The sequence below is a fragment of the Diceros bicornis genome, chromosome 22 (genome assembly GCF_020826845.1).
Source record: "Diceros bicornis minor isolate mBicDic1 chromosome 22, mDicBic1.mat.cur, whole genome shotgun sequence".
Lineage (NCBI taxonomy): Eukaryota > Metazoa > Chordata > Mammalia > Perissodactyla > Rhinocerotidae > Diceros > Diceros bicornis.
In genome coordinates this window covers 47715454-47787542 of record NC_080761.1, presented here as the reverse complement: position 1 = coordinate 47787542, position 72089 = coordinate 47715454, and the positions used below count along the sequence as shown (strand labels likewise).

Below are 72089 nucleotides of genomic sequence, written 5' to 3'. Positions count from 1 at the left end.
CCAAAATGGCTTGAGAGAGAACAGAATAGAGACTGGCCTGGGGTTTTTATGGTGATTAGGCAGTGGGGATGAGGTGAGTGTTTGAATTTCCTGATGGTGCCAAGGGGAAAAGGAAAGAGGGAGGCTTGAAAGATGCCAGCAGTCAACATCAAAAATGGAGTCAGTCTCTTTGTTACAGTTGTCAAAACAACTGGGAGTTGAGTTACTCTGCTGTGAGCTCAGAGCCATTAGGTATGGTTTTGCTGGCTGTTGGCTGCCTATCTTCTTAGGACACCATCCCCACAGATGACAGCACTATTGGAACCCCAAGTGTTGCAGTGTGGAGGCCCTGAGTGTACTTCCCCTCTTTCTTCTTCCTATGTGCAGACTATAGTAAATATCAGAATCTTATTTTAAAAATCTGGGTCTGTTGTCCTTTTTTCTGAAAAACTTAGATGTTTATGAATTCAAACCTTTTATATAGGAATGATCTTTATTCTCAATCCAAACTAATAGTATTTTATTATAATTGTGTTAATTTCCAGATCACTGACACTGTCAGATGTTTACTTGCAAAACAGCTTTCAGTTCACAAAATAGAATTAAATGTGCATGTATAATAATAATACTTGGCATTTATCAAATGTGTATGATATGCTAGGCCGTGTTTTGACCACTTAATGAGTATTATCATATTTAATCCTCCCAGCATCTCTATAGAGTTCACACTGTTATCACTCCCATTTTACAGATGAGACAAGTGAGATACTTAGAGGTTATGTAGATCTTTTAAGGTACCAGATAGTGGTGGGATCTGAACCCAGGCCATCCGACTTCAGAATATATACTCTTAGCCAGTGGGGATAATAGGGATGGGGGCTGTTCCTTTACATATCCGTGCAACCTGCTATTTGGACAAGTGTTATGCGTAAAAAAGAATCCTCAATTTAGAGTTGGAGGTCTGTTTTTTCACTTACTGTGTGATTGTGGACATTTTTAATCTTTCTGAAGTTGAGTGTCTTCACTTATAAAGATGGACTCATCATGCTTGCTGCTTAGTGATTTTTTGAGAATGTCTGTCTTGTTCACTACTCCAGCCGTCAGAGGCTTGGAACAGGGCTAGGTGCTCATTAATGCAACAATGAATGAAGGTGTACTTGGTGCCTGGGTCTACACGTGCTAATTATTAGTTTCATATCTGTCCATTTTCAAGTTTGTCCTCTAAAATCCTGAAATCCTTACATATCATCTTTTCCCCCTAAACTATTTCAAGAAAATCTTTTTGTTACTTGAGCGTCAGAATCTAGTGATCTTTCCTGTAGAGAAAATAGTCTTGATTGCCCAGTGTCTGGTCCTTTATCAACTTTAGTCAGTGACTTCTTTTGAAATATTTTCTCTCTGCAGTAGCTCAACAAACTCATTGGACTCAATCTGTTTTCTGCTTTAAAAGATTTGAAAAGACCTATCATTGAATCAGTGTGATCTTGCTTAATCTTCTCATTTCTAAGATAGGAATGTTGAATCAAGGCTAATCTTCTTCATAATTCATACTCTTAACACTTCCAATCCTTTGGGGTGTCTGTTCATGTTCTTCTGCAGCTTTAGCAATATCCTTCCAGTTTGTATGCTCAGGCTTAGCATGAAGTGATTGGGTCTTAGGAGTATTAGGGAATGTTAGCTATAGGTGTGGTTTTTTGAACATTTATCTTGAGTCTGAAATTTAGAGATATAGAATTTGAATACTGAAGACTCATAGAGCTTTTTAACACTCACATCTAGGCTTGATAAGTATCAAGCGGGCTGGAGAAAGATGAATTTGCTTTAAGGGAAAATAGCTTTATTATTGAACAAGTTTTCAGCTTTCTATGTTTCTTTCAATCCAAGGAAATAATGATTACAAGGCTTGTTCTCCCTAACAACTTTGTGAAATGAACTCTGTGGAATTTTATGAACTTCCAAGGATGTTGGAAGAAATGTAGGATTTAGATTATATTGGGTACTTTTACAACTATCTTCCACTGTGATGACGTTATCCAAAAGTTTGTATCAAGTTGTTCTAGATATTGTGTAAGGCAGATTTCCAGATGTAATCTCTGTTCTTGGATACCTTCTGATCTAAGAGAGGTAATGCTGATAGAGAATAAGGAAAAGGCATCCAGGTAGAGAGGCAGAAAGATGGTTATTGGGTGGATTATAGACCTCGAAGAGGTGAGAAGTTCTGTTGAAATTTGTATGTATGTATTAGGACAGTCATTGTGCCAAACACAGATGTCATTTGTTTCTCATAATAAATCTAGGAAGTAGGTTCTATCATCACCATTTTATGAGTAAGGAAATATGTTTAGAGAGGTTGAATACCTTGCCTAAATACATGCAGGCCACTTTTGCCAGAGCATGAATGTAAGTTTATCTGACTTCAGAGCCTATGCTCTTAGCCCCTCTGCTTTATTACTCTTTAAAGGAAAGTGTTTCTTAAAGTAGGGTCCAGGGTCCCTGGGGGCTATTAGGATTCTCTAATAGCTTAGAATAGGATCCTAAAATTCAAGTCCTCTCTTTGACTTTTTATAGCTTCAAAATAGTAATATTTCATAGACATGATTTTTGTGTACTACTAAGAGTCATAATCTACAAAATTGTTATAATTTTGTATTTTAAAAATGAAACAAATATATTTCTATAGATTGCCGGAGATTCTGTGAAGAAGAATGGCTGCTCAGATGTACACATTTTATAAGTGGTGGGGAGAGAATGTGAACCAAGGTGCTTGGCTTCTAAGCTTTCTCCCTTAATCATCTTGCTACACAGCCTGAGTGCCCTCTGATAGTCCACTGCGTCCTTTCAGAGTCGCCTACTGGACCTCATTTGGTGAGTCTGTTCCTTAGAACCAAGAGATGCTTGTCTAGAACTGACATGCTGCCTTAACTGCCTGAAGCAGACTGGGGTATGTTTGAGGCTTTTCTAAACCAGATTCTAGAAGGTGGACAGGTAAGGGAAGGTTTTTGAATAGAGTACCTCACCTATTCAGACATCTGTTGGTAGTCTCAAATTTCTAAAAGAAAATTAAAAAAAAGCAATTTTCATTTGCCTCCTTGACAATTTTATCATTCAGAAAATAGAGGAAACAATTTTAGGAATAGAAGGTCTGGAATTAATTCTAACCATGAGAGGGAACTTATTAGTCATGGGAAAGTGATAAGCGTCTTAGGACCAAGTGACCAAGGCATCTTAATCAATTTCATGATGGTGAAGGAAATATATATACTGAGTATAGCTATAGGATTTATTCATATCATTAGGAAATGAGATTGCAAAATCACAAAACAAATCAAAGCAAGAACAATGGAGAAAAATGTGTGTGGTGTGTGTGTATGTATTTATGTATGTATGGGTAGTAATCCCAAAAGTTGATTTTATTCAAAACAAGTAGCTATTTAAAAAATAATGTTATCATACTCACAAATAAGCCCAAAGAAGAAGGAAAGAGTAGATCATCTAAATAAATAAGCATTGTGTACTTTCTTTACGAAAGAATGCTGAAGTCAGAGTTGATAAGAATGTTATAAGGTTGTTTTCTAGCTCAGAAGATGATAGGCTAAATAGATTCTTATCAGTTAACCTGGGAAGCTAACTTCTCTATAAAATTAAAAACTCTGTATTCATCTTTTTTAACCAAAAAGAACAAATTGAAAAATGAACTTCGGTAATAAAACATATTCTTAAGTTGGAGTTTGCATTTAGATAAGTATATACATATAACTTCTGAATACACATGAGAATAAATGATTGAATGTATTAATTCCATAAGTATAGAGTTCTATAAATAGAGAGCACACAATGTGTGTCTGACACATGCTAGACTGAATAGATTCAATGATGATTAAACTGTGATTTCTGTAGATGTTACTTTGGGATTACCCTTAGAATATAAAAATAGAGGTATTTCAGAATAAAATTGTAAAAAATTAAAAAGAGTAATTGGCTGGAGTATGAAGGCAAGAACCAGCCTCATCCATTTTCTTATTCAGTAACCCTGTGTTGAGTGCCTACTGTATGCCAGACACTGTTTTAGGCACTAGGGATACTGTGGTAAATAAAACAGATGAGGTCCCTAATGTATCACGGGACTTAACATAGTGCGAGAAGACAGACAATCAACCCATAAATCAGAATATATCAGATAGTTGGAAGAGCTGTTAAGAACATGAAATGAGTGATGTCACAGAGGGTGTCTTGGGCAGCTACTCCATTGCTCGTGCTCATACACGGCCTTCAGAGGAAGTGTCAGCAGAGCTAAGCCAGCCAAGTGAAGATTTGGAAGCAGAGAGTTTCAGGCTGAGAGCATGGTCAGTTAAATGGCCTTATTTGAAAATTAGCTGCATGTTTCAGGACCACTGGAGTTGAGGTGTAGTGAGCAAAAGGGAGAGGGGAAGTGGGTGACATTAGAGACATGTACAGGAATATTCTGCTTAATAGAAATTATATCATCAAGCCCAGGAAAGGGCGTTTGAATTTAATTCTAAGTCCTTGTGCAAAACCATTGGAGTAATTGAATCTGGAAAACGCCACGTTCTAATTTATGTTCTAAGAAGATCAGTCTGGCTGCTATGTGGAAAATGAACTTGAGGGGTTGGTGTAGAGTGGAAGCAGTGATTATAGGCGTTAAGTCAGAGAGCAATAAAAAATCTGTGTCTAAACAGGATGGACACAGGCTTCACTACCTTCATTCTAAATAGTCAGGGAGGACTCTGTAGAAGAGCTAGGAATTCGGATATTTATCTCTTAATAAAATTTTATGCACCACCGCTATATTGACAATACTAGGCAACACATTTTAGATACGTGAAAAGAAAAATGACATGCATTTGCCCTCAAGGAATTTATAGGACAGCAGGAGACAGATATGGTTTGAATAAGTCATTCTATTACAGATAGAGAAATCTGAAGAGGAAGAGAATTCCCTCTCAGATGGACAAGCCGGGAAACGGCTTGGCTGTTGCTTAAGTGACGGAAGGAAGAGAGTTTTTAGGAGAGAGAGTAGCGAGACAGTACCTGCCCTCAGAGGGGATCATGGATTCCAGAGGGCCTCGGTGACTCAACATCCAGTGGGTAGAGGAAATGGGGGAGGCAGGTCAGAGTCACAGCCTCCTGATGAGGATCTTTGCCCCAGAGGTTGGGATCTGACATGATAGATAGATAGTAGATGAGCAACATGATCAGGCATTGCCATTTTAGAAAATGCATTCTGCCCCAAGGGCTGAATAGAGAAGCACTTGTCTGCAGTGAGGGTCTGTTGAGGGGATGTTTACCATTGTCCACTTAGCTGATGCCTGGCCTTTCAGGCTGTGGCCAGGAGGGTGAAGCGCAAGGGCTAAAATATGGCAGGCACCAGTAACTGATTGTGCTAATGTCATATGTTCTTCCATTCTTGAAAATTTTATTAAAGTTTATTTATTAAAATTTATTCAGCACTTTTATGATCTGTAATATGCACTTTTTAGAGGAAAAAAACATGGATGAATTATTATTAGAAACAGTCTATTGTTAGAAACAGGTATTTGAAGGTGACTGTTTAGGGTGGCATAGAAATGCATAATCCTTTAATACATTTTCAAAGCACGAAGAGGTCACTGTATTCCTCAAAATAACCCATGAAGAAGACAGAAAATCATCTGCATTCTGGAGCTGAGATTGAGCCCCAGAAAGTTTTTCTTCCAACAAATTAGTGGTTCAAAGAATGGATTTTGAGTTCTTGTCCTATTTCCAAAATAAGTTACAGATGCTTATAAAAGCTATTACAAATTGTGGACGATATATCACATGGTTTCCTGAAATGTGATAAATTACATTCATGATTATCACTATTATATGCTGTTTTGGCAATAACAAAGCTTTTAAGAGTATTTGATAAATACAGTATTTCTGTCTCTTTGCTACTTTCTACTAAGCTATAATTTATAAATTTTTGCATTTCTCAATGATTTTGCTTTATTCTGTAGTTAAAATCAGTTCTGTTATGTTTCTGTTATCTCTTTATAAAAGGCAGGATTGCATGAAACCCTATGGAGAGAGCTCACACAGGATCGTGTTTTACGTGTTAAATCCTCTATGGTAGCGTTACTCTCAGCACTGTTCTCACTAAGAAAATAGAAAGCATTTAGCATCTAAATCTTTATGTACTTTTTAAGGCAGAAACTCTTGTCTGATATTCTACACTTCTAAAATGACAAATTGCTTTCAGTTAAGCCCACAGGATAAGAGAAATTTCTAGCCATTTCTCACCCTTCACCTCCAACTGTCTTCTAATTTCTAAGCCTAGTAATCTAAACTTCAGTTTGCCTAATATCTTCAAGGCTTCCTGTATTTGTGTTTGCATCAAAAATTCAAAGACATACTATTTCAGAAAAGTTATCCTGTCAATATTTTCATCATGTTTTTTCTTTTTTTATAGCAGATCGTGGTTCTAGATGACAGTAGTAAAAGCCTCTGCTGTTTCCCCTGTGCATATGTATTTGAAATGTAGCCTGTATCGTCACCGTTCAGTATGTTTCAGAGAATGAGGAAGGTATTTCAAGATAATAAAGCTGCAAGTGGGGTTCCGGGAAATGGGATCAGCATGAACAATGGCACAAAGTAATAAAAGGACAAGGGGTGTTGCATGAAATCCTACGTAACATCCAGAATCTTTATTACTGTGGGTTCCTCAGGATGGGGTCCATGACATATTCATCTTTGGTGCTCCAAAATCTTAAACAACTCGCTAAATTATAGGTGTGTAAAAAATCACTTCAATTTATGAAAAAAGGAATTAATGTGTTTTACATATTAAAAGATAATAAAAATGCGAATTTTATCTGATATTGTTTGTTGAAGTTCAGAGTTACTACCGCCAGAAATATGACCTGTGTAGAAGGGCCGCATAATACATTTTCTTGTCGAAAAGTATTCATTCATTGAACAAACATTTAAGACACATTTTCTATGTATTAGGGTCTATGAGACACGTGATCCTTGTTCTCATTGAGGGTCCATTTTAATTGGGCAGATAGACAACTAATAAATGATCATATTTACGAAGAAAATAAAGAAGTTTTAGAGAGTATAGTCCAGCCAGGTGCTCTAAATTGGTGGCCTTAACATTTAAGTTGAGTCTTACAGGATGATAAGGAGCTAATTATGTGAAGAGACAGAGGAAAAGCATTCCAGGCTGGGAGTGGGTTGTTTTGGTAGTTTAGATTTTATAGTTAATAGAAAATTTAAAAAAGCTTATTGATATTTTGCCTTCTCCTTCCTTATTTAATTTGCAACTTCTAATATTTTTAAATTCAAAATGCAAGACTAAATCCACTAAATCCTTTTGAAAATGTTCTTTAAGAGCAAACAAACAAACAATACACAGATGCTCTCTAGGATTAAAGAGAACTGTGAATGAAAGATTATACTTCTAACTACCAGTCTAATACCTACCTGGGGAACAAACAGGTAAACTTCAAACTAAGCTGGATTTGGTCTAACTTGGAGGACTACGTTTGTTTCTGGGTTCTTTATGATACAGAGCAGAAATCTGTGTTTATTAGATTGTATAATAGATTGGCAATAAGGCGTAGTTCTGCCTCCTAAATAAGTAGTAGTGTGAGAGGCTTGGCCCAAACTCATTTCCTATATGATCAGAGTCAGCTTACATTTCCCAGTACAGTCCTTATGAAAGTTTTTCTCCTCTCTTTGCAGTGTGGCTCCTCCTGAGACATCTGAATTCCCTCCTCTCTTCCTTTCTGTCCTCACTGCTATGCAGCCATCTTCTCCTGCCTTCACTCCCTTGGTTTTCACAGTCTTGGTATCTCCAGAGAGCAGTTCTCCTGTGGGCTTTAACAGCCCAAAATGGTATTATGGAAGGAATATCCTTCCATCCCACAGAAACCAGGGGAAGATTCGCTCACCCTAGGCATCTATGTGGGAGGATATAGCCATGCTGCTGCTCTGTTTTGCCTTCGTAACAAAGTTGCTTAAAACAATCACAACCATATAGGACACAAATCTCCAGAGGCTCAACTTGACTTTATAAATGTGGAAATGCAAAAGCAAAAATATAAAGTGCTTGAGGGATCTCTTTAGAAACATGCAGTCTCAGTGCTGAAATTTATAGCAGGAATAATGGGGACACACAAAATCTCTGAAGTTTTATCCCTTTTGTTTATTGCTGTTTTTTCATAAACTATTTTCTTGCTTACTTAATTTTGTCATTTTAAAAAGACACTACATGGGGCAGTGATTTTTTTCCTTTATCAATGATGGGGGAAAGTTATTTCAGGCACTGAAACCAGAAGAAGTCTGCCAGGTCCTCTGAAGTGGGGACTATGAAATAACAAGACATCCCCTTCCTGCCCACACGCTCTTCCGCATCTTTCCACCTAATCAGTCACGGTGTTAAGCATTGGGAAGGGCTAAACGCTACTGCTAGTTTACAGAGGCATCCCTCTATGCCCAATTTCTCTGCCCACCCCCTGTGGAGATGATCACAGTGGGAGTTGTGAGTGGTACAGACAGCTGCTGTGACTGGGTGATTGAAGTAATAGCCAGTGGGTTCAATACAGAAGAATGGGTTTCTGGTATTTAAAGTACTACGGACCAGTGCCCAAATGGTAGCATTAGACTACTTTAGGGTGTAGGGCACCCGAGTCACTCTCTGAGACTCTGACATTTTCATTATTACAGAATAAGAATCCAGTGCAGCATGTCCAATCCTGGAGAACTCACAATAATGCTTTTGCAGGAGTTCCATTCCTTTGCAATGAGTCAGTTTCTATAGACTGCTTTATTTCTTATATATACATGATATTTTCTTGTTTATTTGCATGTGTGGTAGTTTTTGTTTGGAAAGTGGATATTTTAGATGATATATTGTAGCAATTATGGATTCTGATCTCTTACCCAGGGGTGGTAGTTGTTGCTGCTGTTATTTTTTGTTTGATTATTTATTTAATGACTTGATTGGGCAAATTCTATAGAGGACATCTCCTGTGGAGTGTGTGGCCACTGATGTCTCTGCTCGTTCTTTTTATTCTGGCCTAGCTTCCTAGGTGTTGCTTCCTTCTTGGGTTGGCGTAGCTTTAAGGTCAGCCAACAATTTGTTAGAAGTTGTACTTAGACATTTTGAGTCAATGGGCTTCTAGCTGTTGCTGAGGGGATCTATGCTAGGGTTGGGGCATGCATTCAAAGTTCAGACCGTTTACAGACCTCCCCCAGCTTTCACTTCCTGCTTCTGTAGGGCCTCAGATTCAGCAAGGGATGAATATACCACTGGAGCCCTTTCTAATCTCTCTTGAACTTGCATGCATCTTTCCCAACCCTCTTCCCTCAGAATATCTGGGAGCTTATCAAAGCCCACTATGGCTATCTCATTCCCTAGGTCTCCCTGTCAATTTTTTGGGTGATTTGTTACTTGCTCAAACCACTATTAAAGTCTCAGACAGTCGTAATTTTGGCCTTTCCTTGATTTTTTGCCACTGAGACTGAGATTGCTATTATTTTCAACAAATCACCTGAGCATGGGGCTTTTCTGTAGAGCTCCAAATCAGATCATCCCAATACACAGCTGGGGAAGCACTTCTGGAATAGTGGAGTAAGGACCTCTGAAAAATCTTCTCCTTTGTAAATCAATGAGAACACTGACAAAAATTGTCAAACTCAACTGTTTCAGAACCCTGAGAATTAACAAAAGGCTTGAAACACTCTGAGGAGCATTTATTCAAGAAAAATGTTTGGGATGCCACTTTTGGATTATGTGATTTTGAAAATATGTGAGATCTTTAGGAAAAATAGTTAATTTTGCTATTACATTGTCTATCTCATTCTAAGCCAACTGAACAAGTTATATGACAGTCAATTCACTTTAGAAGTCAGTAGAAGTTCAATTATTCTATGTTTTACTAGATTGTTAGCTCTATCTAAATCTGTGGTTCTTAAAATTTTTTGGTCATAGACAACTTTGAAAATTGATAGGAACTATGTATTCTTTAGAAAAATGTACAGTTTACAATATTTTGTATATAATTTTCTGAACTTCACAGAAAGTCCATCAGTGGCCCCCTAGGGCTTAAGAAACCCTGTTTTAGAGGGTAAAGTTCGGAATGCTTTCTATCCTTTTGAAGGCCTGGCACCAAACAGAATAGATGCTCAATAAGTATTTAAGTATTTTCTTTAATCATCTTCAATGTAGGTATCTGAATATTTGTAGTTGAATATTTACTCAACTGGGATGGGATAAAATGATCTTAATTCTAGTTAATTTTGTGATATTTATTTGCTGTGTGAGCTTGAAAAAATCCCTTAACCTTGTTTCCTCAGTTAAACCCCATTTCTGTTTACTTCTCATAATCATTGTTATGATCAGATGGAATGATTATCTGAAGGATTTTGAAATCTATATATTTATATATACATGAGGCATTGTAGCCATCATTTCCTGCTTACTTAGATTTCCTATAAATTGTGAGAGACATACTGAAGGCTTTCTTTGCTTTAAACCTGAAAGAATCATATCTGTCCTTGGCCACCCAAGTTAAAATTGTGGGATTCTTTATTATCTATTTGCCTCTGGATTCTGCCAATCAAGGCGTCAGTTTTAAGTAGCAAGATAAGAGGAAAAGAGTTGGTACAACTAATTTGCATGGTTTGGAAACTTTTCTACCACAGCTGGCCAGCAAGGATTTGAGTGCCTCTGATAATGTTTCAAGGAGGCAGCAGAGGAAGAGGAACATGAATGAGGAAGCTGGACGCGAGACAGAGGAGGAGGAAAATAAGCAGGATGTGGAGGAAGCAAGGGGTGAATAAATGTTTTCAGAAAGCATGAGGAGAGGGATAGCCCACCCAGACCAGGACTAGATATCTTTTAAAGATATATATTATACTCTTTGTCTATGGAAGGACAAACTAAACTAAGAGGCAGTGTGATGAGCAAGAAGAATACAGATTTTTGAGCCAGACAGATAACAGTTTGAATACAGGTCCAGCAACTCACTAGGACATGAACTTGGGTAGGTTATTTGACCCTCTGTACTGCAGTTTCCCCATATATAAACCTCCCATCTTGCTAGATTTCCCTGAGAAAGGATAATGCACTGGCACGGTTATAATATGGACCCGTAATTGGTGCTCCATAAATGTAAGCTAATATTTTTGTACCAAAGGTTGGATAACGATGAAATTAGAAGACAAAGAGATGTTTAATTATCGGATAGGAGCAAGCAAAGTCTTGGATGGGTATGTGTTATATATGCAATTGAGAATGCATTCATCAATAATGAATAAGAATAATTCCTGGTAAGAGTGGATATAATAGGTAATCAGAAGTTGGTATAACGAACCATCATAATTATGTTTTCTTCCAATTTGAAAGTATATGGTGATTATATTATTGTAAAAACTTTGAAGTTTGAGAGAAACTTGGGGATCACTTACTTCATGGGACTTATTTAGTCATAGCCAGTTGTCCAAGAATAAATTGGAGCAATGGCATACCACTATGTATTTGCTATCCCAATTGATCTTAGTGTGGTCTTTAAGCAAGAGATGGCACTGGGCTAAAACTGGTGTCTTGGTGAGAATTTTCATATAGGTAGAAAGACCTATATTATGGATGAATTGGGCGGTTGCACTTAGGTGATAACATAGCTGCCCTTTAAATGTTGCAGAAAAGGATTTAATTGGATTACAAAGTCTCCATGAATGGGAGAATGTTCAGGAAAATGACTATTAGAGAAATTAGAGTCATATGTCATAAGGATTATAATCTGATTTTTAATTAGATGTTAGAAAAGATATACACTTTTTCACCCGTAGGCCTTACTCACCTTACGTATGCTCAGGAAAGCAACCTTCTTGAGTGCCACATGCTCGGGGATATTCCTGCAACTTTGCTTCCCTTCTGGAAGCAGACTAGCTCGGCTCCCTGTCAAATCATCCTCTCATTCTCCTGCTGGTTTCTAAGATTGGTGCTCTTGCCCATGTTTTCGTTTTGTGTTCCTTAAATGAGAATCTTATCCTTTCCCCACTTGGGCCCCTTTCTGCTAGAGAGACCTCAAAGCAGTGCTCTCCTAGAGGTTTAAAAACTTTATATCCAGCTCTTGATTTCTTCCTGTTTTCTTCCTCTGGCTTTTAGTACAAGTTTCCAGCAGAAAAGCTCTTGGACCACGCTTGGAGCACAATGTGATCACCCAAATCACCCCTCTTCTTTGATGTGGACTTGTTCTGAGAGCGAGCTTGGACTTCTCCCTCCCACCCTTTAAGGTGATTTCCCTTCCAGGAAACGTTTCGTTCTCTTGCAAAAAACAAAAACAAACAAAAAATCTTTGCTGAAGGTTCTCCTCCAGAAAACCTGATAGACCTAGACATTTAAATTCTAAGATATCAAATATTGTGCCATTTCCATTACGTGATGATTAACAGTTTTGAGTTAAAATAGGTCTTTGCGTAATGACACACTCTAACAGTAATTTTACATCAAATGAAAGTTTTATAAAGCCCTTTACCAAAATAAATTATTCTTTATTTTAACAAATATTTTCAATATTGAAATTGATTCCAAGTAATATGTAATGGAACCTGGGCGAGAGGGAAAAGGGAGGATGTTTCTGAAGGCGCAGAGAGTAAATTAAATCTCCAAATTTCAAACACAGTGGAAGAACGGCATGTTTATAAAAGTTCTTACATGGAATAAGCCAAGTGTTTAACTGTGAGGTTAAGTTTAAATTTAAATTGTTTACCTTCAAACAGCAATTTCTGCATTGTGTTTTAGAAAGCCCTGGTTTGCTGCTAGCCACTTCATTAATAAATGCAATGCAATCTTTCCTTCAATGAGAAAGTAAGGCTATGGATGTCTGTGGCATACAGAGCAATGAACAACAAGTCTCCAAATTTTAATGAGAGCAATGCCATTTTTTCTAGAATCATTAAATCCTTATCTTACGGATACATGCCTGCTAAGTAGCCCTTTGTATTTACTCCAAATTCATCAGTTTGAGAAGCTGCTGCATTCCATTCTTATAGATGGAAAAACATGGACTCTTTACTGAGAGGAAAAACACATCTTTTTTGTTTCAGACCAAGCCACATCATTGTCGAGCAGATTTTACATTTAGTGCTTTCAACTTTTGTAAGGTGGATGATCAACTCGAAGTTTACTCAGACGTCACTGAGATGATTATGAACCCATAAAAAGCAGTGAGCTTGTTTGTTTTTTAAACACTGAACTTTCAAGTTAAAGCTGTGCTGTTGTGGGTGGCATATTTTTCACAGCATTCTCAATTTGTCTCCCAAATGGATTGGGCCAGAGGGTCCTCCTTTACCAGACTGCCTTATCACTTTAGAGATCCGCTAGTTAGTAAAATTAATGAAATGAGCATTAGGTTTTGTTTGCCTTTCCTTGAGATATTTGTCTAGGAAAGTGAGTGGTGATTTCTTACACTGATTTCTTGTATCGTGTACATTTAGAGCTGAAACAAAGATCTGTTCTTCCCTCAACCTCTTCAGTTGTCACCTAGTCCTATCATTTCATTTACAAATGAAGAAAATGAGGCTCAGAGACTTGCTCAGGATCACACCACAAATTCATGTCAGAGCCAGGCCTAGAACCAGATTTTCTGGCTCCCAGTCAAGGGCCATTTCATCAAGAATTCTGAAATAACTGGTTTAATGTAGCCCATGGCAGATTTAATAATAGTTAATACACTTCATGTAAAATTACACAAGAATACTCACTAGTAATGTGAACTGAAGTAAATAATATAATGGCCCAATTGTTAAAAATGGATAAGGACTTAGAATAAATTTACCAATATTTCCAATTAGGAATATTTAGACCACTACAATGTGTTAACAAAAGCAGCAGTTCCTGAAAGTATTCATGTGTTGAAAATGGATATTTATGCAAAATAATACCTCTAGACAGCTGTAGTGATTGATTTTGAACAATCCAAGTCTAGGTTTACATATCAAAGTTCTAATACCTAATGGGCACTTGGCATGGCTACGAACCAATGCTGCCAGGTGAGAGTAAAACGCTTCTCTTTTCTTGAGTTCTGCTCCCAGTGATGCATCCTAATCATTTTTTTTTTTAATCCTAAAGTCCACCGCTTGACTCAAAACTCATTCTTCTGTAGATATTTTGCTTATTTGACGAGGTAACATAAGCCCCTTCCATCTACGACCCTGCCTGCCCCACGTGTCTTTTGTAGAGTCAACACAGAAGACCATTTTTTAAAATAAAGCATCCTCTAGAGTACTTGCTCCGTCACATACTTTGCAGACTTAAGGTATCATTTGGGCAGCATCTCAAGTCATGCTGCTGTCTCAGCTTTTCTTCATGACATGACATAGCCGTAAGATTTCTCCCCCTACTCAGCCACCTGTGAACTTCTCCCTCAATATTTCCCAGGAAGCAATGAAACAGCCCGAAGGATGGCCACAGTTTTGATTCTCTTGCTGTCTAACTTAGGATGATATGCCCCTACTGATGTGGCAAGATTTGAAAAATGGTGAGTTGAAGAATGGGCTGTAATAGTCAAAACCAAACTATTTCTCAAGTAATGTTTATGCTGAATTTTCATTTTCTTTTTATTTATTATATTTGCTTTCTATGCATAGATTTTTATACTCAATATTTCTGCTTTTTAACAGTCAATAGCTTATTTTTATATTTTAATTGAGATTGAGAGGGTCAAGTCCTCCTCAGGAAGTAGTAGTTATTCATTCCAGCGTATGCAATTCTTATTCCCCGTGAGGATGAGGCTAAAATTATTAACCATTTTTAGGTTTCAGATTTGCTAAGTCTGCAACTGATATTACGTCTGTAAACTGAGGTAAATAATATTACCTACTTATACAGATGATGTAAAAAGAAAGTGAGATGATGCATATAAAATGCTTATTACAAAGCCTGGCACGTAGTAAGCATTCAATGAATATTAACTATAATAATATTAATAGTAGTAATAATAATAATATCTTGCAGTTGGAAGAGGATTGAGGTAATTAAGTTTAATTGTCACTAAGCAAATCTGTGACTAGGAAGTAAAATTCAATTTGTAGAGAATATTTTTAATACTGCTAAGCTATTTTTTCTCTATAATTTTAAATGCTGTTTCAAATTTATATGTGATAAAACCATGCTTCTCTTGACAAAGGATTTAAGGAGGATTATGATAAAAACAAAATAATATTTTATATATAATAGAAATCAGGACCAAAACATAGAAAAGGACAATACACCCAGCATGGGGTACTCTGTAGTTGCTCTCATTGAGCTTCAGATTAGTTTTGGAACTTGATGCAGTTAACACAGAAGGACCATTTAGTTCTGGCCTCACATCCACAAAAGTTTAGACTTTCAACATTATCTACTAGTAGGGTATTTCTGGGGCTTTATATGTACCTTACCAGGTTAACATCTCCATTATAGAAGATGGTTTACTCTTCTATAGCTTTAGTTCTGTGGCTTTTTGCAGAATCCGACTGCCTTAAAGGTTCTGATTAATTAATTTTTATAAATCCCACAATTATCTTGGAATAGCATAATTAAGTTTTACTGCATTTGTAGGTGTGTGCCAAAGACAAATCATTAATTTTTAAAATAAAAGCATTTTAGATATACCACCATTTTTGTAGCTGTTCTTTCTTTTTTCCTTTTTTTCCTTTAATACACATGGGGCCTCCAAAAGTGGAAATGGACCAGGCTTGACCTTTGGGTTTCCTAGTAAGGGATCCAAGTGGTAGTGTGCTTCACAGGAGGAGAGGGAGAGAGGAGGCAGGGGAATTGTGAGGCAGCCGTAAAGGCCCATTCACAATTGCTGCAGAAACAAAGGTTGTTAATTCTACTCTAGATAACGATGGAGTTAGAAAGGCTCCTATGGAATGTAGCAGTAAATACGATGTCCATTACCTAAAATTATTGAAGACCCTTTCCCTGGAGTTTAAAGTTGTTAAACCAAACATTTAACCTTCTGTCTCAGTGTGCCCAGCTGCGATATACTGCTGAGAAACAAATATGTAAGAGAAAAGTGTAAAAACATCAATGTGATGAATTTGCAGTTGAGATGTATGAATAACTGCAGTTACTTCAATTTGCAACATAGACAAACAGCCCATTACCCGCCTTTATGACCAGATAGGATGTATAAATAGTAGCAAAATTTATGTTAATTTCAGAATACGTAAAATCTCTTTATGAGTACACTGCACTGAATGTGAAATGTGCGCTCGACCACTACAGCCCTTTAATAAAGTAAGAGCAACAGAAAACCCATCTTTTATGTGATGGACATAGAGATACAAATTAAAAATCACAGTAGGTGAAACAAAATGGTTAGATGTTGAAAATGCATATATTTATTCGAATATATTTGTCTGTTAGCACTGATAAATTTTGGGTATGCATCAAACAAAATATTTTTATTATTTTGCTTTGGGTTAATGTAGTCAAATGCAGGGCTTGAACAAATAAACTTATTCCTAGAAACTGCATTCAAGTTTGGAGTCAGTATATTGATATGAGGTCACAGAAAAGAGATATTACTTAAAACTTGATTGCATTGTTTTCTTAATCTCATGTGAGTTTATTTTTAGTAACCTAGAAGAAAACTTCTAATTTATAAAGGCTTAATTTTCAAGGGGCTTATTATAAGGACCCTTCTAGTTAAAAATATGTATATATATATATATATATATATACATGCACACATATATATCTCACTATTGTATATTATAATATTATATTATTATATTATACTTCCCATTAAAGTATGGACAAGTTGGTATATTGCTATTTAAGCACAGGTGAAATATTCCAGTCAAATGTCTTATAAGATGTGAAGGCAGAAACATATCCTTTTTAACAAATGCTCAATATATATTCCTTGAATCAATGCATGCATGAAGGGAAGAGTTAGAAAAAAGCAGAAGAGGAATACTCAGCAGATGTGTTGATAAGGTGCTAGATGTAAAAGCACTATTTGGATAATGAGATAGGCAGGAAGCTAGATATGAGCTGGGAGCAAGGTCACTCCACCTGGTGCAGCATCTTCATTACCAGGCAGTGGCTCTTTGGACATTCAACACTCCCCCGACCCTGACTGAGAGCAGCCCCAAGCCTTATTATACTCTCATGTGCATTGCGGTTTTGACCCCCCTTGCAGGGGATCACCACTATGACAGTTCCAGAGATGCCTATGTAAGGAAAAAATCTCCCCCTCCAGACGTAGGGGTGGAGACAATGTCCCAAATTGGCCCACCTTCTAAGACCCTCACCTGCCCCCGGGACCGCACCTTCCAAAGCCACTGCCCACCACAACTTCAGAGCAGTTGCTCACCTCAAGCCTGGCCGCCCCTCTCCTCAGGGGTGTACTCTTGCTTTGCTAATAAATCCTCCTCTGTCAAAACTTCCGCTGTGTGTCCATCTCAAATTCCTTTGTGTCTGTGGACCAAGAACCTGAGACCTCACTGCGCCAATCTGACTGGTGCCAGTGATAGGTCAGAAAAATATAGAAGAGGAAAGTGGTTATCCACATTGTAAGGAACCTGGGGATTCTGCTTCACTACCACTATAAAAACGACATAAAGGGAAAACACTGTAATGCTTAATTTCAACTTTCTAAATGCTAGAATTTTATTTTTCTAAAATCGGTGCACTAGATAAAGTTTTGATTTGTCTATGGAACAGTTTTCTCTCTTAGAAAGTAAAGAAAACAATAAAATCTTAGAAGGCACGTGGACTGGATTTAATCCTGACTCCATTATTTAGAACAGTGTAATTTCTGATCCTAGATCCCTCATCTTTAAAAAGGAAAAAAAAATAGTACCCATTCTGGATGGATTTAGTGTCCATTAAACAAAACAATGCTGTTTTTTTCCCCAGCACGTAGCCTGACAAGCAATATTGAAATAAATGTCGTCCATTATTCTTCCTAAATCAGAATAAGAAAACCAGTGAGTGATAGGAATAGTAGAAATCTTGGGAAAAGTAAAAATGTGACACTATCATTTGAGATTCTGTTATGGATATATTAACACATGTGCCATAGATTTTAGGAGAGTCAATAAAAATATGCAAAAATCAGCATAGTTTCATGGCAAGTGTCAACTAAAATAATTGCTTCCTTTGTTCGTCATCTCTGCTCTCCTTTATCTTGACAGATGGAGCTATTCAATGCACACCTGTTGGCTTAGCCTAGAGCCAGTTCTATCTCTGTGTGTCTGAATCATTGGATTCCTTTGTTGCATTGCAGATTTCTGCTTTATTCTCCAAGTGGCTTATACTTTGACTTTTATGAATCCTAATGACTGAGTTTTCCATAATCTATTTTAAGACTTCAAGTTACTGAACATCAATCTATTTGGTCTCTAGCAATTTTCAGATATTGAGACAGTCATGTTTCTTTTCCTTACCCCTGATATGGATTTGTGGTACTTGACCAATGGACTTGATTCCCTCATTGCAGATCAGCTTTATTTAATCCTGTCCCCAGAATAATAGAGCCTTGAACCCTTTGCCAAACTTTCTTAGTATGATTTGGGTTTGCCTGGACTTTACGTATCAATCATTGTAATCTGGCATTACCATTGTTGACTGAATCCAGTTATGATGGGGAGCTGAGGCACCACAGGCTTCAGACTTAGAACCAACAGCCTGAGTGGCAGAGAACCAATATACCTGATTTGTAGAAAGAGGTCTATTCTGTAGTTCATTTTAGATGGTGGACATCTTGCTTTCTTTAGCTGCTTTGCCTGAGGTAGGATCTTTTCTCTGGTAAATTCTCATATTATTATAAGAAATCAAATTTCTTTCCATTTCTTCCGGTACCTTGTTTACTGCCAAGAAATTGTTTCTTTTCCACCCTCCTTTCACCCAAGAATTTGGAAATAAAGAATTTTCTTTCAGAATTAAACTAAAATATTAATATATCATGGATCATGGTAGAAATATATAAAATTACCTTTTAACATTTAGGATTCTTTAATAATGAAAAAAAGAAGACTCAATTCAAAGTAATAAAACAATAAAGAAGAATCATTGTCTCTTTAGATTAGATATTCCAGAGGTTGGATTGTTTATTTCTTATCTAACGTTGTTTAACAAATTATGCCAAAATTTAGCAGATTAAGACAATAAACACTTCTTTTTCCACAGATTCTGTGGGTCAGGAATTAGGGAATGATTTTGCTGGATGGTTCTAGCTCAGGGTTTCTCATGAGGTTGCAGTTAAAATGTCAGCTAGGGCTGCATTTATGTCAACACTTGCCTGGGATTGGAGAATCTCCTTCCAAGATTATTCACTCATGCTGTGATTGGTAGAAGGCCTCAGTTCTTTCCTGGCTCTCACCAGGAGGCCCCAGTTCCACGGTAAGTGGACGCTGGCTTGAGTGTCCTCAGCATGGCGGCTGTCTTCCCCAAGAATATGTGAACTGAGAGAGAGAACAAGGAGGAAGCTGCAATGCCATCTATGGCCTAGTCTTGGAAGTTATGTGTTCAAGTATACTGTTATACTGTTACTTTTGCCGCATTGCAATTGTTAGAAGTGAGTCACTAGGTTCAGTCAAGGGGAAGGGAATTAAGCTCTATCTATTAAAGGGAGACATATCAAAAATTTTGTGGACATATTTTAAATCCTCCACAGTTTGTCTTCAGGATTGATTTGATTAGGCATATCTATGTTGTCACCTTAGACCAATTTCTGCCTTGGGGTTCTGCCTTTTGCAGGATGAGCATCACCCTAAGACTGCTTCCTTATGTAGTATTAAAATGACTACTGTAGTTCTAGCCCTAATTTCTGCACATTACACTTTCCAGAAAGAGAATGTGCTTGTGGTTTTCTGAGTAGAGCAAGACACCATCTTTTGCAAAGGTTAGTAGCACTCCACACATGATTTCTAATTTGCTTCAACTTGTTCACATGCTCTTTTATAAATCAGCTCTATGGGAATGAGGCAGTTTGATCACTGCCTTTGAGCTGGGTCATCTGCATCTATCAATACTGCAAAGGAGGTGGGATTATCCTGATTATGTTAGAAATTATGGGATCTGACCTGGAAGTGGGGTGAGGTAATCCTGTCCCCTCCCTCCATATTCCCACCCAAACTGCGTGGCTGCTCTACTATGAGGAAAAAATGGAATAGATATTGGTTGGGCAGAAAATTAAAAATCTGTGCTATGCCATAAAAAGATCAGATTCTGGGTTGGTAAGAATAGACTGACTCCTTATAAAATGTATTACTATAAGTAAAAGAAATAGAAAATAAAACCAAACTAAAATAAAATAGGAAATTTACTGAGGTAAGCACAGACATTTAAGTTACAAGAGATCTAGCCAATGGCAATTAGTCTATTATCATGGCCGCATTAGCAAGACCAGCCTTAGTGGGGAGGTGGGTATAGAGAGCCCTATCCAAAAGATTTTATATATTCCATTGGGAGAAACTTCTTCTATGAGAGATCAGCCTGAGGTCAATAAAGTTCAATTCATATAACTTCTGTTCTGAGGCCATACTTTACCAAGCATATACCAGATGATTATATGGCTCAGAGAATGGAGACTAAGAATTTACTAGTCTGTATTGCATTTATGTTTTTCATCATACATTAACAAATTGGAATTCTGCTTTACATGTCAGGTTAATGAACTGAACCAGTTAACATAAGTCTATAGGATTTTACAGTCTCTTGATATACTGTCAAAATCTGAGCCTAAAAGGCAAACTCTGGCCTAAAATAAATTTGACTATAGAATATCATGCCTATTGATAATATTTCTGTGATAGTTAAACATTAATCTTTTTTTTAAAAAAATCTTAATATCTGCATCTACCACACAACTTTACTCACACTATAAGGATCTAGAACCTCTAGCTAATATTTCTTCCCCACACACTACATCTAGTTGGTAGAAGAAAAATAAATATAAGCACTTCCCATAGGTTCAATTTTTAACTATTTAGCATTTGTTGAAGAAAATTATCTTCGCTGTGTGTCAAGAAATCCATTAACTTATTTTTTTTCTCTTTTTAGAAGTAACTTTATCCATGATTTCTCATGACTTGTGGGGATTATATTTTTACTCTATTCTGTTGGTTCCTTGACATTCAATAATAGAGGCAAGCAGTTTGACACTACAGAAAAAATTTAAATGGTTCCATTACATCATAGCTGAAGTATTAAATAATTTTTACTTTCTAATGAAGAATGCATAATCTATCATGCTCAATAGTGTGGGATGTAGAATTCTGTCCTCTTCAGATTAATGATTAATACTAGAGGATAAATAAATAGTGGGATCTACTTTTGGTTATTATTTGGGAAATGCCATATAATTTTGAGAAGAGGACTTAGATTATGAATGTTGTTATCTGAATGCCTGACATTTCTAATGTGAATTACTCCTTGTGTTTAGATTTACTAACGAAGTAACATATTAACTACTATTATTGCTACATTACCCTTATAAAACTGTGGTGTCTAAAGTCCTGCCAGAATGAAGTCCAAATATTTTAAAAGACTTCTGATAACTGGATATCATACTGGGAAGAGCAAATACTATAGATTTACATACTTATGTATATGTGGATGTGTTTTTGTTATATCTATTTATAGTTTCCTTTCTATAGCTAAATACCCTTAAATCCTGGATCTCTCCAACCAATAAACACATATTTCAAGATTTCTGGTTTCATGTAAGTGCTTAAAAAATTTTTTTTTCATAAGTCCCTGCCTATGGAGGCAACATAGTTGTAGATAATATTTTCTGACTTAAGTAAAGTGAAAATCATTTTTTAATACAAAAATTTTGTTCTTAGCTAAATATTCTGCCTAAATTCACCTTTCACTCACTTCACCCTTGGTCTGTGTACACAGAGAATAAAGCAGTCAACGTAAAAATCACGTGTACAAAAAAGTGGATAAATCCTCTCCCCTCCACACAATATTGTTAACTGGATTAGACAAAAGATTAAACTCTGTTCTCAGCAACAAAGGAGGAGACTAATTGGAAAGAATTTAGAAAAAGTAAATAAAAATTAATCAAAGCTTCTAAAATATTTCTTAAAAAGCAAGTACAAAAGAATTGAAAATATATAGCTCTACATATGAATGGGAAATAACTCTGCTTAAAGAGGGGAAAGAATAAAGACTTTAAAACTGCTTGCCTGTGTGAACATACATATGGGGATTTTATCTTTTGTGACCCCCCCTCCCGCCCGCCCCACTATACACATAAATAGTACTGGAAAGAAATAACCACATTTAAATTGAACGGCTATTATTTATTGGGCACCTACTCTGTGCCAGACACTGGACAGAGTGTTCTATATGCCTTATAGTATTAAATTCTTATGACAACTCATTGGAATACATGCTGTTTTGACCCCAGTTTCCTAAAGAGCAAACTCATGCGTAGAGAGGGTAGTGCGTCTGTGTAAGGTGAAAAGCAAGTAACTCTTGGATCTGAGGTCTGGACTCAGGATGATGTGGTTTTAGTGCCAGAGCTCTTAACTCTGACCCCATATCCATCCATTTGGGATGAATATTTTTTTAATTTTATTTTTTAAATTAAGACTTTATTTTTTAGGGCCGGCCCCATGGCTTAGCAGTTAAGTGAGGGCGCTCCGCTACTGGCGGCCCAGGTTCAGATCCTGGGCGTGCACCAACGCACCGCTTCTCTGGCCATGCTGAGGCCGCATACAGCAACTAGAAGGATGTGCAACTATGACATACAACTATCTACTGGGGCTTTGGGGAAAAAAAAGGAGGAGGATTGGCAATAGATGTTAGCTCAGAGCCGGTCTTCCTTGGCAAAAAGAGGAGGATTAACATGGATGTTAGCTCAGGGCTGATCTTCCTCACACAAACACAAAAAAAACCCAAAACTGTTTTAAAAAAATGACTTTAATTTTTAGAGCAGTTTTAGATTCACAGCAAAATTGAGGAGAAGGTACAGAGATTTCCCATATACCTCCCGCCTCTACCCATGCCTAGCCTCCCCCATTATCAACATCCCCACCAGAGCCGTACATTTGCTACAATTGATGAACCTACATTGACACATCATAATCACTCAAACTCCACAGTTTACTTTAGGGTTCACTGTTGGTGTTGTACATTCTATGGTTTGGACAAACGTATAAATGACATGTATCCATCATTATGATATCATACAAAGCATTTTCACTGCCCTAAAAATCCTCTCTGTTCCACCTATTCATCCCTCCTCTCATCCTCAACCTCCGGCAATCACTGATCTTTTTGTTGTCTTCAAAGTTTTGCCTTCTCCAGAATGTCATTTAGTTGAAGTCGTATAGTTAGTGTGTACCCTTTCAGATTGACTTCTTATATTTTTTAAAAAGCGTTCAATTTTTAAATATTTTCTAGAAAGCATTAACTTTGTTTCTAGAGTTCAAGGGCCACGAAAGAGGACCTCTCACAGGTGGTTGGCTGCATCTGGCAACCCCACTGAGCCCGAGCTGCACGCAGCAAAGCAGCTGGACAATAAGAAGTCTGCTTCCTCTCTCATTTCTATTAACATCAGATAATTTCTTTACCAATGTAATGAAGCCTTGTGTTAGAAATGCCTTTGAACCTGCATGTTTGACTGCAAAGAAGAAACAATTGTTTGGTTAATACTGTCACTGCATTGGAATTTAGGTGTCTCCCTTTTTTTTCTTCTTCCTGTTTTTTGCAAACACTTAGATTTTTATTGTAGCCCAAAAGATTCTGGTTCAAAGGCTGGCTAGCCTGGGTGGGGGTGGAACACGGAGGCTGGGGTCTGTCTTCTGGCACAACACAGGTTAGAGTGCCATAGCTATGGTAAAGCTGGGACAAGGTCCTGTTCAGAGGGGACCCCAGATCCCTCTGCAGATGCCCACACTTGATGGTGCTCAGCAGCATCTCCTGTTCCTGGGGGTGGCACAGGCATCACAGGTGGCCAGGAGGCTGGCAGGGGTGCTGTGCCCATCCAGCAGGGCTGCTGCCTTCTCTCCGCTCACTCCTCCTTGTACCTGGGTAAACACCACAGGCACCGACTGGTCCTTGATCTTGATGGCTCCCGCACTGAACGTGAAGAGTGAGAAGAGTCTGGGGAGGGCCTGGACCCTGATTCAGAGTTCCCTGGGGTTCCCCATGGGCGACTGCGTAGGGTGTGACCTTGGCAGTGTCTCTGCGGTCTCCGCGTCAAGAGGGCCAGGTAGGCAGCCAACTCCTTACTGTCCTCTGTGGCTCACAAAAAAGCCATGGATGACCTGAGTGTCGGTGACAGCCTGCAGCTGTGTGCTCTCAGAAAAGCTGAAAAGCTGAGATTGTGCACTGAGCCGTGCTCCGGCACCAGGTAGACTCGCGCCCCAGGTCGCAGAGCCACAGCCAGAACTTCTCCCGGAAGTGGCCATCGGTGATGCTGCTGCGCAGGTCATCTGGCCGCAGGCGCTCCACCACGTGGTCCAGGACTAGCTCCCCAGGGCTGGCTGCTGGGTCTCTGGGCCTGGTCTGCACCACCACATGAAGTCGCCATGTGCAGCTAGTGTGGGTCACGTGCGGCCTCTCACTGCACTGGTGGAGCAGCTCCGGCCCTTCCCCCGCCGTCTTGCTCTCGCTGACGTCCACACACGACAGCACCCTGTACTCTCCAGGCCCCAGCTCCAGCGGGGGAGCTTTCTGTGCTAAATACAGGCTGGCTGTGATTATGCATTATTTCATAACCTAGTTATATCACACAGAGATGAATGATCTTCTTTGAAAGGTTTTTCACAAATGAAGTCGTTTTAAAAAAAATATAGGGTCATACATGCTGAACAAAATAACTAAAATAGCATATTATTTAAGGGTCACTGTCGTTGGTTGTTTTGTAATTTATTCTGTAGACCAAGGGCAAAGAACCTAAGAATTAATTAGTGTTTGTCACCAGAGCATGTGATTGCTACTCCCAGCTCGTACTGAGGTAAACTTGATTTTCTGTTCTAGATAACATTAAGTAGAAAATGATTTTTTTCCCTTTCAAGCATGACTTTTATTTAAAGTTTTTATCAGTTTTGGACTCTATAACAAATATTGAATACATCTGGTTGTCTAGTAGATGACTCATAATTGTGGGCTCAGGATAATCTATATTTTTAATTCTACTTAGTCTGAATAAATGCTTTTTATAGAGTGCTCATGGCCAGAAATGGATTAAATGAACTCTGGGAAAATTGCCTCTAAATCTTTTGTGATTTTTGTATCATATAGATGCCACTGATGAATTCTCTATAGAGGAAACTAAATGGTAGTGTTTTGGGATGATTTCTTATGACTTAGAGTTTCTTATGATTCTGTAGTATAACTTGAATTTATTTCAAGCATAATTAAGTATAAGAGAATATGATTAGCCAAGAGAAAATTGAGACGAAAATTATCTTTCATTTTTGGACCTGATGATCCAAAATCTGAGCAAGAGGGGTGCAGAAATCCTAGGAATTATTTCTAATAAAAGTGTCCCTGTTCATTCCAGTAGAATAACAAAGGGGATCCCATCATTAGGCACTCATGCTCCCAATGATCATTCCAGTACAACAAAATCTCGATAACATGCAAAAAGATTATTTGCTAGCTTTTAGTGACTTTTTAAAACAATATAAAACATAAAGCTAGCTCCAAAAATTAATTTAGATATTATCTAGAAGTTTTCTGTGTTGATATACTTCTATATGTCCTTGACATATATTTTATACTACAAAAGAAAGTATTTTATTTATAGATACCCTACCTTAAACTAAATTGTAAGAATCCAGAAAACCGTGAAAAATATTATAAATTAGCAATAAGAAATCAAGGTTCCTTTGTTCTTTTAAATTTAGAATGTAATTTGTGAAGCAAGTATATAGTTTGATCACAGTATAACTCAAACATTAGAAATTTTTGTACAGATTTGTAGACACTGTGGTTACTGTTACTTTTTTGCACATTTCTCTAATTTTAGCAAAATCCCAAGACACTTGAACTCAGTGTGATACAGTGGAATTAGCTTCAGAATTTAACTTCAGACTCTATTACTGAGTAGCTGAGGGTTCTTTGGTTACTTACTTAACTTCTCTGAGCACCAAATTTCCAGTTATACAATGGGAATGATAATTTCTACCTTGTTGAGTTGTTGGAGGATCAAGTGAAATCTTGTAGGTGAAATACTTACCAGTGCACTTGGTAATGTATAAATGTTAGTTGCCCTCCTTGCCTTCCTTTAATCAGATAAAGTAATGACCAGTGTGGACAGTTTATGGTATTAGCATATAAGGAACATGTTCATGTAAAGCTAAGGAAAAAAAAACACCACAAACTGTATGTATTCTAATATTTGTGTATTTTAAATGGAAGCATTTTTACACAGAAATTATTTATTTATTTTATTTTATATTTTTTACTCTAAGAAATTATTTGAGGGAATCTTGATACTAGTAATGACAAATGCCTTTTCTCAAAACGATCTTTCTAGGACGTAGGATAAGCACCAAATTTTTGCAAATAATCTTCTAAGCCTCTGTCAGGTAAGTTTTATTCCTTGTCATTTTGGAAAATGCTGAAGGGCTACAACTTGTTCATAAATATGTTCAAGGAAAGTGTTCTTTGTTGCTCAAAACTTCTTTTTTTTCCTGAGATATATCTCATAGATATTTCATTTCTATCGTTTATTTCCTGTTCTTATGATTTAGTTCCTATCTGCAAAAGTCTAGTTTCTATTTTCTTTTTGGCTAGTTTTTATTTAACTAACTGAAGCTGGTGCTAGCTCGTTAGATCTGAACCAAATGATATCTTACTCTTGCCAATGGTCCTTAAGGATATATTTGAAAGTCTTGCCTTGAAAACTAAAGTGAACAATGCTTCTGCAGACTGTGCTCAAGTGAGTTGACTCCTGATGAAAAAGTGATAAGGTGAGGTATTAATTTGTCCCTCTGTAGTTGGGAAGACTTTCAGAGTTTAAACTACAACATTTGCCTCGGTAATTAACTAGAATTATAAAAATAATTTAGGGAATCAGTTTAAGCTTGAAGTACATTTTAAGGATTTTTTTTCCCACTAGGATTGTTTTTCCTGATGTAATAAAAGCTTGAATATCTTTGAGGCACTCCACCTCGATCTCCAAGTTGGTGAGAGTGCTAACATTATCTTCAAGGCATCCCAACAGTGGTAAATGCTTTTTGATGAAGATCATATTTTAAATCTTAGGAGAAAGAGACTTCCAGGACTTTATAGTATTTCTCTGCCAGGGTTCTTACATGGTAGATGATGAAGAAATTGAAAGCGAGAGAAAGAAATGGAAGTATGGTGGCAACTAGGTCTAGTGAATACCCTAACGCCCAACATAATAAAGCTAGAGCTATAACTCTGATGTAATTTAACTGAACAGTAGATATCCAAGGTGAAGGTAGAGTTTAATCTGAATAAACAATCTGAGATTTGTCCACTATTTTGGTTTGAAAGAACTCTCTAGGGACAGAGAGGTTATATATCTTTCACTCATGGACAGACACAAGAGGACTTAACAATATTTAATATACAAATGGTTCATCCTAAATCTTTCTGGACTTAATGTTATTCCTCATGTTCTCTCTAGAAATGGGGAAGAGATGGATTGTTTTCTTTGCAAGCTCTCATATTCTTCATTTATGAGGCCTATGGAATTCTTGCATGTCTATACAGTAGATTTCAAAGGGATCTTTTAATTAGCCTGGAATCCTCTATGTTAGCAAAGAATGGGGAGCCTGAGTTATATCTGACATTTGAAAAGTTCTGATGGAAATTTTACTGTTCCTTAAGATGAGTTAGCCTAGGCTAAGGAAAATGTCAAGTCACTTTCATTTTAGCCAGAAGGATGTCAATTCAGTGTTGAAATGGTGTTTAACATTAATCGTGATGATTAGAGGGCCCAATTGGGAGGATACTATCAAGAAAAGAGGTGGACTATTTTTAATAGATAAAATGTGAAAATAAATTATTTATTTAATATGTAAAATTACTGAAAGTAATTCACGAAGGATGGACCTGGGGCATGATGAGGGTGGGTATAAAAGAAATTTGTGGGACATGGTAGGGAATAAGCTGGGCTACTGAAGTACAAAAGATTCTAGAGTCGTGGAATTTGGGGGATGGACCGAAGTGGTTTTTTTTTGGTTGAATTGAAGAGCCTTGAGCTTTCAGGAAAGTCAAGCTCCCAAAGATGCGTTGATTCAGAACTCAGATGAGGAAGAATGTTAAGAAGGGAGGGAGTATAGAAGAAGCCGTGGGAAGATTGAGCATTCGATGGGGAGGGAGTAGTGCCTGGCTCTGAGGTCGACTATGATACGTGCTGGAGCAATGAACAGGAAGATACCCATCTGTGGAGAAATTTGGGAAGCATTCCTACATCATAACATTGCTCAGCATTCATGTTATACCCTAAAGCAGCAAAGCCCCTAGGTGCTTTGGGGGCCTAGGGAGAACTGACTCCAGGAAGTGTTGCCATTGAGAAAAAGTCAGTTCCTGTGACTAAGTCAATGAGAACACTGTTGGCACTAATGGTTAAGGGCTTACATGGAGTCCAGGAGGGTGGGATCCTGGTTGCGAGTAAGGGCCTTGAGTTTTATGGAAACATTGGTGAGGGCAGGAAAGTAGAGTGTGCAAATTTTCACATAATCCCAAGGGGATCTCTAAGCGAATATATGTATTGAGATCAGATATTTGTTAATGGAATGAATATTTTCTTTTAAGAAGAAGGATTTAGAAGATGGCCTCATTTCTCATAATTGCTCCCTGTCTTCTCTCACACTCTCTACTCTAGCCATGTTGAACTATTTATAGTTCCTTCAACTTGCCTTCTCTCACCACAGTAGGAATTTGAACTTGCTGTCCCTCTCGCCAAAAACTCTTTTCCCCTCTTCTTTGCTTCTCTTTCTTAGACCACCATGAAGACTCCCCTGAGGCTCACCTTCCTTGAATCATCCTGGCTGTGCCTCTTTATACTTTCTTGGTTCTCTGCTCTTCCCTCTATCACAGCATAGAGAACTTTGTCTTTTTGTAGTAAACCAAATGCCTTCAGATCAGAGGCTGCGTCTTACCCATTCTATAACAGTAAATACTTGTTGAGTAAATGAATGAAAGTAAGCAGAACCACCTGATTTCTGGCACTGCATGCACTTGTAATAGAATTCTACAGCCTTTTAACCATGAAACTAAATTTTTGCAGGTAGAATTTTTTTGTGAGCTCAATTGTGCAAGGGCTCATATTCTTATTGAGCATGGGAAAGGTTTCTTTTGACTTCATGGAAATCACACAGAGCTAGAACAGGTTCCTTGATAGATATACTAGTGCATCAGATGTCCCAATTTTTTCCATTTGGAGTGCTCTCCCCCTAAGTAGGATAAATAAGTCTCTAACTTAGTTAGAGACTAAAGATTTGTGGGTCTGACGATCAGGTTTAGCACCAAAACTGATAGTGAATTTAGACACATTATCTTAATGTTCTACAGCCATATCCACATTAAGAGAGGCATAATTCTTTTTTGTAAGCTGCCTCAAAGCCTTTTTAGAAAGAAGGATATAAATAAGTTCAATACAACTACAACATTAAAGTTATTCTCGAGAGAGAGTTTGGAGAATTGTGTTGCAGCCTAATCATCTGAGTAATAAAATCCTGCCTTTGAAGTCTTCTGAAGAAAACAAAAAGAAACTGATAGGTCTATGAATTATCCAGGTTTCCCTGGAGAATATTACCCTTCTGCAGTGAACCCCGAATGGGTTGTGTCTCCAGCTCTCAGTGTTTTTCTCTTCTCTGGTAAATCCCTCCTCCTCTCTGTCATTCACTTGGTTATAAGAATAGCAGTTTGCTTTCCCAGTAGGATCTTGCCCCATGACCTCAAGTGACCCAAGAGGACTAATGATATGGAATTGAGTCTAAGAGATTCCATTGTCCAAGTACATTCTAGTGTGTGGCTGACTTTGGAATGGAGGAGATCTTTGCTAGAGAATTGTTGACAGTAGTGGTTTTCCCTATGTAACCCAGGAAATGGAAAAAGCCAATCTTCGCTGAGGGAGAAGAATGAAACAAACAAATGAACGAAGCAAAGAGGCAGAGAGACAGAGGATTTTCTGGTTATCTATAGCCCTTGAGGAGGAGTTGGTTCACATTTTTCCTGAGGATTTCCCCGGACACCCTGTATTCCTAATAAGTAAACCCAATTTGTGTGTTCCAGCTCAAGGACTTTTCTGTTACTTGCAGCCAAAGAATCTAATTCTCAGACCATCCCTGACCTACTGGTCTCAGAGACACAAGTTATGCTTTCTGTTCCTGCTGAAGGCACAATCAAGAATGGTAATGAGTGTTGAGACTTGAGCACTATAATCAGGGCACTGTGCACCAGGTTCCCTCCTTTTCAAAATCTGCTTTTAGGAAAGAATTGGAAATTCATTCACTATAAATACTCATGAGTGATAATATCTCAGAACCCAGTCTGTCCCTTACAAAGCATTTTCATTTTTAAGGAATTCAAAATTTGATCTAAAGAGATGGTACTTTGTGAGAAAATGTAGGAATCATGAGTTGTTTTCTTCCCTCCCTTCTTCCCTTCCTTCCTTTCTTTTTCTTTGAAAGAGCTGTTGGAGAGAGAATGTTGGGCTTCTGAACTCATGGCACTAAGTAGCCTCCTATTTTGTCTGAGGGTAGAACAAACCTGCAAATCTTGAGTCGCTAATTGACAAAGCAGCATCAATCTGTGTTTCTCTTCGTCTATGAGTTGTAATCATGCAGTGTGGTATAGTGGTTAAGACAGAAACTTGGGGGTCAAGTTGCATTTCTGACTCTCAGTATCTTCCTCAGTGCAATAGGAATGTTATCTACATTTCAGGCTTTTGTGAAATTAATTGTAATAAAGCATGTAACACAGTAAATAGGAGCTCTAATGAACAGTACTGCTTCATCCTAGCACACTCTTCCTTACACAGCCTCTCCACGCATCTTCACCTTCGAGTTTGAGACCAAATGTCTTCATTTTTACCTCAAGCATCATAAAAGAGGCATATCTTTCCAATCTTCCAGAAGCTCTACACCCCCTACTTCTGCCCATATAGATCACAGATTGGAGTTGAAAGGAAACTTAGAAGTCTAGCGTGATCATCCTGTTGCTCATTTGAGGAATGTGAGAGAAAGGATGAACACCTGGCCTAAATTCCTAACAGCTACTAGTGCTCGGTCTCTTTCAGGTAATATTTTCCTCCTGGTGAACCTACGGAACAGAAAGTTCCAAGATGAACACCACCTGCCTGCTGGGTTTCTTAAGAGCCCTCAGGCCAATGCTTCTCTAACTTTTGTCCCAGGACACTTCTGCAGGTGGAGGAGAGAGAGCATATCTCAAGGGCCTGACAGATAAAATATTATCACAACCACCTTTTTTTTTTTTTTTTTTTAGTGAGGAAGATCAGCCCTGAGCTAACATCCGATGCCAACCCTCCTCTTTTTTGTTGAGGAAGACTGGCCCTGAACTAACATCCGTGCCCATCTTCTACTTTATATGGGATGCCACCACAGCATGGCGTGACACACAGTACGTCGGTGCGCACCCGGGATCTGAACCCGTGAACCCCGGGCCGCCAGAGCGGAGCGTGCACACTTAACCGTTTGCACCACAGGGCAGGCCCCCCACAACCACTTTTTTGAAGTCATCCTTTATCTTTAAAAATCATTCAGATTTTACATTTTTCTCCAGAATATAGCCATGTCTGTTTTAATATGAAAGAGAAGTTTTAAGTGTCAAACCATTAAATAAAATTGTTGTTCCTTGGAGTGCTAAAATTATCCTGTGGCTTCTATTCTTCCAGGACACCACTGTGTATTTATATTTCTCCAAATTGAAAAATAAGGCATTTGGATGTCATGTTTTAATATGATGGTTATTTCCTCCACTACTCTCCACATATTCAGAGGAGGACTAGAAAGACTGACTCCAATAGCAGCTAACCTTGCAGGAATAACAGCAGTAAACCAACAGCTCTAAATAGATTGCAAAATATAAGTACCACATAAACAGCAGTGCTAGTGCTATAATCTCACATTGCTTGACTGTGGTGCTTTGGAAATATCATTGGACTAAATAAGTTGCTTCCTGGCCCTAATCTATCCATCTATTTTAATACTTTTAATATGCATCTGTATTATAAAAATAATATACCAGAAGTTTAAAGATGGAAACTAAATTCATCGTTTGTGAATCGTGGAGTGAATATGTTGGATGTTAAAAAGAATGTGGGATATTGGTTCTTTAACCAGACAGAAAAGGAATAAATTTACTTACAAACTCAGTGAATTGCAAAAGGTACTGCCGGTTAGTAGTTATGGGCTTCTGTGCATGAATTCTGATTAAATAGAGAGCTAATGTAGGTAGCAGAACATTTTTTTTTAAGTGCACATCAACCCCAAGTATGAAATGCAGCCGTGAAATAAGCTTCTGAAGTTCCGGAAACCATAAATTCCCAATGCTATAACTTAATCTTCTGGATATTCTCCGAATAGCAACCCTGAGTTCCCCTGAGTGAAACACTCTTATTTTCTTCCCATGTGCATTTAACTCTACTCTATTGAATTAAAAAAAGGGCGACTTGGTTTGTTGCTTCTAATAAAAGAAATGTAATCTGAATACTCAAGTATATAATCAGATCATAGCATTTCAATTGTATTAGTATTATGGCCATAAAATAAATAAGTTGTGCACTAAAAAAGCCCACCATGTAGGTTGATCCCGTCACTGTGTCCCATTCATCTATTCTGGCCATTTCCAGTCCGTCAGCATTTTTTTCTCTACTCTTTTGGTTGCACCTAATGATTTTTCACACATCCTTCTCTGCTGTCTTGTTACCTTCTAGTTTAATATATAGAGGTGGGAAGAATCTGTTGTACCCCATTTATGCATCTTTAGGTTTTGGACTCGCAGTCCATCACCTGACCACTCTGCCTGCTCCTTTCTAGCTGTGCTCGTTAAACCAGGTGCTAATGCATGAAAGTGGATGTTTCTCATATTGATGTTTCTGAACAATTGGTCTTTAGACTCTCTGAACCTTGCAAGATGAAGCTTGTCTCTGGTGATAGTCTCTAACAGATAAATAAAGCAATAGCAAATATTCTTTTAGCTTCTTCAATAAAGTTGGAAATTATAGAGAAAGGATAAGAATTTCCTTGCAAAGATTTTTAAAATAAGAACTAATTTAATAGGTACTTTAATTTTAGTGAAGGAGAGGGTGAGTATTCTTTTCCTCTTAGCTTTGGGAGGTTTGTATTTATCTGGAGCAGTATATTTAAAAACAAATACATATTCTTACAGGTTAGATCATCAAAATTTTGACCAATCTTAAACCCAATACCTAGACTCACCACGGCACAATTAATTTGGATCTTTATGTCTTTATTCAGTAAATATGTGAGCAATGTTATGTAAATTTTATTAAAAGAAATATTAACTTCAAAAATGGTCACAGCATTCACTGATGGATGTTACTATTGCTCAGTGAGAAATCTTATTTAATAATTTAATTTTATAGTATTCAATAAAGAAATCAATATTTTAGAAAATACGTATTTTTATACTGAATTCTAGAATGATTTTCTCTTCTACTTTGTTCTGCCTCGTGGGCACTAGAGGGGAGCCATTTGACAACACAGTTGAGTTATAGCTCTAGGTATTGACCCCTGGTAGCAAATGAGGTGCACCCTGGAATTTACTGAATCATCATGAGTGTTTCCCAGCCAGAAAGATTTAGGACAAATATCTTTCTTTCCTCTATTTTAGTTTAAAAATCACCAGTTACAATAATGTCTCTAATATACCACATCATTGAGATCTTGTTCTTTGAAGCAGTCTCTTTGTAATGTTCTTTTGTTCAAAAAGCTTTGTATTTCTCTTGGAATCGAGTGTGTTCTTTAGTAAAAACAACCTGTGTCTGCTAAGGGCTGTGGATATGACTCTTGTTACCAAAGTATTCAATTCAGTCCCATAAACTGTTGAACTGATCTCCCCTCCTCACATTAGGATTGATGTGGAGTTTGCCTGATTTGAAAGAACAGTTGTTATGGCATTCTGTGGGCAAGGCCCCTGCCAACATAGTGAATACCCTTAGGAGATATGGCTGGGGAGCTGAAAGACAAATGAGTATTGCATACGCACAGGCCTGCCTTAAATCTCACACCGTTAAATATTCACAAATAGCTCACATGAACTACCATGTTCTCAGAGTGGTAGAGGGCTGAGACACCTCACCAAAGTCATTCACCTCCCTCTGGTGTTCCAAATAGCATGTACATTATAGATGCTTAGTAGGAGAGAGAAACAACCATCCCACAGATGCTTACTCTTGTGGATTCCCTGGCCCTCCAGGTTTCCAAACTCCCCACTCTTGGCCCAGCTCTTCTGCGAAACAGCCATAATCCTCTTTGCTCAGGATTACATGGTCCTTTAGTGATTATGTTATTATAGTGATTACAGGGTTTAGACCAGACAATCTCTGTAAAAGATAGGTGCATTGAATATGGGTATAATTGACCTTTGACAAAGCAAAAAATAAAATCAAAAACAAAAAAAAACCAATAAGCATAAGGAGATTTCCTTGGTAGGAGAAAAAAAAGGATAGACAAGGATCCTGTCAAATAGTCTTGAAAAATTAAAAGTAAGTAAAAAAGACATTGCGGCACCAGTTGAGAAGGTGGACACAGGAAAAAAGAGGAGAAGTAGAGGGGCTGGTCATGGTCTGCCCTCTTTATTCGGTACTTTAGCTCAGGCATGGCATTGATCCAGATGACTCGGCAAAGTAATTGATGTGGGGGGAAAACCAATAAGAAAATTCATTGAACACTGGTGAGCTTGATGCTGACTTCTGAAATCTCTTGAGATGTCATTGAGGGGATAGCCCAGTTGGGAACAAATTTTAGTTTGAATAAAAGCTACCGTTGTCCTCCCCTAGGTCACTTTCTGTGCTTGTTATATGCAAAAGCCGATGGGTACAGGCATTCTTGATTTTAGTGTTATTGATATTACTCCTTTTTTAAATTTTTTTTTGTTTTTTTTTTGGTGAGGAAGATTAGCCCTGAGCTAACATCTGTTGCCAATCCTCCTCTTTTTGCTGAGGACGATTGGCCCTGGGCTAACACCTGTGCCCAACTTCCTCTACTTTATATGTGGGACGCCTGCTGCAGTATGGCTTGATGAACAGTGTGCATGTCTGTGACCGGGATCCGAACCTGTGAACCCTGGGCCGCCAAAGTGGAGTGCGCGAACTTAACCACTATGCCACTGGGCCGGCCTCTATTACTCATTTTTAATAACCTTGAAATACAAATTTTTCTTTTGATTTGTTCATATAGATAAATATAGTACCAGATTGTTTCAGATTTCATGTCTCTGAATGTTGTACGTTTTATTTGGAAAAAATGCATATTACCCATAGACTAATTTATAAATTTAAGTATAAATTCCAAGGCTTAACTTCCCTGAAAGACAGAAAACCTCAAACTTTGAAGAGATAACATGTTTGATCTTCAAGCCATCATTCTGCGTTTATTAACGCCTAGTTACCTGCCCTATACAGTAGTTTTAAGTTTTTTTTTTTTTTTTTAGTATTTTCAAAGTTATTTATAAAGTACTTACTATGTGCCAGGCACTGTATTAATTTCTTTATATGCACTATCTTAATGTTCAGAATAATCCTGTAAATTAGATAAGTTATTTTTCCTATTCAACGACTGATGAAATGAGCACAAAGAGATTAAACATCATGCCCCAAATCATGTATTACATAAGTGGCAGAGCCAGAATTTTAAACCAAGTTTTTCAAATTCAAAAAAGCCTATATTTTTAACCTCAGTTTTATTCCTCAAATTGTTCAGAATTGAACTCCTAATCTCGAAGCTATATATTAAAGACAATTTTGAAAACTGTTTGTTTTTAAAAAACACCCACAATAATGGAAACCTGGAAAAGACTAGGTTAGCATCTATTCTAATATCCTGGAATCTAATAGCAGGAACTTTTAATATGTCTATACAAGAAAGCATTCATTCCTTCATCTTCCAGTAAATTCACTGAGCACTTACTGGGTAGCCAGTTTTCACTATGCTATGGCCATTGCAACTATGTTTTAAAGTTCTCTCTGGTACAGAAGAAGCAAATAATACAAGTGTATTATGCATTTTTATGAACAAAAACAATCCACTTACTTACTTAAAATCGTTTTTGCCCTAAGCATTGATGGATAGCTGCAGTGCTGCTTGCAGTAGCTTCACTCTTTGTCCAAAATGTCGATCACCAACAACTCTGTCTCTTTAACAACTCCATCCTTTTCTCAGATAAGTCAAGTTAAATTAAAGGTTGATTTTTGGATGTGCCAATTTTTATTATTTCGCTAAATTTAAGGGTCAATATAGGATAAGTAAATGACTAATTTATTCAAGTAATTTATTAGTGAGTTCTTACTGACAGAATAATTTAGATAAAAAGGTTGTACCTGTCTGAAAGGTAGATTCAGCCCGAGTAGCACCACAGAACAAGCAATTAACAGTTGCATGCCTCAAGTTTCTCTACTAAGGAGTTGGAAACCTTGGGAAAGACTTCAAATTATTTAAAGAGACAAACAGTATGTTCTCAAATGAAAATTATTTTAATTTCCTCTTATAAAATCTCAAGGAAGCTTAAATTAGAAGTGTCTGAAATATCAAATGAATAATAGAATTCTTGAACTAAAAAAATCAGTACATATTTTTGAGCACCTACTGTGATGACAGTCTTTCTATTAATCCATTTATGTACCCAACAAAGTTGTTAAGACCTTAAAGGTTTATGTGAAATTTGAGTAAACAATTGTGTAAAATTCTTATTTGAGTTCAAATCCTTGGCCATATTTATGTTTGCTGGTCCATTTGTCTTTCAAAAGTACTGTAATAAATATTCAGTGCAGTTGGCCTTTTTTTGAATAAGAAGATAGAGTAGATGAGATTTATTGAGTATTAGTTTTCGGTAAGTGATTATATAAACAAAGGATTTGGAGGTAGGAAACCAAGAAACACTTATTTTATTGAAATTGTCTTCTTAAAAGACAATTTAATAGAGTAATTAATTTCATACCTGTCAGCCACTGGATCCTATCACAGGATGGTACTGATTCCTATTAAGAAAGGCAGACATTTGTAGCGTGCACACTATGGCTGTAGGATTGGATTTGGAAACTGTTCAGACAAAGGAATTCCTGTCAGAATCTCTGAGAATTGACCCTAAGTCCCAGGGCTGTTGTGAACAAAGTGTGTCTGACTCCTTTAATACTGAATGGCTTCCAGTTTGGAAATTGTGACCGAGTGTGACCAAGTCTCCTGGGCAAATTAGTTTAAACCCTGAATACCCCAATCCTTGAATGTTTCTCTTGGGATGCAAGACCAGTCTTGAGGTCAGTGAGCTTATAAAAGATGTCCACAAACCAGACTACAGCATGCCAAGACATCTGCTCAGTGTTTCCCCTTTAAGTGTGTGTGTGCCAGTGCAGAGCTGGAGTTAAAAAGAGATGGGCAGCCAATCTTGAAATATTTTGAGACAAAAAGTACCAGTACATTGGCATTCATCTCAGGTAACAGCTGTTCTCCAAAACAGGTGCTGTTCCAAATCACAGACTTTGGAGAAGCAGTACACTTTCTGTTTCCTGAAGTAAAACTGTATCTTGTTTTTCCAGACCACAGTCCACCCAATGTGAAACTAACACTTTCATCATCAATATCATAGATAAGTAATTGAGAGGAGTTACTTGGCTATTTTATACTGCTCTTGTAAAGAGGAGTTTTCTAATATTAATATAATATTCATGGTCCTAGTGCTTTATGTTTTGCTTAAACCTGAGTCAGTTATGTTTTCCATAAATTAGGGGTGATAACTCTTGGGGTTCAATTGCCCACAAGCAGTTAGGAGCATCCTGTGTATCGGAGACCACCTGGTTTCCTCACAGTTCAGTATTGACTATATGCTTTTTCATCTAAATGTCAGAATTTTAGCTGTGGCTAGCAGTTGAGGACTTGTCAACTTTCTTGCTCCTTTTCAATCCCTATAATAGCTCAGCAATTACACAGCAGGTAGGTTGGTATTTTTCTTTCAGATGGTAGTCTCCTCCAAAGGAAAGGTGTCATTTTCAGAAGAGCTAAACATAGGAGCTTCAGGATATAAGACCTTAAATATACAAATATTTTCTTCTAATGCTGTTGCTTGTTTGTTTCCCTCCCTGAATGGAGAATAGCCTGAAGGAAAATGGCAAGACAGGTGATTGGGGGGTGGAGGAAGGACACTGGTAACATTTCAGTTGCTTTTAAATCAAAATGAGCTTTGTAAGAGAGAAACTGTGTTTGTAGCTTCACAGGAAATGGAGAAGGCAAAAAGAAAGAATACAGAAATAAGAGAATGGGAGAAAAGATTTTCATGAGTAAAGGGGAAAAAAGGAAAATGAAAATATGATCCCCACGCCTGTTTCTCTAACATATTCTCTCTCCTGGAACCTCCAGACTATGTTAAGAAGTTTTTGCAAATCAGACGTATTGCAGCTGGAAATGGTAACATTTAGTGCAACCACCTCATTTTATAGAGACAATAGACAGTGAGGAGAGAGTTAAGAAAAGCATAAAATCAGAAGAAGTGGTAAAAAATAATAGAAGATAGAGGAAGAAAAAAAGAAAGAGAAGGGTCTAATAGACTATCTTCCAGTAAGCTTTTCTGGAAATTTTTTTTTTTTTTAATTCTAAAACTCAATATATAAAACTACAAGGAGTGGTAGAAAAAGAAAGTTTATATTCATTTTGTGTAATTGTTAATCTGTTTTTTTCCCCTCCCAGTATATAACATTTTGGTTTCCAGCTGTTTATTATCCAAATCATTTCCTGCACTAGATAAAGCACCACCAGCGGGACTCTAAGATGTTTTATGCTAATGAGGGGGGAAATTTGGACAAGTTGCAAAGCATAGATTTTTGAATGACATGACAAAATAATCAAAATATAAATGAAAAAGGAAACTTGGGTAACAGCCATTATACTTAATATGCCAAAATAAATGATTGACAGTTTAATTAGATGAGAAAATGTAATTATATTTTTAACTCTGAAAGGACCCCTTACAAGAAAGATGGACATTAAATGAAAAAAACTTGCCAGAACACAAAGGAGTACAAAGAATATAAAGATGCACTCAATTTTCAGTGTTCATGACATGAGTTATTAATTCCATGGATCATGAAGCAAAACTTTTAAAAAAGTTAACTTGCGTTTACCCTTTTGACAACAGTTTGCATTATAGTGATTGAATTTTATTAAGAGAATTGTTTGCTAGAGCTATTTGTCTTCACTTTGGCAGCTCTGGCGTAAATGTTTAATTTAATTTATGTTCCAAATTAAAAAAATGTCTCATAAAAACTGAGTGGCTGAGTTGTACCTGCTCACCATAAAAAAAAATGAGACTTACGTATTGCTGCACATAATAAAAAGTACATCTACTTGAAATGAGACTTTGTATGACTTGAAGACATTAACCTTTTCTGACATCTGTGGAGAAGAAGAGCTGTTAAGAACCAAATAGAAGAGGACAACAAGTTGAGCTACAAGTCATGACTTCTCCAAACTAATGTTGCTTTTTAAGTTTTTCCTCTTGTAATGTGGTTCTGATTAATACTTAACACAGACACTATCCTGAAAAAAGTTAAGTAGAAACTTTAGATACAGGAAAATGTTAATAATTATACTTTTTAAAACAATGAACTTGCTTACATTTTTAAACTTCACTTTGAATTTCAGTTACGTGTTATTTTATTTGCGTTTTCCTTTAGTCTACATGCCAGTTATAATTGGGATCCTTGAAGTGAGAATATGTAGAAAATACTTGCATAAGTCTTGAAGGTTCTAGATGATAGTGGTATATGTTCACTTCTGGAGTATAGGTTGTAGTTTCCACTACATGAAAGAGATATTGCAACGGTACCATAATTTTGCTCTTTGTGGAATAAAATTTGTCATAAGGGAGGATCCAGGCAGTGAGTTACAGAAACATATAAGGGATCTGGTTGTCAGACGGTACTGTAGCCTTCAAGCACTGACGTGCATATCTTCATATGCATATACACTTTGAAAGTCACAGAAGAGTTCCGGCAGATTGTATTTTCCAAAGATGGCCACAGCAATATCTCCCATCTCACGGACTTTTGTGCAGTGTGATCTTGCTGTTCCCCCACTGAGAGGTGGAGTCTAATTCTCCCTCCCTTGAATCTAGGTTGGTCTTTGTGACTCACTTGTCATCATTAAAACATGGATAAAGAAATACTGTGTGACTTCTGGAGCTAGGTGAGAAGAAACCATGCAGGTATCTCCTTGTTCTTTTGGAATGCTTGCTCTTGGGATTCTCTCTCTCAGGATGCTGTCTCTCAGAACTCAGCTACGAGGCTGTGAAAAGCCCAAACCGCATGAGAGGCTGTGTATATATGCTCTGCTCAACAGTCTCAGTGGAACCTGTCCTGCAAGGCATCCCAGTCACGGTGCTAGACAAGATACTGAAAATGTTTCCAGCTTAGGGCCTGGCAAACCACAGCCTGCGGACCAAATCTATTTTTGTGAGACTTATGAGCTAAAATTAATTTTTACATGTTATAGGATTGTAAACAAAAAAAGACATATGCAGCAGACACTGTATGTGACCCACAAAGCCTAAAATATTTACTATCTGGCCTTTTAAAAAAAAAGTTTACTGACCCCTGTTCCGGATGATTCCAGCCCTCAACATCATGGAGCAGGAACAAGTCATCACTGCTCTGCCCTGTCCAAGTGCCTGAACCACAGAATCCCTGAGAATAATAAAATGGTGTTGTTTTACTTCAGGAAGTTTGGAGTGATTTGTTATGCATCAATTGGTAGCCAGAAGAAGAATCAAGTTATTTTTTACTAAAAAGTGAAGAACTGCACGCATGGCTTCTATAATAACAAAGTGTCCATGACAGATGATGCTTAAGTTACTTGGATAATGTGATCTTGCTATCATGGGTCTGGATTATTCTTAAGTAGTTGAACTTGTATTTTTAGAAGATCAGTACAGCATTAACAATTTAGTGAAAACTAAATATTCTATTCTGTGTTGAGCCTCTTGTTTAACTTTTGAGTAATAAAGAAGCTCTCCTATCAAGTTACTTAATTATAATTGAGAGTTACATGATACAGTAAAATCTACCTTGTTGCGTATATTATTTGTGATGTTATACAATCCCGGATATTGTGCAAGTGCCATGAGGCTATTCTTCCTCTGAGTTGTCTTCATGTCCAGTATTGAACTTTCAATATACGAGCTTTCTAGTTAGTGTGAGTCAAAGCATTAGTGTAGACCAAAAACTCTTTTTCCATAACACATTGCCTTTACTGAGGTCTTCCCTTATCATCCTAGCCCTTTTGGAGGTTAGGTAGACTTCTCTCAGAGTAATAATCTATTTTAGGCTTTATATTTTCATAAGAAAATGTCAACTTTGCTATGCCATAAATTTAAAATCTAAGCTATAGGGATATTGCTTAATCAACACCTGACTGGCTGTAATTCAGGCACTCATAAGTTCTTAAGTGACAGTCAGTTGTCCGTTGTTGAAGAGGTGGCATTTTAACCATTTCTTATTTTTTCAGAAAAGTTTTATGCATATACAAACATATATCTGCATGTTAATACATAATCTAATCTCTCACACAGTTGAGGCATACTATGCATCTGGTTCCTCAAATTTACAACCTTTCTAGAATATCTTTCTATGTCAACACATATAGATATATTTTATTCTTTTTGATGGTTATGTAATTTTCCAATGTATAATTGTGCCAAAATGTATTTAACTCGCCTTGTATTGTTGAATATATTAGGTAGTTTCCATGAACAATTTTAAAGTAACTTTGCCCAGACCCTAATGAGATGTTTGATTATATGTCAGAGACATTTTGTTCTGAGGTCTAAATGTCATATTTAATCATTAAAATAAATTAAACAGATATGGGAATCTCCACATGGAGTAGGCAAAGTAGACCAGGTTTAAGGCAATATCTATAAAAAGTAAAATACTCAATGGTTTGACTGTTGGAGCCAAAGGTCATGGAGAGAACCCTCAGGTTGACAGGCACTTTGGCTTGACACTAACAATAGCCCAAATATTGCATCCTTTGTTTTACCAAAACTTGGCAGCTGTTAGGACAATGTCTTATGCAGTTGTAGACAAGAGCAGCAGGACAGTCAGTTTGTTTCCAGTTGTAGTGAATGACTCTAGACGTGTGATTCAGTGTTTCTCACACATCTGTCCACAAGCTGTGCCAGTCTGCGCTGAAGCTTTCACCAGTGTGCAGGCAATGTGAAAAATAGGGACAACATAGGGAGTTTCCATGAGATTAAATTTAATTGTTCAAGTTAATTGTTCAATGTAAAGGACACTTCTTTATTCTTAGATTAAGTCTTTTCTAATTTTGGTGGTTAAAATGTCCTTTCTATCATGAATTGATATTAAATAGTAAATTGTAGTTTTTTTTTTTTCAAATGTGCTTGTAAAATCTAAATGCTGGGAATCAGTGTTCTGATCATTTCTTCACCCTGTTGGTGAAGGAGGACTCTTTCACCATAGTATGAGATGGCTGAACACATGGCACCCTACATTTGACGGATGAGATTGACAGTATTTATTAGTCACACTCACAGCCTGGGGGAGGAGGACACTGTACACCATGCAGAGCCATCCAGGGGAACCAGACGGGGTTGTTGGGGACAGGCCTTGTAGTAACAGGAGGGTGGGGTGCCCCCTGAATCCTGCAGGAGTATGTGACTTAATTGTTTGAATAATTCTGTGGGCTGGCAGAGAAGTGAAACTCATTAGGTTGAGAACCGGGTGGAGTGAAGTTGGTCTGGCCAATAGGTTAATGAGTCAGGTGGGAAGCTTTTCCCACTGGGTGTGGGTGGGGGCCTATCTGTTGAGAGTAAAGGAACTCATGGTTAGGCCTTTGGGGCCCTGTGAGGCTCAACGATGTCAAGCCAGCACTTAAAATTTTAGGTCTTACTATAAAACCGTTGACTTTAATGATGACCCAATTCAGTGTGCAATGTTAAATTGGTGGTGAGAGAATTTGGAATTTCTAAGCAATTGTACACGTTTTGAGTGGTGGAGTTCACATCATTGCCTCAGGCATTGCCCCCAGAGGATGAGATAAGGGACTTAACAAGAATCACGTGTGGGGATCAGAGCATCTCTTTGACAGGAGCAATCTGAGTGGCTTGGTGAGAACAAGCTGCTGAGTGGAAATGAGTGCAAGTCTAGGACAGAGTCTTCAAAGCTGTGGGCAGTGTTGGAGTTTGTTCTGAGTTGCTAATCAAAGCTCCACGAAGCTGTAGAAAATGTTTTCTTGCCACATGCACATAGTAAAGGGACATACCAACCACTGTCATGCCTAGAGGAGGTGAGTGGCAGGAAGAGAAATCAATATATAGGAACACAGACACACACACTATTGACGACAGAGTAGAAAGAAGGAGCAATTTGGCATTTGCAGCAGAAGTACACCGGAACAAGTCTATTGTCTGTATGCTGATTACTGACAAGTCTCATTTGGACAAGAAAGATCATGGGCTTTAGAGTCCAGAGCAGTAACAGAACCTCTTTATGTCTTAGTTTTCGCATGTGCAACATAGGGATTGATGCTGCTACTACGTCATAGGGTTGACATGAGGAGCGAATAGCATAGCACAGGCAAAGTGCTCTACAAGGTTGGTTCACAGTAGGCATTCAATAAAAGGGAGACTTAGACAGAGAGACCCAATGGCAAAGTAACACTGATTCTTGGATTTTAAAGTTGCAGCCAAGTTTTCAGGAACATTTCTGTTTTGAATGTAGAGGTCATAACTGTAAAGCTTTTGCAAATAACTCTCTAAAAAGAGTTGCATTAATGTCAAGAAGCCAACAAATATATATGTATATATAAAACTCCTCAGACGCTCATTTCAAAGGGTGAAATGCACACAGGGTAATTCAAAACAAATTTTAGGGTGTTTCAGACCATAAATTCCCTCAGCCTAGATCAATGGCTCCACTCCGCCACTGCTTATTTTCACTTTAAATTGGGTTTTACTGAAGAGGAATTTTTAAAAATAATAGGCCAAAGCATCCTGACTTGTTTTTCAATTACTTCACACATATTATAATAAGAATTGTCAACAGGCATTTTGCTATCCTGCTCATTTTCTGTAGGTACAGAAGTGCAGTGGCTATCTATCTGTTGTATGTGTACTTTGTTACAATTATACAAAATTTCTCTTAGTCATAGATTTGTTCTAATGTACCCAGAAAGAGTTTCAAGTTAGGGTTTAAATTTTATGGCCTAAATTCCAACGACATTATGAATCACATTAGTTCCCCAAACTGTATTTGAAAATGTTTATCTGGATGTGTCAAAAGGAGTTGGATGCAAATGTGAAAAGAAATGATGATTTCAATAATAAAAAATAGACTCTAAGAAACAACTGCACATTATCATTATAAGGTCAGTTAGTATCTCTAGAAGGTATTCATCCTTTTACACACGATTGCAAAAAAGTCAAGAATGTGAAGGCTGAAGAATGTAAAAACCGAAATAGAAAGACTGGACATGTTTGGATCCTCCTGCTGAGCAGAGAGAAAAGGGAACTGACCTGATACTACGTGCCAGACACTATATTAAACTGCATTAAGCATTTCATAGTCATTTACTTATTTCATCCCTCAATAGTTCTTTCAGGTAGGTACTTGTATTTGTGTTAGTCGGCAGTTAGGTAACTGCCATGACAAATAATCACAATATATTAGAGGCCCAACACAGTAAAAATTCCTCACTCATATCGCAGTCCAGTATGGGTCAGTGGGGGTTGGGGAGTGGAAGCCTGAACAAGCAAGTTCTGTTCATTAGAGTAATTCAGAATCCAGGCTTCTTCCATCTTATGGTTCTATCACCCTCTACGACTTTGAATTTCTCCACTGGAAGATGGATTAGCAGGTGAAGGGACAGTGAGAAAGAATGAAAGATTCCATAGGAGGTTTTAAGGAACAGGACCGGGCTGATAAATGGCTTATCTACATTCCACCAAAATTTAATTCGCCAGTTCAGTCACATGCCCCAAACTAACTATAAAGGAGGCTGGGAAATGTAGTCAGCCAGTCTTCCCCAGATAGAAATGACTCTGGCTTTGGTGAACGTTGCCATGTTTCTGCTACAGCGCAATTAAGCCAATTTTATGTACTGAGAAACCTGAACTTTGGAGAAGTTAAATAATTTACCCAAGGTAACATAGCTAGTATGATAGGACTGATTTGGCTATCTTGAATGCCAATGCAATCTCATTGCATCAGAAATTCTCTTTAGAAAAATTTGAGAAAGGTAAATTTTCAAACTTAGTAACTGTAACAAAACCATATAAGGATATCTTGACAGCAGCAGCAAAAAATCAGAACATTTTAGCTTTTAGTAGACAATTCTTGACAAATCTAATATACTGCTTGAGTTTAAAGACTGAAATATGTATGATACGTACATAGCTTAAATTATATATATCTTTATCTGGCATTCATTATTTCCCCTAGATCATTGTATGGCTTTTTGGAGACATTATGAATTAGGTTATCAAGGTGTTCAGCCAACTTTCTTACAGTGTTTCCGTTTATGCAGCAATTGGATGGATATATTATCACCATACTTTCTTCCTAATGTCTCGTGATAACTCAGGCTAGGTTGTGGTTTTTATGCTGGCGTGAAATTCAGCTATTATAAATCTGAGCTATTCACTCAGTAACCTTAATGTGCAGGCAAAGATGCTGACTGATCGCTTGTGTAATGATCTACTGCAATCATTCTCCATGATCCGTTTGTTTCACTCCTAAAATCAAAATCTTTAAAAAAAATACAGGAATCATTTAACATTAGCTGATGTGGAATCTCATCTATGCCTTTTTCTGTGACCTAAGATTATATAAAATATAGAATGAAGGCATATTAAGAATAAATCAACCATCTTAATCTGGAAAAGCATTTTTCTCTTTACATCCCAACAACAACCTGAGCAATATATTTAGATGTCTAAAGCCTGTTTTGATCATCAATTTGGCAGAGTGGAAAGTACTGTGCAGTTGGTTTGAGAAGTCCTGAGTTTGGATTCTGGCTCTGTAAGATTGGCTATAGATTTTGATTGATTGATTCATCCATTCATGCATGCATACAATGAGCTTCACACATGAATTCATTCAGCACATGTCTACTGAGTGCCTACAATATATCAGGCATTGTGATGTGCTGCCAGTATATAAAGAACTTAGAAACAAAAGGAAAAAGAGTATTCTGTTATAGTAAACACCTTAAGATCTACAGATATATAATGGATCAGAGTAGAGATACATATAGGTATCTTAAAGAGACAAATGAGTCCCCAAGTACATTGACTAACAGTTAAGAATGAAATATATAAATGAGAAAAAGGTATAATATAAGATTTCATAAAATTATTCTTATCTTTAGAACATGGTATCTGGGCTTAATGAAAGAATTATACTGACATGCTAAGCTGTTGTACTAAAGGTGAAGGCTATGGAAGCATATCCTTAAGATGGAGGGAATTGGAAGAGGGGAGGCAGCCTAGACAGATCACCTATATCCCCTGCTATTACCTTGACTTCTAGATGTATTTGGATTGTCTAAAGTTATAGTGTGGGAAGGCCTTAAAGGGGCAGTAAAGGTGCATGGGAATGATACACATCAACTTCTGAAGAGTGTCTCCTCTTAATTTAGGTAGTTTAGAGGGATAATGGGTTGGACTTTAGCTGTATTTGCAAAAAATACTGTCGAATGTGGTATGAGGAGAGGTCATGATTTTCCCCAAGAGTGTTGAAAAGAGTATGATACAGCTTGGTCTCTTTTACCCATGAAACATTCAGATGCTTTTCCTGCCCCCTCATTTTTCATAAATTCTAAATCTGAGAGAAACTCTGTTATTTCTCTTCCTCACTCTCAGCCTTCCTAGGAGAATGAAATGGAGGTGGCAAATAAATGTGATCTGAACAACTTTCCATGTTGGGTGTATTCAGCGCTAAGCTCCATTAAAACTCCAAGTGAGAAAAGAGTTTCTTGGGGCAGCTGTGTCGCAAATTCACCGCCAAGCAACATGCAAAGATTGGTTTAGTTTTTGTAATGACTTCTTTGAAGATTGTGACCTTCTAAAGAAACACTGTAAATGCTTCCTTTAGAATTTTAAATCTACCCTGTTTTCCCTGCACATAATCAAATAAATGGAATATTCACATTCTTAGTAGTATGTCTTTTGCAGTTTTGTCTTTCTTTCCTCATCTTGGGAAGAGGTAGGGGACAGAAGGAGAAGAGATGTGCAGAAAATAAAGATCAGAGAATATATAAGATGACCTTTTCCATATAGGAAGCTGTTTAATATAGTGAAAGAAGAATAGTGATGGGAGTCAGAAAACTTGGATTCAAGTCTCTTCTCCAGCCATGTGTGGCTGTACAAGTTGCTTGTTGTTCCTTACCCTTGTTTCCTCATATCCTTATATGGAAGTAATTAATAATCCCCATCTCTTGGGTTGCAATGAAAATTAAATAAGAAAACATAAAGAACCTACCACAGATATTGGCTTATTGTAGTGGTTAAACTATGTTAGTATTTTTTCCTCCTTTTCCATTTTGAAGTTCTCAATTTAGCCCAGGGATTGTTGTTACCCAAGTGGGTTTAAAAAAAATCTATTTTCTAGAGACTTACTTTTGTATTGTATAATGCATTGTCTTCAGTGGCTTTTTAAAATAGGACCACTGGTTGTTTTGGTGCTTATTCATTCATTTTCACCACTTCTGTAGTACAGAACACTAAAAATTTTACATTGTTTCCTGATTTGGAAAGCTCCAAGTAATGAACTATACGTCATGTGATATTAGAGTTGTAAGAAATATTAGGCATCATCTATTCAGCCATCTCATCTTGAAAATGAAAAATTTAGGCCTAAGAATAACAAGACATAGTTAAGGTAACACAGCTAGTTAGGAAAGAGTTGGGGAATGAACTCAGTTCTGCTGATTTTCAGTTATACTGGCTTTCTACCACACCATGCTACCTACTTGAAATAGGAGCTTGAATATCAAATAATTTTGATGCTTTTCCATGAGGGCGTGGATCATAGTTGTATTTAATAATCCCATCTCTTGGGTTGCAGTGAGAATTAAATAAGAAAAGGTAAATAAAGAACCTAACATAGGCATTGGCTTATTGTAGTGGTTAAACTATGTTAGTATTGTTTCCTCCTTTTCCTTCTCAAAGTTCTCAACTTAGCCCAAGGATTGTTGTTACCTAAGTGGGTTTTTAAAAAATCTCTTTTAGATCACAGTGCCTAATATGGTGAATGACACATTGTGGACTTTCAATGAATTTAGAATAAATGAATAATTTCTAATTAATGGTATAAAGTATTCTCTTATACACCTTGACTGGACAGAATATTTCAAGTCTTGTTTACTGTGATAGATATAGATATAGATTCCAATAGATAATATCTCCAATTCCATCCCCATGGTCAATCTCGTCTCTAGCTCTCGTTCCAGTAAAAGATCTGGGTTTTCACTTTTTCTCAAGATTTATATTAAATTGTGTTAAACACCTCCCACCAATTCCATGGCTTAGAAAGGTACAAAGCCCTCTTCAATATTTCTGTAAATTGAAGAAGACATTTTCATGGCTACCTTGGTCTTTTGGCTCTTGTTTCTACTCAGGCAAACTTTACTCTTCATTCCATTGATCCTGATGGAAAATTCCATGTTTGCTTTGATTTATACACAAATGCAAGCATAGACACACAACCTTACTCACACAAAAAATTTATAAGTGAAGTAGCCTTATTTAAGATTTGGAAGAGAAGAAACATCTCAAAAAATGCAAATATCTTTCAAATGTTGTGGCGTTGTTGTTCTTAAAGGTCTTTTAATCATCCTATACCATGGAATTTTACTGCCCCTCACCCCCTAGTCTGCTTAGCCACTTTCCATCTTGGTGAGCCTGCCCGTCACTTCTGGCTTCTCTATTCTCTCTCCATTTCATTTCTAAAGTCAAAAATATCAATACTACTTTTGTCTTGTGCAAAGCAGATTTGTCCTTACAATTGACAACTTGAGTGGCCTACAACCACACTTCTGGGGTGTAGAAAGCACTGAGAAGGTGGATGAGTGGAGGTTGTACATCTTATCTTCCATCCCACGTCTTAGGCTCTCCCCTTTCTCATGTTTGTATACAGAGGGATTTTCCTGGACTAATATCCTGGCCTCTCTGTCACCCTTGTTCATTCCACCTCTTAGAGGAGGAGTGACTTATCTGATTGATGTCTGAAAAAATAAGCTGAATGTGATTGGCTCAGCTTTTCACCTGCATCTCTTAGACCTGTCTGCAGAGAGAGACACGTATTTAAACATAATCATGAACATTTCACACACTGCTTAATATCCTATTTTTTCACCTAACATTAGGTTGAGGACAATTTTATAAGAGTTCATTTTAACTTTGGGCTTTTTAAAAGCAACAAAGCATGAATTGTGAGGACTCAATAGTATATCAAACCTCACCCTACCTGCAGAAGCTGATAAAAATGATCTGTTAGGTTCTCTATGAACAAAAGTCACCCAAGATCTAAAGAATTAGAATGTGTGGAAGTGAAATCGAATTTTGTTCTGATCATATTAGTAGAAAGAGTCCTAAAGCCTTTTGGGTTAATCTCAACCATAAATGTCATGTTCAAACTGTAAATAGTCTGAACACTATTTGAAAAATACACACATTGGATTATATTTTAATATTTGATGCCCATCAGAGTCAATATTCATTAAGTTTTTTCCCACATCTTTGAGGAGTATGCTGTTTGGCCATTCCAGCTATTCATACATCTTTTGGTGATTGTCAATCATTCCTTGAAAATTTTGGCAACAGGCTCAATGTCTCTCCCAACAACATTTCTCTCGTCATAAATCTTGAACATTTCAATATCCACAGGGAAGATGCTTCTGATAAGCTGGCCTCTGAGCTTTTGGAGCACCTCATTTCCAAAGATTTTCTCTTGCACTCTGCCCTAGCTACCCACACTGATGGTCATAGTAGGCTGTTTTTATTACTGATGACTCCACCTCTTCCATAACCCAATTTCAGACACACACGTTCCAGCCATAACCTCCATCTTTCCATCTTAACTTCCTCTCATGTCCTCAGATCCAACAGTTCTTCAACCCCACTGTTTCTTCCAAGCCATTTGACTGTTTCCACCTTTCATGCTCTTTGACCGCTATTTAACCTCACTTCCTTCCTTGCCTGGCTTACATTACAAGGTCCGTCTTTACCATCACTTCCTTGCATACACTCTCATTTCTTCTGGCCTTCTCCCACTTTCTCCTTCTGTCATCCTCACCTGGTTACGTTTAAATCCCAATCTTTTATCAGCTGTATTGACACAGTTAAGTATGAATGGAAAAAAATAAATCACCCTGTCTGGTCCCACTTTAAATTCCATTATCCTGCTACATTTCCCCGATTTCATACTCTCCTAGGCAAATATTTTGCACCTTCTCCTATGTCTTCTAGTCACCAACATCTTCTCCCTCCTCATTCTTCTTGTTTACTTCTTGATTATTTAATATTTCACTAAGGAAATAGAAACAAAGGCAGGAAAACTTTTACGTGTTTCTACTACCAATATACCAATTTATCTGTATTTGAACCTTGTATTTTGCCTTTCTTTTTACAACATTGTTTCTATTCCTTTCTATGGCCAATGCGTCCATTTGCACTGGAACCCATCCTCTCTTCTACAGTTATGACATCTACTTTTTCTCTCTTTCCCATGTTATCAAATTTTCTCTTTTTCCTGGATCGTTTCCTTTAATATGCATGTGCAATAATATCTCCCGTTAAAATATTCTGTTTGCCTTGCATCTGCATTCATGCCCCACCGCCCTATTTCTCAGCTTTCTTGTTGCCTTGTTCAGCAAGACGATCTTGTTTGCTTCTCAATACTTAAAAGGCATTCACATTTACTGCTCCCCGCCGAATGGTCTTAGTAAGACATCGATGGCATTACCCTTCGCCAAATTTGGTCTTCTCAGTCTTCATCTGCCTCTTCCTGTCAGCAGCACTGGGCAGAGCTGATGACTCTTTTCTTGAAATACTTCTTTACTAGACCTCTTCATACTTCTAATAGTTCTCCCGCTTCACTGGCTGATCCTTTAAAGTCTCCTTTACTGACTCTTTTTCGTCTTTGGGACTTCTCAGCATGGGAGTGCTGTAGACTCCAACTTTTTTCTTTTCTATTCTCACTTACTCCTTAGTTGATCTCATCCAATCTCATCGCTATAAATCCTTTAAATACTTTACCGTTATGTCTTCTGACACAACCTGTCCTCTGACTTCCAGACTCCTATATTGAGTCGTCTATTTATATCCCTACCTGGATGTCTAATGGGCAGCTCAAACTTAAAATGTCTGGAAATGGGCTCTTGATTCCCATTCATCTCCCAAAACATCTGTTCCTCCTACAATCTGTCTCTACAAGTGGCAACTCCAATCTCTCAGTTTCTTAGGACAAAAAAAAGTTTGAATCATCTTCTCCCTCATGCCCTACATCTGATCCTCAACCAAGTAGCAAATCCTGTTGGCTCTAGATCTGAAAGAAATTGGGAACCTGGCCTCTTTCATTCCCTTTGGTGCTATTACCCTGCTCTAAGTCAGATTCCTGGTATGTACAGATACACACACACAAATTTCAGTGGCTCTAAGATATACAACTAATTTTAAGAACATATTTACTTTATTGGGGTGGTTAGAGTCTATACTGGTATGAATGAATAACTATTGATTGGCCTGTTATTCATATTTAGGGAACAGGTATATATTTTTTTCCCTTGGGCTTATCCATTTCCCTATCAGGTCACAAACAGAAGAGTTTTGGACTAGAAGTCAGAAGAATTATTTGTAGCAATGCAATTAACAAGTTGTATGATCCAGATATGTTTCTTCTACCTCTTGGCCTCAGTTTTCTCATCTACCAAATGGAGCCTGAAATATATTCATCTTTCTCCTTTACAAAACTTGGCTCCTTTTGATAACAAGAAGAAAGTATTTTGAGAAACTAAAAGAAGAAAAAATCAAGATATAAGTTAAAATATTATATATCCACTGACAATCTTGGAGGAAAGCAATTCCATTTTTCACCTCCTTTACCCCAGCTCTGCTTCCCTGTGATTGCACAATTTAGCATTTAAATCTGATGCCCAAAAAGTAAACTTGTATGGTATCAATTTATCCCGCCACTCAAAAGCGGAGTAAAATGCAATCCCACCCAGTGAATGAGACTGAATAAATAAATAAATAAGACCTGGGTGGGAGAGTTGGGGGAGGAAGAAAACTATTTGAAGATTGTTACTGTCAAAGACTTAATTTTGTCATTTTGCAGAGTTGAGTTAATGGATTAAACTTGTGGCTGTTTTATGTAGTTTTGCCAGAAAGTGATGTGTCAGAATTTTTACATCTGAGATATTTGCTCTTTCAAGCTGACTGGAAGCATCAATCATAGGTAAAATTTTCCCGCTGATAGTTCTCTTTTCTCTCGTTATCAAAAAAGAGGAATTTATATGTGATTTTTCAACGGAAAAGGGAATAGAATAAAGCCAGTTAGTTTCAAAGACCCTTTAAAGCCTCCTGAATTTCTATTTAACTTTGAAAACAAACTTAAACTGATATTCTGAATTCTATTAGCAATCATGACTACACAAGTCTCCATTATCATTTCTTACGCCTTGACTTAGGTGTTCTAACATACAACTTTCCAAGGTATGATATGCTACACTTATTTTGGGGTTCGATTCTGCAGACTCTGGGAGAGAGGAAGGAAGTTAACTTTTTAGGGACTTGCTAGATCCTCAGCACTATTCTAATTTGGCTCTTTGCATTCAGAGTTTATCTCATATATAATCATCACGGTAATTATTTGAGATAGGTGTTAACATTTCCCATTTAACAAATGAGGTTACTGAAGCTCAGAGAAATTGAATGACTTGCCCAAGGTTATTCAGCTAATAAACAGCAGATTCAGGAATCAAGCTCAGATCGTTTTCTTTCAAAGTCTGAATTTTTTGGCATAATCTATTTGTAATTAGGATTCTTTTCTGAAAATTATGAAGTGAATTTAGCCCCAATTTAGATATACCTTTGCAGTCATTAGTTTTAAATTGAAATACGCAAACAGAAAAAGAAAGAGAGAAGAAATCTACCCAAATTACTCTGATATAATGCAAAATGGCTTAAAGTGAGATTCGTAAGGCATTCTTTTTGGTCACAACTGTCTCACTAACTAGCTCTGTGACCTGGGGCACCACTTGGGACCTTAGATTTCTCATCTGTAAAATGAGGATATTGAACTCAATGATCTTTACATGCATTCGAGCATAAAAATATTCTTTGTTTCTGAGTGGGAAGTAGTTGAAGTGCATTTTCTTCTTTTCAAAGTCATATTAGAGCAACTTAAGGGAAAAAAAATGAGAAAGGGAACAAAACCGCATGGCATGCTGTTATGCCATGCCATGTTTTTATGTACGTAATCCCACAACCAACCTGTGTGTCGGCTGCTGTTAACCCCATTTTACTGAAGGGAGAAGACTCAGAGAAATGAAGCAATTCACCCAAGGTCGCTAGCAAGATATAATACCTAAGGAGTGTTTGACTAGTCTAGTGTAGGAAAAAGACACTTATCATTCTGTGACACAAAAAAAGATGCTTTAAAAGTCTCTATTTACTTGAACTAGACCCATTTGATTATACAAAGTTAGGTAAATGTGTGCTATAATACACATAGCACCTCTTATTGTATAGTTTCCACCTGGATACAACATATTTGTCTATAATCATGCAATGAGGGAAAGAAATTTTGATCCTGCCTGTTTTCCAATGTTTATGAATGCCCAAATCTTAGTTCTCAATCTGGTGAACTCAATTTATTATTTTGAATATTTATTCAAAATATGTACCTTAATTAGCTCATTGCAAGGTGATATGGAGGCGAGGAACTATTATACCTTACTATTTAAGCATACATTCTTGTTGAAATCAGTACAGAAAGCTAGGGGGAGAATAAAGCCAGATGGAGTTTAGAGAGGTAAGGAGAAGGCCACGGGCAGACTTTGCAGGGCCTATTGGCCGAGCTGAGGATTTTTTTCTTCTCCTTAAGGAAAATAGGATGTGCTTATGGGTCGCATGATCCAGATTGCAATCCGAAAAGATCATTTGAGCTGCAGTAAGGAGAATGGATTATGGCAGAGCCAGAGAGGGGCAGATGAACTAGTTATGATGGTATTGCAGTAAACCAGGTAAGAGAAAAAGTGACTTACATTAGGATGGTAGTTATGGAGATGGAGCGAGATGGATTGACTTGACAAATGTAAAGGAGATGAAACTGACAGAACTTGAATATAGGTGGTGAGGCAAGAAAGATGTGAGGGATAACTCCTAGGTTTCTCTCACATACAATTAGATGGCAGAACTGGAAACGGACCAGGTTGGGAGGTTGATAGTGGAAATGGATATTGCAATAAATATACTACAGAGTGTGGTGCTTTGCCGCTGACATTTCTTCTAAAGAATGCTTTCTGATATATCCTCTTGTTAATGCCACTATCCTTCTTAGAACACAAAATTCTCAAAAAGAGAATGAATAATAATAAACATAATGATGTAAATTTGAGAGAAAAAGTCTTTTGAATAACTTATTATTCTCTATTTCAGGCGAGCGTTTGTACTTTCCCCTTAATAGGCTTGTCACAAAATGTGAAATCCCATTTATTGTGGATAACTAACAGCTGGTGTTTCTGAGGAATGAGAGATATACAGGTGCCTTTGGATTGATTAGCAGCATTAAACATGCATGATTATCAACCAGGTTTTTCGATCAAAGTAGTAACTCAAAAGGAGAAATTTAGGTATTTGGGAGTTAGGTATTTGTATTTTAAATTCAGGATTATTTACTCTTTAGTTTCCAAGTGGCCAAGAATATGTGTCCTCTTCAGCACATCTACCTTCCTTAGCCAATGATGTCTTTGGGATGGAGTACTCATCTAAAATTTTTTGCCGTGGGCCTTAGATGATATCGGCATTTACTGATATTCAAAATGAGAGCAATCTGGTACATATTATACTGTTTATTAAATTACTGGCTAGAAGTTATTCATTTAATTCTGGCGTGGTCCTGCATTATTTCTCAGCAATTTCCTTTTGAAATTGGGATTCCAAGGGATTGACCTAAACGTCTTATTTGAAGCTCTTATTAGAAACACATCCAGACTTATTTTACATGCTGTAAGTGCATCATTAGTGCAGTGAATATTTACTAAGCTCTACTATGAGCCCGATCTTATGCCATGTGCCTTTCAAGTATTATCCCATTTACTTCACACAAGGATGCTCTGAGGCAGGTACTATTTTTCTAGCCATTTGACACAAGAGGCAAAACACCATTGACTATGGATAACTCTGGATCGTTATTTTATACCTTGTTACAGCCAAAACATCTATACAAGAAAGAGAAAAAGTGAGAGAGAGAGAGAAAGAAATAAAAGAAAGAGAGAAAGAAAGAAAGAACCAAAGAGATAAGGAAAGAAGGAGATGGAGGAAGGAAAGAGAGAGGGAGGAAAGGGAGAAAACGTAAAAGAAGGAAGGGAGTTTCCTCATTTATTTCAGAATATGAAAGTGCTTTCTCTTATAGATAAACACCTGCCAAGAATCATAGCTCTCGACATTTGGTCATCGTTATTCTCTTAATGACAACCTATTTGAGATGTTCATTCTGATATTCTGTAGATATTGGAAGAGCATCCTCTATAAGTGATCAGAGAAAGTCAAAGAACAGAGAACCAGGCATCTGTCTATGTTAAAAGGTGATGTGTTCGAATGAATCCACCAAGAAATCCATTTAACTAAGAGAGTCTACTCCATAGAATCATGGAAGTAAATCACTCTGGGGACACACAAATACATTAGAAGTATCCCCTAAATACATCAGTTCTTCCTATTCTGTGAGAACCTTGGATCATATTTCAGTCTCCTTTCAAAGCTCCAATCCTCTGGCCTCTTAACCAGAGTCAGATACTCAGTTAACACTGGTGGTCTGCCTACTTCATTCGAAACACTGTGCTGCATATGAGGGATACCAAATAAAAGGCATTTTCAAGCTGAAATTAAATGTAAACCTTGAATAAGTAGACAAAAAGCAAAAAAAAAATTAGGTAGAATGGGGCAGGGATGGAGTAGTGAGGGCATAGGGAAGACTTTATCCAGGCTTAGATTTGTCTAACTTTGCTGGTCTGTAGTGTTTTAAATCACCGAACTAAAATATTTTATACTTCTTGTTCACCCTATGTTGCATTTTGGATATCTGATTTATATATTTCTTAAAATATCACAGACATCTTGATTTGGCACATATGAGACAGTGCCCACAGATCTGCATTTTAAACCGTATCTCCCAAGCAATTCAGATACACAGTAAAGTTTGAGAACCAGTTGTCTAAAGAAGTCACTTTATGTCTGCGATGCATCTTTCTTAAGGAACAACAGTCAGCCCAGCCTTGAAAATACAAGGGGTTTAAGTGGAAGAAAATATGCTTGTCTCGATGAGTAGTCATTGGGGATGTAAATTCCCAGTGAGTTGCACTTGAGAGCTGACCTCCTTCACATTTTTACTTAGGATGAAACTCTTCATGCAAAAAAAAAAAAAAAAAAAAAAAGTCCCCGTCTTTTTGCTGCTCTAGCTTTTAACAATCTGAAACATATTCTGCCTCCTGGAAGTTAAAATTTACAAGTAGATCAGAAAATGGGGGTGAGGAGTAAGGTGGGAAATGAAAGCACTTTCATAAAGCGGCTCAAGATTTTAAATGTTAGAAGGTCATTCACTCAGGTGCAGTGTTTTATTTTTATCTCCTCCTCGGAATGTTTAGATCTGACTGGTGTGCCTGACGGCTCCTTTCCCAGTGCCGCCATGGGCTGCCTTAAAAGGAAAATGCTTATGTAAAGAAGACAAGTGTGGGGAGGCAGGCATCAGCTTAACAGACCAAGGAGCTCAGCAATTCCACCCACCGCTTCTTTCCCGGAGCAAACTCCCGGGAGACGCTCTTCTAGCGAGATGTCTGGTACTTTACAATGCTTCCCCAGCCCTTTCTGATGCGATGATATCCTCCTGATAGCTTAATTTTATTAGATCATAGGAGCACAGTCTGTAAATGTGAAAACACTTAAAGGGAAAGAGAAACTTTCAAAGCAGCTGTTTAATGTCGGGTTTAAAAAAAAAAAAAGAATCCGAGAGGGAAAAAAAAATAGAAAACTAAATCTAAAACCTTACAAAATAAGAGCTATTTAAGCAGGCTAGCTTTCCCTTTCTCTCTATAACTAAAATATTCATGAATTCTGTCGCTATGGTATTGTATGCTAGATGCAATCAAAAACTCTTATGCAGAGGAAAAATCATTGAAAAGTGTACTGTTACCTTACAACGCTTTGCAGAAAACCCATGAAATCTGCGTTGCAAGGCAGTGTCTCTTACTGTAGCAACATTGCTTCACAAATTTCCAGGAGAAGGAGCACAGATCTTCACTGTCTGTTATGCTATTCATAACAAGATGCCTAGAGGCGGTGGCTGGCTGCTGTAAGGACTGAGGGTTCTGTGAGGCTGTGATGGGAGGACAAAGCATGGAAAGGGGGTCAATAATCACATTTAGGGCCAGTTCAATATCAGCGCCCTGTAATTCAAACCAGGGAAACACTTGGTGAGCTGGAGAGCGGATCTACCTCTTCCTGAGGCAGAAAGAACTCCCAAGACTGCTACTTCAAAAGACAGCTCGTGGGGCCAGACCTGGTGGTGGAGTAGTTAAGTTCTCACACTCCTCCTCTGGCGGCCAGGGGTTTGCAGGTTTGGATCCCCGGCGCCGACTTGCGCTCCACTTATCAAGCCACGCTGTGGCAGCTGTCCCACATAAAGTAGAGGAAGATGGGCACGAATGTTAGCCCAGGGCTGATCTTCCTCAGCAAAAAGAGGAGGATTGGCAACAGGTGTTAGCTCAGGGCTAATCTTCCTCACATGCACACCCCCCACACACACACACATCCAAAGACAGCTCACCCCTCCACAGGTGATGGCTCACACAATCTCTTTGAGCCACCACGAAGATGCTCTCTTTCTAGTGTCCATTCATCTCCCCATCCATCTATCTCAGCGTCCATTGACCTATCCATTCATGGATTTATCTATTCATTCAGTGAGTACTTCAGAGTGCCTACCTCAGAAAAAAACCTCACATTTAAATAGAAAGACATATAGACATATTTCTGGTTAAACACGGTAGATTGAACACATATTTACCTGAGGTCAACCTCATAAATAAGATGAATGGAATAGGAAAGGATGAGCAGTAACTAATTTAGAAATCCCCAGAAAGCAGACTCATAAGTTGACAGTTGGGATATAAGAAACCACCCATTTTTATATGAAGGGACCCTCGAGGGGCTCAGGTGAGGCTTAAATCATAAGTAATCGCTGCAAGTCTGTTTAAGAAGCAGTTGTAACAACAAAAGGTCCTCCTTCACACCCTCCAGTCGGGGGATGGCCTTTCTTCCCTCCAGACAGAACGAACAGGAGGTTGATTTTCTGGCAGAGGGTACCAGAGGATCCGTGCCCTGTAAAACACAAGGAACTGTGTAGAGCAGCGGTCCCTACTGAAAACACGGAAGTGAGTACTAAATTATACACTGAAGGGGACCTCCCCCATCGCTGTTTTCCTCTATCAGCTCTCTGGACACCAAGAGCTAGTATATACTTTCCAGCCAGGTCTTGGAAAAATGTTGTCTACTGCATCTACCAACCTGAGTGAACTAACATGGTGATTCTCTAATTTATACAATAAACAAGCAACCACTGTTTCAGTCACTTCAATGTGCAATAAAGACCATCATCCACCAGCCCTATCCACAAACACAGACTTTCATTCAGTCAGTAATTTCCACACTCATATGTGGGAGAAAAAAGTCAAGGATCAGTAGATATTTGAAGGAAATCTCATAAAAGACCAAAACAAAACAAAAGCATCTTGGAGGAAAAAAAGAGTCTATGTGGGAGAAAAAGAATTCTAAAACAAAAGAATCATTAACAAAACTGAAACGTAAGAGAAGATATTGTGGCCTTTGGGGAAATAAAAGTATAGAGTTTCTCCAGCGATGCTGAAAGCAGCCAGGAGTATTGCTGTAAACCTGCACTGTATAATACAGTAGCCACTAGCCTCGTGTAACTATTTGAATTTAAATTAATTAAAATTCGATAATACTAAAGTCTCACCAGCCACATTTCAGTGACGCATTAGCCGCATGTGGCTGGTGCCTGCCACATTGGGCAGTGCAGGTAGAACGTTTCATCTTTGCAGAAGCTCTGCACAGTGCTGCTGTAATGGGAAGCTTCTTGAGCTGGAAACAGAAGGAGTGGGAAAAAGGCATTTCTTCCTAGCTGATTGATAAATATGATAATGACAGCAGTAACAAAATGATGGGAGAAAACTGAAGAGAGTGTTAGTAACTTTGGCCCAGGGAGTTGAAGAGGAGACATTTCACCTGAGTCACATTTTGACAGGTTGGAAATGGGGTAGAAGAGAGTCCCAGGTTTGAGACCCGGCAAGTCTTACATGCTGTCAGGCTTTGGTCCTACTTGTGCCCTTTCCTGTGACTTCAGAGTTTGAAGATGCTGCCAAAGCAGATATAAGTGCTCCAGAGAGGAGATACAGGCACAGGAAATCTGAGAAGGCAAGGGGACATTTAATGTTAAATAAAATCTCTGAGCAGTTGGGTCAGGGGAAGCAGAAGTGAAACATTGTCCAGGGGATCTTGGAGGAGAGTGCAAAGGCTGCAGATGAATGGGGACAGCGTGCCGAGTGTTGAAAAGGCAGAGCAAAATGTCTTGGGTTTACCCTTCACAGAATCATGTTCCGCTAATTCCATCCATCATATGTTCAGCATTTCATTAAAACATAAGTTTCACACCTGCATGCTAGAAAACAGTTTTAAAACACAGAGAAAAAGTAGGAAAGTGTTACTCCCTCGCGTTGCACTCAAAACCATCACTAAAATCTCATGAGCCGCTGCTTTCTGGCCAACGACCCACAAAGAAGAACATAGGAAGGGCCAGAAGGGCAGTTGTCAGATGGAACTGAGATAATTAACTTTAAGGCAGAGAAGAGATAAGAAGATGAGACACTAGTCAATGTCAACTTTTAAAAATAAAACAGGTAAAAATTGGGCTCTTCCTGAACTCTTGCTTGTCATGAGTAGGTGTCATTTCTTATTCATAATCGTTGTGAATAAGAACAGGTTAAAAAAGAAACGAAGGCAGAAAGGCATTCAGGATCTGATTTCCCAAACAGCAGACATGTTATTGATAACAGCAATAGTTTAATTTAAAGGCTGGTTATTTATGATATTAATTTAGCACATTTGCAATTCATATTAGCACCATTCAGGATATAGGCACTGTTATTCCTTAACTATAAAAGCTGTCATTGGTCCTATTAGGGAATGTCTATTGCAGGATTCATTAATTAATTTATTAAGCGCACTTTTTTTGAGTACTTATCGAGAGCTGCATTTCTAGGCTGTAAAGACACATGTGCCTAAGACAATGTATTTGTTCATCATTGAAGATAAATAGGGAGGCATTTTATTTAAGAAAATGTGTGTGTGTATGTGTATGTAGAGAGAGAATTCAGCTGTTCTTGATTGTAAGATAAACAAAATTTACTGAACTACTTTTCAGTTGCAGGCACTATATTATGTTATTTAATCCTAACTACCTCAAGAAGGAACCATGATTTCTCCTTTGAGCGTCAGATGAAGTTGAGGCTCTGTCTATTCGACAGGAGCTGGGGGCATTCTACAAAGTAAAATGTAAAGGTATCAAAATATGTCCCAAGCTGCTATTAATTTATTTAATCTAATTATCTAGAAATAATATATTTATTCAACAAATATTCATGATCATATACTAGGTGCCCAGCTCTATACTAGAAACTGCAAAACAAAACAGACTAAAGAGCTATTCTCATATTCTAATGGGAGAAATAAGATAATAAATAAGCAAATCAATGGATACTGTGTAAGGTGGTGATATGTATGCTAATGAAAAATAAAGCAGGGAATTAGAAAAATGAAGCAGAGTGAGCCTCCACCCACATGTTCTACCTTTCCAAGCCGATTGGAGTATCCAATAGGAAGGTGTTACTGGCTTTCCTCCAATATTCCTGTGTGCTGGACAACAGAATATTACTCCCCGCCTACCCCTAGAGGGCAGTTCACAGCAGTGTGACAGATTCTTTTCTTAAAATGAGTCTTTTTAGGTATGAAGTTACAGTTATACATGTTTAAGTTCCAGAGATCTGCTGTACAACATAGTGCCTATAGTTAACAATAAGGTACTGTGCACTTAAAAATTTGTTCAGAGGGTAGACCTCATGTTAAGTGTTCTTTACACACACACACACACACACACACACACACACACACACACGCACCCCCCAAACAGAACAAAACAAAACAACAAAGGGACACAAGGGAACTTTTGGAGGTGATGGATGTGTTGATTACCTTGATTGTGGTGATGGTAACACAAGAGTATGCATATGTCCAGTCCCACCAAATTGTATACATTAATTATGTGCAATTTTTCTGTATAGCAATTATACCTCAATAAAGCTGGAAAAAAATAAATTAAAAAAAAGGAATCTCCTTGAGCTGAATTGCCAGAACTCTTGGGTAATAGCCAACACCGTCACACTTCTGGTTGTCCCCCAGTCGTCTTCTGCCATGTCCTGTGTAGGGGCTTCTCCTAAGGCTGTGTGACCCTCATGCATCACAGCGAGGCTGCTGCAGCTGCCCCAGCCCTCAGGGACTTCTCTGGCTCTGCTGATTCCATCAGTCCCTGGAACTTCGTGTTCCCCATAGATGCAGAGGCACCTATCACATTGGGTCAAAGGACTACACATAGGTAGCTTATATGTTCCCAAGGTAAAAATGTGAATTTTTGTGTCTCATGTATGTGTTCTTGTTATCTTTCACATGAGTTTTAGTGTCTCCAAAGGTAAGTGTGAGTCCCTCAGGGGGTGGGACTGTTTTTTACTTTGTTTTATTTTATTACCTCCATTCTCTCTTTGCCTTCTCTTGTGTTTTGAGTGCAACCTGTTTCCACTCAAAGAGATCTACTTAATTATTCAACAGAACTTTACTGAGTATGTACTGCAATGTTTCCCATAGTTCAATGGCTTTAGAGCCACAAAGAAGCAGACAAATTTGTTGTTGCCCTTGAAATGATCGTAATATATTTGTGGAGATAAAAGCAACACATGCTTGGATAGCATGGGACATCTAGAAGTAGCGTATGGACAGGAAAATGATTGTGCTGGGGTTTAACAGGTCAACATGAGCTTAGGCACAAGGAAGTTTGGGCAGAAATTAATTTGTGAATCATGAACTAAGACCTAATGAAAACAAGGAATGTGAATTGAGGAGGCTATTCCCAGTGTGCAGAATGTCATAAACAAGGTGTAACTTCTAGAAAGAGTGAACCATGTGGAACATAGAATGTCTATCATCCTGGCTAAGTCAGAGAGTTCTAGAGTGGAGAGAGACAAGGTCAGATAGGCTAATTGGGACTAGTTAATAGAGGGCATGGAACCCGAAAAGGAGGATATGGTTGTATTCTAACAAGTAAGAGGAGCTGCTATCCATTTTTAAACTGGGGACTCTTTCAGGAAAATGAGAACGTGAAAACATTTTAGAAAGCATTCGCAATGACTGGCTGGTTATTTTTATGTCATCCTAGAATAATAGTAATATACTCTTCTGCATATGTAACCAAAATGCTGCTATGGCCAACCTGCAACTTAAGCCCTAATAAAGGTGGCTCACTTGCCTGTCCCACACCTGGAGTAGGTCAGTCTAACACCCTTCACCCCCCTGTACGCACAAATACACATACACACACACACTGATTTCTGCTCAAATAGGACCTTCTTTATGCGAAGCAGGTCTTTTTCAAGTTCAAAGAGGTGGAGAGCTTTAGTTCACGGGCATACAAACTCCTTACCATTGAATGTTGGATATCTCTGTCTTGGAAGTTCCCTTTGGTGATCCTGTGATTCCCTCTCCTCTTGCTACACTTCCCTGCTCTCTCCTTGGAAATAAACATTGACTAGAAATTAAAAATAAGCACCAAAATATCACAACTGTCCTATTTTGTTAACAGAGATATTCATCTTTTCCTGGCCTGTTTCCTGGCTCCCTTCAGAACTTGAGGTCACTTTGCAGTGGGTGGGACCACTTTGCCAGGAGAGACGGACTGTTAGCTCTGTGCATTGCTCTCTCCCTGGCCTTGTAGGCTCTCCAGGTTTTCCCACCAAGTTTGTAATATCTAGTAAATACAATAAAGGGAGGGCATGTCTGTCCCCCAAATTATTCTCTGGAAAGCTCTGTCTGAAGTCAGATTTATAGGAATTAAGAGCCTATCATACATTCCGTTCTAAAGGCCACCAGGTAAAAGCAGATTCTATCTTTCACTCCTTTTGTTGGCAAAACCATCTCTTCATCGATTTCCCCCTACACAAATTTTTGTTAATTTATAAGGGCAGCGCTTGCCCATGTTTTTATTTTGAATGTCACATTAATAAACTGAAAACCCTTTTGATATCTTAATGAAGTGGATGATTCAAACAAATTATTTCTATTTCAGAATCACAAATTCTGCCTCATTGTTCAGGAAATTTCTAAACTGTTATCTCTGGACAGTCTACAGCACTTAATTTCAATAACAGAGTATCTTTGTAGAAGAGCTTTTGTGTGCTTCCAGAGCAATTCGTGTTGGCTCTTCGATTTCAGTTACACCATTTGTCTGCTGACTTTCTCCCTTTCTGATTTGTAGAACTCAGCATTCTAAAAAAGACAGATGTTGGCAGAGGGCTGGAGGATAGTCTATAATATTTGGACTGTGGTTGGGCTGGCTCTCTCTGTAAGGAGGGAGAGGAGAGAGGGTGAAGTCCTTTTCTCCCTCTGACTGAGAGGTGGGTCTTAATGTTCATTGCTGCTGATGCAGAACTCGGCTTAGATGATATAGGACGTGAGGGGGTGGAAGCAAGTACAAAACAGTGAAATAAATTACCATATACATCATGTTCTGGTGGGTAAGATAGAAGTGATGTGTGTAATGAATCAAAGCTGGAAGTAGTTCTGGTGTGTGGTGATAGGGAGGCAGAGTTCTCTAGCTCAGCCTCAGCTTCTGAGGGCTCTGTGTGAGGAATGTGTGAGTAAGCAGAAACCACTCACTGTAATGTGACGAGGAGGACATTTGTGAGGGCACAGGAGACCTTTCGTTATTGTAGTGGGGATCTGTTATTTCGCCGGCCCAGCACTCTGATTTTCCTGCGGGGGACTTCTCCTCCCCCGCTGCATGCAGCCTTGCATGCACTCAGTGAGGAGCCTTCCTCTCCCCTGCCGAGGCATGGGCACGTGACCAGGCCGGACCACAGTTTCCCTCTCTTCCTGCGCCTGAATCTCGAGTGGGGTGATACACTGACGGAAATAGTCTGCTGCTGATTCATCCTGACAGTAGAGCCTTGACAACATGGCCCATTTGTTTCCGCTCCCCAGAGTTAATCTGGTTGCCCTCTTTCTTGGAGCCCTGGCTGTTCTGGTTCCTTTCAATTATGTAAGCGACCACATCTGCCTGGAAGAAATTCTGTTTTGTGCTCAAGTTAGCCAGGGTCAGTTTCTTTTGTTTGCAATGAGCTATTCCAGTTGTTGAAATTTGCTGAATATTTGGGTGCTCAGCTTCTCGGTAGTATGTCATGCCAGCACGCAGGCTGTGTGCTTAAAGGTTATCTGCGTGAATCTCAGGTCGTCAGACTGGAAAAGAGACATGGGAAAATGGAAAGAGTAAAGATAAGGTTATGGTTAGACTTAAGGTATTGTTCCGAGGACTTCCATAAACAGAAGGAAGAAAACATGGCCTCCCGTGGATGATGTCACAGGGGTCTTTCTAGGGCTATTACAGGACAAGTTTGTAATCTCTAAATCCTACTTCCTCATCCGTGACAGAGTGATAATCATTCCTTCTTCTCAGCAGAAGTGAGAGTTAAGTCAGATGACATTGGTAAATGCCCCTCACAGGGCGTGGTACATTGAAGGGGCTTAATTAATGTTTGATCCTGCTCTTTCCTCTCCTTGATCTCTCTCTCAATCTCTCTTCCAAGATTCTAATGTGGCTGCAGATTAAACAATGCATTGAAATCAGATATGTTTCGTTTCAAATTTCTGCGCTAGGGCTGCTTTCTGTAATGGATGATGATGGGGAGTGTCTAGATGTAGTTTCCTTTGGAAACTTTTCATTAGTGTGGAATATTTTGTTGGCACCAGTCACAAGGAAAGGCTTAAGAAACTCGATGGTTTAGAGATGATGGGAGTACAACATGTTGTATACATTTCACGGCCAAGGCCTGACTGGGTAGTGGATACAAATTATTTCCCATTAACATGATTATCTTCATTTCATTAACTCTAAAATCCATTTGCTAATGAACAATTAATCCCCTACTCATGTCTCTTCCAGAGCCCAGTGAAAGATGTGCCTTGGGCCTGCCCCTCTGTTGTATCATGTGGGCATTGCTGTTGTGTTTCCGCTTTACAGTTAGGATTTGATTCTGCTGCTCTCTTTGGTCCTGACATATGGAGGCTACCTGTACTCTGTCCCTACCCAACACCCATTGTATCCTGAACTTATGTTTTACTTGGTCCTTGTGCTCCAAAACGAGCCTGATTGTCATGTGAATCAGCCTCTTCATTTTTGGGCTCTCTTCTTTCTCTTTGAGGCTCAAGACTAGTCTATTAAGCTGAACTTAGGATGGGAATATGGATGGACAGAGGCCGTACCATTGACAGCATTGTTATCATATCCTCATATCCATGGGTTCTTTGCTTAACTTCTTCATCCTTTATACATCCTATATACATTCCTATATATATCCTTCATATATATTTATAAATTGAGCAAGCAGGTACTTTAGAGGATAGTGTCATCTAACTCCACATTCCACATTCTAGACATATCCCATTTCAAACCTGGACCAGTTAGGATACCATGCTACATGTTTTAGAGAAAGCTAAATCAGGGGATATTGTTTTAATGACTGATGTTGTTTTTTGCTCTCAACCATGATTTTATTAAAATTCTATACTATGATCAAAGAGGACTCTTTTAACTACTAAATATAATCCTTTAAAGAGTGAAATAAGTATTGACAGCACATTTTTCCATCGTTTGCAGCACGGTTATGTTAATGATTAGCAAACGCGCAATCTTCAGGTACTGACAAGAGAACATTATATTTGCAAAGGAAGGCATTCTTTAGAGAAAGGTAAAGAAACTATAGTTGCTATGACTAACTTCTATCCAACATAATTTATATAATTTGATGCTTAGATAAAAGGTTTTTTTTTAAATTAAAAACCAATTATTTTCTGCTATATTGAAATGCATTGTTAATTATAAATTTTAGCATTTCACCTTTTTCTTTGTTAAGGCAAACATACGATGATTATTGCTAAGTCTCAGGAAAACAAATTGAATTCAGGGAAGTGCAATATATGGGTAATCTATGAAATTATTGTCAATTCATTAAAATTTTTCCAGGAAGCAAATTATGCTGGCTGGGAGGATGTGTTTTTCTTTCTGAGATTAAGTTTTGGCCAAGAAAGCTGGTCATTTTACATTTCGGTAAGCCTTCATCGTGCTTCCTTTCTCCAACATTGAGTCTCAATTCTGAAATTCTCTATGATTCTTTTTAAAATCTGCCATTTACTTCTTCAGTTACAAGTTCTTGCATTTCCTACAGTGCTGTCCTTTTCTTCTAGTAATTATGAAATCATAGTTAATTTGACATACAGATATTTTTCAAAGCAAGGAGCAGAAAATAGCCTGTGGTTACTGCATCCTAATATAATGAAGAGAACAGTGATTTTGAAATTCAACAGTGATGAGTATGAATTCTGGATTTGCCACTTGCTTGCTGTATGACCCCCTAGAACCTCATTTCCTTTGGGTGTAAATGGCAAAAAGTCTGCCTACCACAAATGGGAAAATTTTGATTTTGGAAAAATTGAAAAGAAACCTTGGGTCATCATCTCCTCTAATGTAGGAAAATAAAATCTTTTACTCTTTTTTCATCTTGGAGGCACACTTGTGTTTCCAAGCCACACAACTGCCATTTGTAAAATGATTTCTTCCCATTACCAGAAGAGGTATTGACCATTCAAATATGAAGTGCTTAGTCCTTTTACAGAAGAAGCAGCTCTTAATAGTTAGGAGATGGGGCATAAATGCTCCATATTTTCATGAACTGAACAGTTGGCCAGTTTATGGATGTTCTTAAGGAGCTCAATTCTGAACTCGAGGTTTGACGGTTAGGATAGGAATATACTTTTAGAATTTCTAAGCATTTGATCTGTTGTTGAATGCATGCAGCTGGTGACTGGATATATTTGCTACATGCATTTTAAATGATCAGAAGTGCACTAACTGTACGTATATGTGAGTGTCTCCAATGCATGCATTTATATACTTTTGAAGGCAATATTTAATATTTTTTCTTTGTCCCAGAGAGAACACTTTCATATTTCATATGATAAAAATAAAAGTGCTTGAAAGCTTTATTTGTAAGGATGTACATTGCAAAATTATTTAAAATAAGATGATTTTAAAAAATTAATGCCCATTAATGGAGAATAGTTAGGTAAATTATTCTTGATTTTTATGACAGGATGTTATAAGATTTTAAAAATTATGTGTATGTTGTAAGGACAAATGCAAATTAAAAATAAGACTTTTGTCCTTACTCAAAGTTGCAAAAGAACCTCCTGTCATAAAGATGTGAGAAGTGTGTTTTTCCTTTGGATAAAGCCCATTAGCTAACACAGATGGCTACCTCAATTGCCAGGTAAAGTTAGGATGAACTGTGTGTGACAAGTGGCGCTGTCAAGTCCTCTTACTTGAGGACTAGTTATTATTTATCTCGAAAACATACATGTAATGGATTATATCTGCTTGGCTGTATAAAAGGGCGAGATTTCTTTCTGTCTTTGCAATCCCTTAGTGGATTGCTGGTAATGCACATCACATTTTGGTTTAATGCTTATTCAATAATAAAAGTGTCTTCTTTCTCTTCTGTCTTCATGGAAAGGATTTCTGGGTTGAGAGAGGATTTTGTTTTTGATTATATTTCACCAACGTAGTTTAAGGTAATATAGAAAATATGTATGAAATGGTAAGTAAAAAATCCATACAAACTTATATACACATGTATTTTTCAATATATAGAACATACTTTTTTAATATATATGAAAAGACTAGAAAGATATACACACATTAAAAAAAGGTGGTATTATGGGTGATTTTTATTTCTATCTCTTTAATTGTTTTCAATTTTTTTGTATAATTGCATGCAGTACTTCTAAGGCTAGGAAATTATTTTTTAAAAATTTATTTGAGCTCTTTAAATGATATGCTGGAACTTAAGTGTAATCATCAAATAAGTGAGAATAAATTGCAACTCTACATTTTTTCATTCCAAACGTCGCACATGTTTCAAAAAGTTATTATTCATGAGTTGTGGAGGAGGACTTGTCTTTAGAAATGAGACAAAGAAGTCATGGGTGGGAAGTGTCAGTAAGCCGTGGACTATGGTCTCATCTATTGGTTTAGCAGGTGGAAGAGACATCTTCCATACGCTTTGGAAAGGGACAACAGAAAACAAAAGATGTCAGGAAGTAGGCAGAAAATGTCTTTCAGCTGTTAAGTGTCAGGTTACCTTAACCCGCTGTTTAGCTTCTGTCTAGTGGTGACCACATCTAAATTTAAAATGATGGACGATTAAAAATAGGGACTAAAATGACTGTGCCAATGACAGCAATGAGTTAAAAGCAGAAAAGGGAACGTAGATTCTGGCACAGGAGAAAATCCAGTAGCAATTCTCCACAGGCAGCAAATAATTTGTTTGAGTGCATAATTAATAGATTTGTCAGAAAGTACTTAGATTGTGAAATATTGCGCATAGCCCTCTTTCCAGATGGATTAAGATGAATGGGTCCTCCAGCAGCGTATGAAACCTCATTGCTCAGCGGCTAGAGAATTGCTGCATCTAGAGTTGTTTGAGTCTCTGCCTCTCTGCGCTCTGCTTTCTCTTTCCCTGGCTGCAGGGGGAAAAAATGAATAGAACGCTTCTAATTCCGATATTGAATGGTGTCCTTTACCTAAAGGGCATCCAAGCAGACAAAATTAAATCAGATGCTCAATGGGGAAACTTTCCACTAAGCAGGAATTTAAAATAGGGAAATGTATTAACATGTTGAAAAATGGTTAAATTAAGCCAGTCTGTGGATCAGAGGTGTGACTTTTCAGCAACAAACCACAGAGGTATTTCATGTGCAATTGCCTGCACATTGAGAGGTGACACATGCCTTCTTTACCCTTGGAAATATCCGTGTAATACATACCTGGGGGACCCTGATATAAATTGGCTGGTTTAAAACTGTGGGATGAGAATTCAGATTTTATTTCTTTTTAGAATACAGTTGATTTGAAGGAATTACCTATCAACAATTTCCATCTGAAAATTCCTCCTAAAGATGAGAATTATGGGCCTTAATGGATGGAGGGAGAGGACTGTGCGTCCGGGGAAGTGCCCTCCATTATTTCAGGTGCCCAGAACAGTTAAAATAAGCGTAAATTTCATTTTCTAAGTTTTCTTTTATGGTAAAAATTATGCTGTGTTTTAAGGAAAATGGGTGATATTTTTAACTCTTTTTTTTTTTGTTTTGTTTCATTTTTGTTTTTCACTAAATGGAGAGATGAGGCAAGGACAAGGCTCAGCATCTCTCCAGGGACCTGATGCCGTGCCCTCTCATCACTCTTTAGTTCTTTCTCCTGAGCAGGTATTTAGCAGAGCCCAGGAGGTCAGAGCTACTTCTGGTCTCAAGGGGAAGGGAGTACAAAACTGATGGTCATTAGCGCCTTGTGCAGATTATTTTCCAGGGCAAACAACTGGGAATGACACCAGCAAGCACTTAATAAATTGTTGCTGTTATTTTATCTCCCAGTTGAAAGCATAATCCTATCCCTAGTAAAGCCAGAGCAGTGGAGTCTAACCAGGACCGGCATTTATCAAGTTTTATTCGTTCACTCAACATTTATTGAGGATCTATTTTATTGCTTTTCAAAATGAGATTCCTAAACTATGTGAATCCACATCACTTGAGGTGTTTGTTAAAAATGTAGATTTCTGCTTTCTATCCCTAAATCACTGAACCAGGTTCTTTGGGTAGTAGGTCTAAGAATTGGCATTTACCAAGTTTGTCTGGGAGTATTTTCACATAGTAAAAGCTTACAATCTTGGATTATAAGCTGGGTGGACCGTCTTATCCCATCAGCCATTACTGAGCGACTGCGTCAGAACTCGAACCAGGAAATCTCTCTTAAAGGGAAAAGAGGGGGATTATGAAATGGTTTTAGGATTGAGAGAGACCCTTTAAATTACTTATAGTTTGCTGCTTTAATTTTTATTTGTTTATTTGCTCACTTATTCTTTCCTATTTCAACAAATATTTGTTGAGAACCTGTTCTGTGTCAGATACATGCTAGGGGCTGGGGATAGGAAGGACATACAGCATCATGTTCCTTCCACCCTTTGCTCTGGAATCCATCGTCCAGTTGTAAGTCCTGTAAGGCTCAGAAAGCATCCTTGGCTCTCAAATCTGACCAGTTTCCTGTCTCAGGACTCTTGCTTCCTGTCCTACTTGTTTCAGAAATTTCTCCAGACTCTTCTCCTGGAGTTTCTGAACCTCAGCTTTCCTGTAAATTTTTAGTTCTCTTTTAGCTTCTTCTATTTTTTTGTTTGTTTGTTTTGGTTGCCCCAGAGTCTCAGAGGTTGGGGAGTTGGGACTTAACAGGGAGGAGGAGAAGAAATTATATAATGTTATCAGAAACCTCAATAAATGAAACTAAATGTTCATGTAAGAAAATTTGTTTTAGATCAGGGATGCCTCAATAACTTGAAATAAGCTTTAAGAGTAAGTTGGTGTTAAAATTCAAAATGGACATCTGTAACATTTTGAGATCTGTTCAGTGAAAGGAAAAATATAGGAACTTACTCTATGATAAATTAGAGTTGTTAAATATCACCATTTTCTATTTCTCCTACTCTGTTGGTTAGAATCAGATGGAACTCTGGATTTATTCAAGTAAATATAACTATGATGCTGAAATCCTAAAAGTCTAGTCAAATAAATGACCTTGACACAAAGGTTTCTGATAGATGAAATGAAAATATTCTGGAAGTAGAAAAAGTGTGGGCGTTAGATGACCTTTTTAAGTCACTTTGGGAGGAAAATTAAATGGCAAACGAATTCTAATTCTTATCTCTCTCAATATATCACAGCAAACTATATGGAAATATATTCCCGTGGTAAGCTAGAGGGAATGGCTTAATGCTTTAAAACATCAGGTTTGCAATGATTAGAAACCATGGAACAGTCGGTTTGAATCTCAAAACACTCAGCTTAATCTTCCTTACTTCCAAAACATGTCAATGGAATACCTAATTCAGGCTGTGTGTGTGTGTGTGTGTGTTTTATAAATGAAGAGATAACTTGAACGATCAAACCTAAGAATTTTTAATAAAAAGTGAAAATTTCATATCATTGTTTTCTTCTAGAAACAATTGGTCTCACAGTTTCCTTTTATGATTTCTGTAAAGCACTTGACAAAACTGGGAAAATTTATTATTTATTTCTCCTCCATTCCAGGAAAGCAGTGTTAGAATTTTCTGCATAGTGTTGCAGTGTCCATTTTTAATTAACCTCAAGGAATCTTGAGAATATGGGATAATTCTAAAGGGTTTGCCTGCTGCCTAAGCCC

General features: G+C 37.8%; 1 pseudogene; it reads right to left on the bottom strand.

Annotated features, from left to right (window-relative positions):
• Window positions 1–23536: 23536 nt before the first annotated feature.
• LOC131420261 (crossover junction endonuclease MUS81-like) lies at window positions 23537–64973 on the bottom strand (annotated as a pseudogene).
• Window positions 64974–72089: the final 7116 nt, after the last annotated feature.